Source organism: Mixophyes fleayi, chromosome 10 (assembly GCF_038048845.1).
Source record: "Mixophyes fleayi isolate aMixFle1 chromosome 10, aMixFle1.hap1, whole genome shotgun sequence".
Classification (NCBI taxonomy): Eukaryota; Metazoa; Chordata; class Amphibia; order Anura; family Limnodynastidae; genus Mixophyes; species Mixophyes fleayi.
Window position 1 is genome coordinate 38,344,741 of NC_134411.1, and position 72,089 is coordinate 38,416,829.

Below are 72,089 nucleotides of genomic sequence, written 5' to 3' on the forward strand. Positions count from 1 at the left end.
GCCGAGTATATAATAAAATGAGCATTCTAGTGACCTCTATATCATACAGAGATCATTCTAGTGTCCAATATATAATACAGAGAGCATTCTAGTGACCTCTATATCATACAGAGATCATTCTAGTGCTCAGAATATAATACAAGCATTCCAGTGACCTCTATATCATACAGAGATCATCCTAGTGTCCAGTATATAATACAGAGAGCATTCTAGTGACCTCTATATCATACAGCGATCATTCTAGTGCCCAGTACATAATAAAACGAGCATTTTAGTGATCTCTATATCATACAGAGATCATTCTAGTGCCCAGTATATAATACAGAGAGGATTCTAGTGATCTATATATCATACAGAGATCATTCTAGTGCCCAGTATATAATACAACAAGCATTCTAGTGACCTCTATATCATACAGAGATCATTCTAGTGTCCAGTATATAATACAAAGAGCATTCTAGTGACCTCTATATCATAGAGATCATTCTAGTGCTCAGAATATAATACAAGCATTCCAGTGACCTATATATCATAGAGATCATTCTAGTGTCCAGTATATAATACAACGAGCATTCTAGTGACCTCTATATCATACAGCTATCATTCTAGTGCCCAGTATATAATAAAATGAGCATTCTAGTGATCTCTATATCATACAGAGTTCATTCTAGTGCCCAGTATATAATACAGAGAGCATTCTAGTGACCTCTATATCATACAGAGATCATTCTAGTGCTCAGAATATAATACAAGCATTCCAGTGACCTATATATCATACAGAGATCATCCTAGTGTCCAGTATATAATACAGAGAGCATTCTAGTGACCTCTATATCATACAGCGATCATTCTAGTGCCCAGTATATAATAAAACGAGCATTTTAGTGATCTCTATATCATACAGAGATCATTCTAGTGCCCAGTATATAATACAGAGAGGATTCTAGTGATCTATATATCATACAGAGATCATTCTAGTGCCCAGTATATAATACAGAGAAAATTCTAGTGATCTATATATCATACAGAGATCATTCTAGTGACCAGTATATAATACAGAAAGCATTCTAGTGACCTCTATATCATACAGAGATCATTCTAGTGCCCAGTATATAATACAGAGAGGATTCTAGGGACCTCTATACAATACAGAGATCATTTTAGTGACGAGTATATAATACATAAGCATTCCAGTGACCTCTATATCATACAGAAAGCATTCTAGTGACCAGTATATCATACAGAGATCATTCTAGTGCCCAGTATATAATACAGAGAGCATTCTAGTGACCTCTATATCATACAGAGATCATTCTAGTGTCCAGTATATAATACAGAGAGCATTCTAGTGACCTCTATATCATACAGCGATCATTCTAGTGTCCAGTATATAATACAGAGAGCATTCTAGTGACCTCTATATCATACAGCGATCATTCTAGTGTCCAGTATATAATACAGAGAGCATTTTAGTGACCTCTATATCATACAGAGATCATTCTAGTACTCAGAATATAATACAAGCATTCCAGTGACCTATATATCATACAGAGATCATTCTAGTGTCGAGTATATAATACAAGCATTCCAGTGACCTAAATATCATACAGAGATCATTCTAGTGCCGAGTATATAATACAACGAGCATTCTAGTGACCTCTATATCATACAGAGATCATTCTAGTGTCCAGTATATAATACAGAGAGCATTCTAGTGACCTCTATATCATACAGAGATCATTCTAGTGCTCAGAATATAATACAGAGAGCATTCTAGTGACCTCTATATCATACAGAGATCATTCTAGTACTCAGAATATAATACAAGCATTCCAGTGACCTATAAATCATATAGAGATCATTCTAGTGCCGAGTATATAATAAAATGAGCATTCTAGTGACCTCTATATCATACAGAGATCATTCTAGTGTCCAGTATATAATACAGAGAGCATTCTAGTGACCTCTAGATCATACAGAGATCATTCTAGTGTTTAGAATATAATACAAGCATTCCAGTGACCTCTATATCATACAGAGATCATCCTAGTGTCCAGTATATAATACAGAGAGCATTCTAGTGACCTCTATATCATACAGCGATCATTCTAGTGCCCAGTACATAATAAAACGAGCATTTTAGTGATCTCTATATCATACAGAGATCATTCTAGTGCCCAGTATATAATACAGAGAGTATTCTAGTGATCTATATATCATACAGAGATCATTCTAGTGCCCAGCATATAATACAACAAGCATTCTAGTGACCTCTATATCATACAGAGATCATTCTAGTGTCCAGTATATAATACAGAGAGCATTCTAGTGACCTCTATATCATAGAGATCATTCTAGTGCTCAGAATATAATACACGCATTCCAGTGACCTATATATCATAGAGATCATTCTAGTGTCCAGTATATAATACAACGAGCATTCTAGTGACCTCTATATCATACAGCGATCATTCTAGTGCCCAGTATATAATAAAATGAGCATTCTAGTGATCTCTATATCATACAGAGTTCATTCTAGTGCCCAGTATATAATACAGAGAGCATTCTAGTGACCTCTATATCATACAGAGATCATTCTAGTGCTCAGAATATAATACAAGCATTCCAGTGACCTATATATCATACAGAGATCATCCTAGTGTCCAGTATATAATACAGAGAGCATTCTAGTGACCTCTATATCATACAGCGATCATTCTAGTGCCCAGTATATAATAAAACGAGCATTTTAGTGATCTCTATATCATACAGAGATCATTCTAGTGCCCAGTATATAATACAGAGAGGATTCTAGTGATCTATATATCATACAGAGATCATTCTAGTGCCCAGTATATAATACAGAGAGGATTCTAGTGATCTATATATCATACAGAGATCATTCTAGTGACCAGTATATAATACAGAAAGCATTCTAGTGACCTCTATATCATACAGAGATCATTCTAGTGCCCAGTATATAATACAGAGAGGATTCTAGGGACCTCTATACAATACAGAGATCATTTTAGTGACCAGTATATAATACATAAGCATTCCAGTGACCTCTATATCATACAGAAAGCATTCTAGTGACCAGTATATCATACAGAGATCATTCTAGTGCCCAGTATATAATACAGAGAGCATTTTAGTGACCTCTATATCATACAGAGATCATTCTAGTGTCCAGTATATAATACAGAGAGCATTCTAGTGACCTCTATATCATACAGCGATCATTCTAGTGTCCAGTATATAATACAGAGAGCATTAAAGTGACCTCTATATCATACAGCGATCATTCTAGTGTCCAGTATATAATACAGAGAGCATTTTAGTGACCTCTATATCATACAGAGATCATTCTAGTACTCAGAATATAATACAAGCATTCCAGTGACCTATATATCATACAGAGATCATTCTAGTGTCGAGTATATAATACAAGCATTCCAGTGACCTATATATCATACAGAGATCATTCTAGTGCCGAGTATATAATACAAGCATTCCAGTGACCTATATATCATACAGAGATCATTCTAGTGCCGAGTATATAATACAACGAGCATTCTAGTGACCTCTATATCATACAGAGATCATTCTAGTGTCCAGTATATAATACAGAGAGCATTCTAGTGACCTCTATATCATACAGAGATCATTCTAGTGCTCAGAATATAATACAGAGAGCATTCTAGTGACCTCTATATCATACAGAGATCATTCTAGTACTCAGAATATAATACAAACATTCCAGTGACCTATATATCATACAGAGATCATTCTAGTGCCGAGTATATAATAAAATGAGCATTCTAGTGACCTCTATATCATACAGAGATCATTCTAGTGTCCAATATATAATACAGAGAGCATTCTAGTGACCTCTATATCATACAGAGATCATTCTAGTGCTCAGAATATAATACAAGCATTCCAGTGACCTCTATATCATACAGAGATCATCCTAGTGTCCAGTATATAATACAGAGAGCATTCTAGTGACCTCTATATCATACAGCGATCATTCTAGTGCCCAGTACATAATAAAACGAGCATTTTAGTGATCTCTATATCATACAGAGATCATTCTAGTGCCCAGTATATAATACAGAGAGGATTCTAGTGATCTATATATCATACAGAGATCATTCTAGTGCCCAGTATATAATACAACAAGCATTCTAGTGACCTCTATATCATACAGAGATCATTCTAGTGTCCAGTATATAATACAAAGAGCATTCTAGTGACCTCTATATCATAGAGATCATTCTAGTGCTCAGAATATAATACAAGCATTCCAGTGACCTATATATCATAGAGATCATTCTAGTGTCCAGTATATAATACAACGAGCATTCTAGTGACCTCTATATCATACAGCTATCATTCTAGTGCCCAGTATATAATAAAATGAGCATTCTAGTGATCTCTATATCATACAGAGTTCATTCTAGTGCCCAGTATATAATACAGAGAGCATTCTAGTGACCTCTATATCATACAGAGATCATTCTAGTGCTCAGAATATAATACAAGCATTCCAGTGACCTATATATCATACAGAGATCATCCTAGTGTCCAGTATATAATACAGAGAGCATTCTAGTGACCTCTATATCATACAGCGATCATTCTAGTGCCCAGTATATAATAAAACGAGCATTTTAGTGATCTCTATATCATACAGAGATCATTCTAGTGCCCAGTATATAATACAGAGAGGATTCTAGTGATCTATATATCATACAGAGATCATTCTAGTGCCCAGTATATAATACAGAGAAAATTCTAGTGATCTATATATCATACAGAGATCATTCTAGTGACCAGTATATAATACAGAAAGCATTCTAGTGACCTCTATATCATACAGAGATCATTCTAGTGCCCAGTATATAATACAGAGAGGATTCTAGGGACCTCTATACAATACAGAGATCATTTTAGTGACGAGTATATAATACATAAGCATTCCAGTGACCTCTATATCATACAGAAAGCATTCTAGTGACCAGTATATCATACAGAGATCATTCTAGTGCCCAGTATATAATACAGAGAGCATTCTAGTGACCTCTATATCATACAGAGATCATTCTAGTGTCCAGTATATAATACAGAGAGCATTCTAGTGACCTCTATATCATACAGCGATCATTCTAGTGTCCAGTATATAATACAGAGAGCATTCTAGTGACCTCTATATCATACAGCGATCATTCTAGTGTCCAGTATATAATACAGAGAGCATTTTAGTGACCTCTATATCATACAGAGATCATTCTAGTACTCAGAATATAATACAAGCATTCCAGTGACCTATATATCATACAGAGATCATTCTAGTGTCGAGTATATAATACAAGCATTCCAGTGACCTAAATATCATACAGAGATCATTCTAGTGCCGAGTATATAATACAACGAGCATTCTAGTGACCTCTATATCATACAGAGATCATTCTAGTGTCCAGTATATAATACAGAGAGCATTCTAGTGACCTCTATATCATACAGAGATCATTCTAGTGCTCAGAATATAATACAGAGAGCATTCTAGTGACCTCTATATCATACAGAGATCATTCTAGTACTCAGAATATAATACAAGCATTCCAGTGACCTATAAATCATATAGAGATCATTCTAGTGCCGAGTATATAATAAAATGAGCATTCTAGTGACCTCTATATCATACAGAGATCATTCTAGTGTCCAGTATATAATACAGAGAGCATTCTAGTGACCTCTAGATCATACAGAGATCATTCTAGTGTTTAGAATATAATACAAGCATTCCAGTGACCTCTATATCATACAGAGATCATCCTAGTGTCCAGTATATAATACAGAGAGCATTCTAGTGACCTCTATATCATACAGCGATCATTCTAGTGCCCAGTACATAATAAAACGAGCATTTTAGTGATCTCTATATCATACAGAGATCATTCTAGTGCCCAGTATATAATACAGAGAGTATTCTAGTGATCTATATATCATACAGAGATCATTCTAGTGCCCAGCATATAATACAACAAGCATTCTAGTGACCTCTATATCATACAGAGATCATTCTAGTGTCCAGTATATAATACAGAGAGCATTCTAGTGACCTCTATATCATAGAGATCATTCTAGTGCTCAGAATATAATACACGCATTCCAGTGACCTATATATCATAGAGATCATTCTAGTGTCCAGTATATAATACAACGAGCATTCTAGTGACCTCTATATCATACAGCGATCATTCTAGTGCCCAGTATATAATAAAATGAGCATTCTAGTGATCTCTATATCATACAGAGTTCATTCTAGTGCCCAGTATATAATACAGAGAGCATTCTAGTGACCTCTATATCATACAGAGATCATTCTAGTGCTCAGAATATAATACAAGCATTCCAGTGACCTATATATCATACAGAGATCATCCTAGTGTCCAGTATATAATACAGAGAGCATTCTAGTGACCTCTATATCATACAGCGATCATTCTAGTGCCCAGTATATAATAAAACGAGCATTTTAGTGATCTCTATATCATACAGAGATCATTCTAGTGCCCAGTATATAATACAGAGAGGATTCTAGTGATCTATATATCATACAGAGATCATTCTAGTGCCCAGTATATAATACAGAGAGGATTCTAGTGATCTATATATCATACAGAGATCATTCTAGTGACCAGTATATAATACAGAGCACATTCTAGGGACCGCTATACAATACAGAGATCATTCTTTTGACTAGCATACAATACAAAGAGTGTACTAATGTGTACCGTATCATATAGAGAGCATTCCAGTGACTAGTATATAATACAGAGAGCATTCTAGTCATCTCTATAGCATAGAGAGCATTCTAGTGACCAGTATATAATACAGAAAGCATTCTAGTGACCTATATACAATACAGAGATCATTCCAGTGACCGGTAAACAGTACAAAGAGCATTCTAGTGACCTCTATACCATGCAGAGATCATTCTTTTGACTAGTATACAATACAGAGTGTACTAGTTACCTCTGTATCATATAGAGCATTCCAGTGACTAGTTTATCATACAGAGAGCATTCTAGTTACTTCTATATCATACAGAGAGCATTTGTCACGGGCACTAGGAGTCTTTACCCAGGGATCACCAGGTGATAAGCTTACCAGAGCAGTATAGATGGTAATATGGTACTCTGGTAGCGGGGTGATCACGGAACAGGAGACAGCAGATGATAGAGATGCTCGGGAAAGTCTATGACTAGCAGCACTGGTAATATATATGTAGTAATACACGAGGAACAGAATGGACAAAGGATACGTGAGAGTAGTCAGTGGTCTGCGGTAGCAAGTTGTACCACTGCTATAGTGAGGAGGAATGTCCAACAGAAATGAGGAGGTGATGAGAGTCAGCGGTCTGCGTTTAGCAAGTTGTACCGCTGTCTGGGTGAAGGAATGGAATCCAGGTGAAGGTATCCGGGAAGTCAGTGGTCTGCGTTAGCAAGTTGTACCACTGCTATGTGAGAGGACACTGGAACAGGTGACACTGGAAACAGGAATCAGTGGTCTGCCTCTAGCAAGTTGTACCACTGAATATATATGTGAGGAGGAGCACGGGGAGAGACTGCAATACAGAGGATACACGGGCACCTTGAACTTGATCCACAATGACATGCACAATATAGTAATGACTGAACAGCACTGCAATAATACAAAGTCATAGAAACTATCCGGGCAAAAGATAACACAGTCAATGATGGCAAAAGTCTCAGCGGATAGTAAGCTCCAGAGGAGAACAACTCAGTCCAGCAAGATATGCAATACACCAGCACAGTCAATGAGAAGTATGCATACCGTGGTTCAGGAGCAGGCTGTCAGACAGGAGTGCAGAGATACCTGAACGGCTGGAGGCCGGCAGGATGCGAAGTCCCTGGAGGGTGAAGCGGTAATCAAGTAGGTGCAGCGCACAGGTAGGTAGACCAGCAGGGATAGCACAAATACTCAGGAAGCAGTAGTATGTAGAACTGGACTCCTGGAGGACCCTGAAGAGTAGCGATGGTCTAGACGAGATGAAAGCAGTGAGGCGCAGATCCGATGCAGACTGGCGAGTGGACACCAGCAGGAACACTGAGAAGCACGGAGAGCGGATCAGCTGCTGCAGACACGAGTAGAACTGAGGAGTAGCAGCCAGCAGGACTCTGCAGGTACACGGAGGTAGCGGATAGCAACCAGCAGGTGCAGCCACGATGAAACACGGGAGAGTAGAGCTGAGCTGGAACTGTTGAGCACGGAGAGCAGCGGATAGGAATCAGCTGTTGCAGTCTCGAGGAAATACAGGAGAGTTGAGATGAGCTGAAGACTGTAGCGCACGGAGGCAGCGGATAGGAATCAGCTTAACAGTCACGATGAAACACAGGAGAGTTGAAATGGTCTGAAGACTGTAATGCACGGAGGCAGCGGATAGGAATCAGCTAACAGTCACGATGAAACACAGGAGGGTTGAAGTGGTCTGAAGACTGTAGTGCACAGAGGCAGCGGATAGGAATCAGCTAACAGTCACGATGAAACATAGGAGGGTTGAAGTGGTCAGAAGACTGTAGTGCACGGAGGCAGCGGATAGGAATCAGCTAACAGTCACGATGAAACACAGGAGGGTTGAAGTGGTCTGGAAACCACAGGAGTAGAAGTGGTCTGGAAACCACAGGGATCAGCAGCGCTGAATACACGAGGAAACACAGGAACACCTTCAGAGGCTCATGGGGAATGAGACTCCAAGATCAGGCAACGAGGTATGGACAGCAGGTGCTTTAAATAGGGAGTGTTGCCTGATCAGCCAATTAACTAAAGGGACAGGTACTGAAGGTTGAAAGGGCTGCGCATGCGCAGACCCTCAGGATGGTGGACGGCCACGGTTCCTAAACACACGGGAGGAAGCACTCACAGTCTGGTGAGTGACAGTACCCCCCCTTTTAAAGGTGGGCACAGAACACCTGGAACCGGGCTTGTCCGGATTTTTGGAATAAAACTTCTTAAGAAGAGCTGGGGCGTTGAGATCTTTAGCTTTGATCCATGAACGCTCCTCAGGACCAAAGCCCTTCCAATGAACGAGGAAACGGAGAACTCCTCGCAAAATTTTTGCGTCCAATACATGAGTAATCTCGAAATCTTCCTCCTGATGAACTTGAACTGGCTGAGGTGCTGAAGGAGGAGCCGAGAAACGGTTGATGATGAGAGGTTTGAGCAAGGACACATGGAAGGCATTGGAAATACGAAGGTTCTTAGGAAGTAGAAGTTTGAAACAAACTGGATTTATCACTTGAATGATCCTATATGGACCAATAAAACGGGGAGCGAATTTCATAGATGGGACCTTTAAACGAATATTTTTGGTAGATAACCAGACACGATCTCCAATTTTCAGTGGTGGAATAGCCCGCCTCTTCCTATCTGCGAAAGACTTATATTTGGCAGATATCTTCTTCAAACAGGTTTTGACCTGAGACCAAATATTTTTCAAGGTCTGACAAACAGTCTCTACAGCAGGAACTTGGGTGGGAGGGAGGGCAGGAAATTCCGGAAAAGACGGATGGTGACCGTAAACCACAAAGAATGGAGTTTTGGAAGATGACTTATGGTACATGTTGTTATGAGCGAATTCAGCCCAAGGAAGCAATTCTACCCAGTTGTCTTGATTGGCTGATGAGAACATCCTTATAAAGGTCTCGAGATCTTGATTGACCCTTTCAGTTTGTCCGTTTGATTGAGGATGGTAGGAAGATGAGAGTGCTAATCGTATGCCCAAGGTTTTACAAAGGGCCCGCCAGAATCTGGAAACGAATTGTACTCCTCTATCTGACACAATCTCAGACGGACATCCATGAATACGAAAGATTTCCTTAACGAAATGTTCAGCCAGAGTAGACGAGGAAGGCAAACCAGACAAAGGGACAAAATGAGCCATCTTAGAAAATCTGTCTACCACTACCCAAATAGTATTACAATTTTTACTAGGTGGCAGATCAGTAACAAAGTCCATACTAATATGGGTCCAGGGCTTGGACGGAATGGGTAGTGGTTGCAGCAACCCCGCTGGAGTTCTGCGGGAGGATTTAAACTGAGAACACAATTCACAAGCAGCTACAAACTCTTTGACGTCTCTCCTCATCGAGGGCCACCAGTAACTTCGAGAGAGAATCTCAAAGGTCTTGCGTTCACCAGCATGTCCAGAAAAACGAGAAGAATGGAACCACGAAAGGATTTTCCTCCTAAGAGTAGGAGGCACAAGGGTCTTCCCAAATGGTAGCACTTTAGTGGAAGAAGCAGCCAGCGAGATACATTTGGGGTCTAGTATAGCATGGTTGGGAACCTCTTCAACGTCAGAGGACGTCACAAAAGCTCGGGATAGAGCGTCAGCTTTCTTGTTCTTGGCGGCTGGTTTGAAGGTTATGATTAATTCGAAACGGGAAAAGAAAAGAGACCATCTTGCTTGACGAGGATTCAAGCATTGGGCAGACTGTAAGTATGACAGGTTCTTATGATCCGTGAAAATCGTCACAGGGTGACGAGCTCCTTCCAATAAGTATCTCCACTCCTCTAATGCAACTTTGATAGCCAGCAACTCCTTGTCCCCGATAGTGTAATTTTTCTCCGCAGGCAGGAGACCCCGAGAGTAAAAGGCACAAGGATGGAATTTTTGTTGCTCCGATCGTTGGGAGAGAATGGCTCCTAAGCCCACATTAGAGGCATCTACTTCTAGGAAGAAGGGAAGTGTCACATCAGGCTGTCGAAGAATGGGAGCAGAGGAGAAGGACTCTTTAAGAAATTGAAAGGCTTGGAGGGCCTCGGATGACCATTGCTTAGTATTGGCCCCTTTACGAGTCAGGGCCACAACAGGAGATGCAATGGACGAGAAGTCTTGAATGAAGCGTCTATAGTAAGTGGCAAAACCTAAAAAACGCTGGATAGCACGAAGAGTAGTTGGCTGGGGCCAATGTAATACAGCATTCACCTTTTCTGGATCCATTTGTAGGCCAACTCCGGAAACAATATACCCCAAAAATGGAATCTGGGTCAACGCGAATGAACATTTTTCTAATTTACAGAATGATGAATTTTTCCGGAGTCTGGAAAGGACCTCTGCCACATGTTGGTGATGAGAAGGCATGTCCTGTGAAAAGATCAATATGTCGTCCAAGTAGACAACGACACATACATATAACAAGTCCCGAAATATCTCATTAACGAAGCCCTGGAAAACAGCGGGGGCATTACACAAACCCGAAAGGCATTACTAGATATTCATAATGCCCATCTCTGGTGTTGAACGCTGTCTTCCATTCGTCACCGGGCCGGATTCTAATTAAATTATAGGCACCACGAAGATCCAACTTGGTAAAGATCCAAGCTCCCTTGATGCGATCAAATAACTCAGTGATCAACGGAATGGGATACCGATTTTTAATAGTAATGGCATTGAGTCCACGAAAATCTATGCAGGGGCGTAGTGATCCATCCTTCTTTTTTACGAAGAAGAACCCGGCTCCAGCGGGAGAGGTGGAAGGTCGAATAAACCCTCGCTGGAGATTCTCCTGGATGTAATCAGATGTAGCTTGAGTTTCAGGTAACGAAAGTGGATAGACCCGACCCCTAGGAGGAGTCTTGCCAGGTAGAAGATCGATCGGACAATCCCATGAACGATGAGGAGGAAGACGTTCAGACTGAGCTTTATCAAAAACATCGGCAAATGAAGCATACTGAGGAGGGAGTCCCGGTGAGGAAGATGAGATGGAAGATTGCTGTATTTTAAGAGGAATGACTTGAGAAAGACAACGATGATGACATTCAGCTCCCCAAGACGTAACTTGAGGAGTGCGCCAGTCAATCTGCGGAGAATGACATTGAAGCCATGGAAGGCCTAAGACAATCGGACTTGTCGTAGCAGGAAGAATTAAAAACGAAATCTCTTCATGGTGTAGCACACCAATCTGAAGCGTTACTGGAGACGTACTCTGGGTGATGAGACCATTGATGAGACGTGATCCATCTATAGCAGTCACAGTAATCGGTGTTTTCAAAGTAATCACTGGTAGGGACCATTGATTCACTAGGGATTTAGAAATGAAATTTCCTGCTGCTCCAGAATCAATCAGTGCTTGAGACTCAAAGGATTTGGTAGCAAAGGAAATCGTAACATCAAAAGCGCAGACTTTTAATTTCGTAGAAGATGGAGAGGACTCCAGGGACCCTAACTTCACCTCTCCAGAACTAGTTAGGGCCTGGCATTTCCCGATTTCTTAGGGCAAGAACTGAGCATATGTGTGGAATCAGCACAATAGATACAAAGTCTATTCTTTACTCTTCGGTTCCTCTCCTCTGACGTTAGTTTGGAACGTCCTATCTCCATGGGGATCACAGAAGGTGAAGCTGGACGAAATTGAGGGGTTGAGCGAAGAGGTGCTTTAACTGAAGTTGTTTTCTCAGATTCCCTTTCACGAAACCTCATGTCTACACGATGGCAAAGAGAAATCAAATCTTCTAATGACGTAGGAAGCTCTTGGGTAGTCAGTGCATCTTTAATTTTATCGGAGAGCCCCTGCCAGAAGGCGGCAATTAATGCTTCAGTGTTCCACTGAAGTTCAGAGGCTAATATCCTAAATTGAATGACGTACTGGCCTACTGTATGAGAACCCTGACGTAAACGAAGAATGCTGGAAGCAGCGGAGGTCACACGACCTGGTTCATCGAACACACTTCGGAACATAGAAATGAATTTGGCACTATCTTGTAATACAGGATCGTTTCTCTCCCACAGAGGGGAATCCCAAGCCAGAGCTTGTCCAGAAAACAATGAGATAAGATAGGCCACTCTGGAACGATGGGTAGAAAAATTTTGAGGCTGGAGCTCAAAATGAACTGAGCATTGGTTAAGAAAACCCCTACAAGTTTTGGGGTCTCCATCGTATTTTGACGGAGTAGGCAGGTGAAGCGTGGAAGCCGTAGACACCTGGGATGGCACTGGGGAAACGGGGGAAAGCACAGGAGCTTCAACATTAGCTGTAACGGTCTGTCCAGATGTTCCTTGGGTGGCTAACGACTGGTAACATTGAAGTAACAGCTGTTGGCGAGCATCCTGTTGCTCCACACGGGTGACCAGATGCTGCAGCATCTCTTTGGCTGTAGGTTCCATATCTGGGTCTGTCATGGCCTGATCTTACTGTCACGGGCACTGGGAGTCTTTACCCAGGGATCACCAGGTGATAAGCTTACCAGAGCAGTATAGATGGTAATATGGTACTCTGGTAGCGGGGTGATCACGGAACAGGAGACAGCAGATGATAGAGATGCTCGGGAAAGTCTATGACTAGCAGCACTGGTAATATATATGTAGTAATACACGAGGAACAGAGTGGACAAAGGACACGTGAGAGTAGTCAGTGGTCTGCGGTAGCAAGTTGTACCACTGCTATAGTGAGGAGGAATGTCCAACAGAAACGAGGAGGTGATGAGAGTCAGCGGTCTGCGTTTAGCAAGTTGTACCGCTGTCTGGGTGAAGGAATAGAATCCAGGTGAAGGTATCCGGGGAGTCAGTGGTCTGCGTTAGCAAGTTGTACCACTGCTATGTGAGAGGACACTGGAACAGGTGACACAGGAAACAGGAATCAGTGGTCTGCCTCTAGCAAGTTGCACCACTGAATATATATGTGAGGAGGAGCACGGGGAGAGACTGCAATACAGAGGATACACGGGCACCTTGAACTTGATCCACAATGACATGCACAATATAATAATGACGAACAGCACTGCAATAATACAAAGTCACTGAAACTATCCAGCAAAAGATAACACAGTCAATGATGGCAAAAGTCTCAGCGGATAGTAAGCTCCAGAGGAGAACAACTCAGTCCAGCAAGATATGCAATACACCAGCACAGTCAATGAGAAGTATGCATACCGTGGTTCAGGAGCAGGCTGTCAGACAGGAGTGCAGAGATACCTGAACGGCTGGAGGCCGGCAGGATGCGAAGTCCCTGGAGGGTGAAGCGGTAATCAAGTAGGTGCAGCGCACAGGTAGGTAGACCAGCAGGGATAGCACAAATACTCAGGAAGCAGTAGTATGTAGAACTGGACTCCTGGAGGACCCTGAAGAGTAGCGATGGTCTAGACGAGATGAAAGCAGTGAGGCGCAGATCCGATGCAGACTGGCGAGTGGACACCAGCAGGAACACTGAGAAGCACGGAGAGCGGATCAGCTGCTGCAGACACGAGTAGAACTGAGGAGTAGCAGCCAGCAGGACTCTGCAGGTACACGGAGATAGCAACCAGCAGGTGCAGCCACGATGAAACACGGGAGAGTAGAGCTGAGCTGGAACTGTTGAGCACGGAGAGCAGCGGATAGGAATCAGCTGTTGCAGTCTCGAGGAAACACAGGAGAGTTGAGATGAGCTGAAGACTGTAGCGCACGGAGGCAGCGGATAGGAATCAGCTAAACAGTCACGATGAAACACAGGAGAGTTGAAATGGTCTGAAGACTGTAATGCACGGAGGCAGCGGATAGGAATCAGCTAACAGTCACGATGAAACACAGGAGGGTTGAAGTGGTCTGAAGACTGTAGTGCACGGAGGCAGCGGATAGGAATCAGCTAACAGTCACGATGAAACACAGGAGGGTTGAAGTGGTCTGAAGACTGTAGTGCACGGAGGCAGCGGATAGGAATCAGCTAACAGTCACGATGAAACACAGGAGGGTTGAAGTGGTCAGAAGACTGTAGTGCACGGAGGCAGCGGATAGGAATCAGCTAACAGTCACGATGAAACACAGGAGGGTTGAAGTGGTCTGGAAACCACAGGAGTAGAAGTGGTCTGGAAACCACAGGAATCAGCATCGCTGAATACACGAGGAAACACAGGAACACCTTCAGAGGCTCATGGGGAATGAGACTCCAAGATCAGGCAACGAGGTATGGACAGCAGGTGCTTTAAATAGGGAGTGTTGCCTGATCAGCCAATTAACTAAAGGGACAGGTACTGAAGGTTGAAAGGGCTGCGCATGCGCAGACCCTCAAGATGGTGGACGGCCACGGTTCCTAAACACACGGGAGGAAGCACTCACAGTCTGGTGAGTGACAGCATTCTAGTGACCAGTACATAATACAGTGAGTATTCTAGTGACCTCTACACAATACAGAGATCATTCTATTGACCAGTAGACAGTACAAGAGCAATCTAGAGACATCTATGCTAGAGTTCATTCTTTTGACTAGTATACAATACAAAGAGTGTACTAGAGACCTCTGTATCATACAGAGAACATTCAAGTGACCAGTTTATAATACAAAGAGCATTCTAGTGACCTCTATACCATAGAGAGTATTATTTTGACTAGTACACAATACATTGTGTACAACTGACCTCTTTATCACACAGAGAGCATTCTAGGGACCTTTATATCATATAGAGATTCTAGTGCCCAGTATATAATACAAATAACATTCTAGTGACCAGTAAAAAGTACAAAGAGTATTCTAGTGACCAGTAAACAGGACAGACAGTATTTTAGTGATGTCTATATTATACAGAGCATTATTTTGACTACTATACAATAAAAATAGTGTACTAGTGACTTCTTTATAATATAGAGAGCATTCTAATGACCAGTATATAATACAAATGCATTCTAGTGACCTCTAAACAATAGAGTATTCTAGTGACCTCTATACAATACTGAGAGCATTCTAGTGACCTCTATACAATACAGAGAGCATTTTAGTGACCTCTATACAATACAGAGAGCATTCTTGTGACCAGTAAACAGCACAAAGAACATTCTACTGACTAATAAACAGGACAGAGAGTATTCTAGTTATCTCTATATTATACAGAGCATGATTTTGATTATTATACAATACAAAGAGTGTACTAGAGACTTCTTTATAATATAGAGCCTTCTAATGACCAGTATATAATAGAAAGAGCATTCTAGTGACCAGTATAAAATACAAATGCATTCTAGTGACCTCTGTACAATAGAGTGCATTCTAGTGACCTCTATTCAATACAAAGAACATTCTAGCAACCAGTAACCATCAAGAGATGGTTTCTATAGTGCATTTTTACTCTTTACCTGCTAAACTTGCTTAACGAACCTAGCTTGCATCTGACTATTATCGTTTTGCTGGATACCAATGAGCAGACCCTGAGAAGGGCCAGAAGCTCATCTCCTAATCCCTAGTGCTGTAGTCATGATACTGTCATTTATTCATCATCATCATTTATTCATATAGCGCCAGCAGATTCCGTAGCGCTTTACAATTGGGAATAAACAGCAATAAAACAATACCGGGTAATACATAGATACGTAGAGGTAAGAGGGCCCTACTCACAAGCTTACAATCTATGGGACAGTGGTTTGATACACAAGGGCACATGCTACATCATATTGAATATTTGTCCAGCTAGAATGCAAAGGTTACAAAGTATTTAGTGGGCTGTGTGATCAATCACACAGTAATGATGGTCAGAGGGTTGTTGTCTTGTGTTAGCTGTGTAGCGGGTGGTAATAGGGTAACCTAGGGAGATTAAGAGGGTGGTATAGGAATATTATAAGCTTCCCTGCAGAGGTAGGTTTTCAGAGAACGCTTGAAGGTTTGACGACTAGAGGAAAGTCTTATTGTGCGAGGGAGGGAATTCCACAAGGTGGGTGTAGCCTGAAAAAAGTCCAGTTATGGTCCTCACCACTGCTCTCAGGAAATATAACCTATCTGTTCTTAGGTTTATTGGGAGATTTACAATTGTTCAAGTTGTTTAGGACAGGCAGGGTAAAGGTTGGGTAGGTTTGGGTAATATTTGTGGTCTCCACTTGTCTATGTGTTGTCATCCCAGGTTGTTCTTAAATACTTTGTTACTTTTCTATACATTCAACCTACAATTGGATGCAATAATAGTCTATTAAGTAACAATTGTATAAAACCACCGTCCTTTCATACAGCGGATTGTACATTTCACAGCGCACGGATTATGTTTTATGTTTACGCAAAGTTCATTCTGAGATTCCAGTAACACACTTACAGGGATGACAATGTCAGGGGATTGGGATAGGATTAAAAGTGCGCCTGAAATTGTTTATCCTAATACTTATTCACCAAATGTACTCTGCCTGTAACGGTGATGGCCTGGAACGCCAAGACCTTCAAATCCCTTTATATCAGTAATATATTTAATCAAAGAGACAACTATCTGTAATAACATATCAGCCGGCATTTCAAACAAGTATTTCACGCTATAACAAACATATCTAATAATAAAGTAAGTAGAAGTTGGGGGCCGCAGGTGAGGGCTCAGAGGGCCACATGTGGACCTAGGACCACCTGTTGCCAATCACTGGTCTACAAGATACATAATGGGCAGCAGTTTGTCCTGGGTGCGCTGCAGCTACCATGTTGCCACATACAGTCATGGCCAAAAGTTTTGAGAATGACACAAGTATTGGTTTTCACAATTTGCTGCTTCTGTGTTTTTAGACCTTTGTTGTCAGATGTTGCTATGTTATACTGACGTAACATTACAAGCATTTCATAAGTGTCAAAGGCTTTTATTGACCATTACATTAAGTTTATGCAGAGTCATTTTTTGCAATGTTGACCCTTCTTTTTGAAGACCTCTGCAATTCGCCCTGGCATGCTGTCAGTCATCTTCTGGGCCACATACTGACTGATGGCCGCCCATTGTCTAATCAATGCTTGGAGTGTGTCAGAATTTGTGGGTTTTTGTTTGTCCACCCACCTCTTGAGGATTGACCACAAGTTCTCAATGGGATTAAGGTCTGGAGAGTTTCCTGGCCATGGACCCACAATTTTGATGTTTGATCCCCGAGCCACTTAGTTATCACTTTTGCCTTATGGCAAGGTGCTCCATCATGCTGGAGAAGGCATTGTTCATCACCAAACTGTTCTTGGATGGTTGGGAGAAGTTGCTCTTGGAGGATGTGTTGGTGCCATTCTTTATTCATGGCTGTGTTCTTAGGCAAAATTGTGAGGACAACCATAGAAACAGTGAAAGGAAGGGGAGACTTAAAACAAAAGTATTAAATAGAAGAATAGATGTTGACATGGAAAATAGAGATTACAAACAGATAGGAGAGGGAGCCTGCAATGTGTTTACATTTTACAGACAAGTGTAAAGCTGGGTAACCACTGCGGAAAAGTACTGCAATTATCAGGCAGATCACAGGATAAATGTCCCTTTGGTCAGATAATGCATTAGTATGATGAAGTAAATCGTGTAGGTGCGTACACATGAATCGGCATGATCATCGGGACTTTAAGATGTTGGTAACATTGTTACAGAATTCATATCCAAAGCCTGATTATCCAATAGGCTGACTAGTTTGCAGCCTAGGGCGCCAGGCTTTTTTTGGGGGGTGCAAAATTATGACAGTGAGAGAAACTGAAATTAATTGTAAAATATTACAGAACAGTTGTTTTGCGAATTAAAAAAAAATGTGGTGAGGATTTAATCTTGACATATTCCCATGGTAAAGGCTGAAAGCAACAAGTCATCCTTGGGCGGACGCTTGAGAATAAGCGAGTAGGAGAGACACGGATGGCAAGAGGCGCCTCCCCATTTTCACCTTTAGTAGCGCTTGTTCCCGCCTCCGTTACACAGTTTTGATTTTAACAAAAACTAAATGAGTGACAAAGATTGCTGTGAGCCTGTTAAAAAGCCAAGGGGATCTGAGTTTTAACCCCCCCCTACTGGAATATAAACATTGGTGATGGTGGGGGGGAGGGGGTGGTTATTTTACCTTAACCCTTAATAAGACCCTGATCTCATCTAAAGAAATTTTCAATAGTGTGTACCCAGTTTAAGACAGGCAGAGGGAGAAATGACAGAAGCATAATACACACACAAACACACACACACATATATATATATATATATATATATATATATATATATATATATATATATATATATATCATTAGCCAGAAAGGTGGCATGAACTGTCAGATATTCCAAATCCCCCTTCAATCAGTGGATCGGCTTGTTTGGGAATTAGGGGGTAAATTTATCAAGCTGCAGGTCTGAAAAGTGTTGACATTGCCTATAGCAACCAATCAGATTCTAGTTATCATATAATTTAGTACATTTTACAAAATGACAGCTAGAATCTGATTGGTTGCTATAGGCAACATCTCCACTTTTCAGACCCGCAGTTTGATAACTGTACCCCATAGTTACATCTTTTCACTCGCTCCTAAATCTTTAGTTAATACACAGACATTCGATATAATCTAATATCTCTGCATAGTATTCCAGCTCTAATATACAACTTACACACCAGTACTAAGTGTACTGTGGCAGCATCGCTCCTGGTTTATAGTATAAAGAGCTGCCTCCTGCCACATAATACATCAAGTGATATAAAATGTAACATTTATGTTATATACACTGGAGCTGTGACCTGTCCCTCCCCCCTGCACCAATATAGCTAACAAATATCTGATTTCCAGACAGCAGTTTATATGTCCCTGTCTTTATTTCTGTACGATGGACGTAGGTCCCACTATCAGTTCTTTACTCTGCAAGGTGCCTACATGAGAATCTACTGCATACGGTGTTAACTGAATAACAGAACCAAAGTATAGTGGTCATGTTCTAATAATATATAAATACTGAGACTGTATTGAATGTAACATTTTATATTTACACTTGGACAGCAGCAAAGTATATAGAATAGTCTTAAAATGTAACCAATATTATCCCCAGTAATCTATAAACCCCCAAAATATACCTGTTCTAGTCAGGAAATCTCTTGTTATCTTCTTCTGTGTGCTGAATACCCCTGCCCCAGGCATCTCCCACAGACACCCTAATACCCCTGCCCCAGGCATCTCCCACAGACACCCTAATACCCCTGTCCCAGGAATCTCCCACAGACACCCTAATACCCCTGCCCCAGGCATCTCCCTGATACCCTAATACCCCTGCCCCAGGCATCTCCCTGATACCCCTGCCCCAGGCATCTCCCTGATACCCCTGCCCCAGGTATCTCTCTCTCTGTAGACACGCCCCGGGGACTCGGTCATTTGCAGAGTGCGGGTCCCGGACAACCAGCTCCCCCCCCCAATACCCAGAGGTGACCCCGCCCCCTCCCCTCAGTGACGTCACCTCACCCTGTAGCTCCGACTGCAGCATCCGCGGGGTAATTACGCGCCAGAACTAGCAGGTGATAGGTGCAAACTGTGTATAATGTGCGGTGCAATATATAGCGTGTGACAATGTAAGTGCAATATATAGCGTGTGACAATGTAAGTGCAATATATAGTGTGTGACAATGTAAGTGCAATATATAGTGTGTGACAATGTAAGTGTAATATATAGTGTGTGACAATGTAAGTGCAATATATAGCGTTTGACAATGTAAGTGTAATATATAGTGTGTGACAATGTAAGTGCAATATATAGTGTGTGACAATGTAAGTGTAATACATAGCGTGTGACAATGTAAGTGCAATACATAGCGTGTGACAATGTAAGTGCAATATATAGCGTGTGACAATGTAAGTGCAATATATAGCGTGTGACAATGTAAGTGCAATACATAGCGTGTGACAATGTAAGTGCAATACATAGCGTGTGACAATTTAAGTGCAATACATAGCGTGTGACAATGTAAGTGCAATACATAGCGTGTGACAATGTAAGTGCAATATATAGCGTGTGACAATGTAAGTGTAATATATAGTGTGTGACAATGTAAGTGCAATATATAGTGTGTGACAATGTAAGTGTAATATATAGTGTGTGACAATGTAAGTGCAATATATAGCGTTTGACAATGTAAGTGTAATATATAGTGTGTGACAATGTAAGTGCAATATATAGTGTGTGACAATGTAAGTGTAATACATAGCGTGTGACAATGTAAGTGCAATACATAGCGTGTGACAATGTAAGTGCAATATATAGCGTGTGACAATGTAAGTGCAATATATAGCGTGTGACAATGTAAGTGCAATACATAGCGTGTGACAATGTAAGTGCAATACATAGCGTGTGACAATTTAAGTGCAATACATAGCGTGTGACAATGTAAGTGCAATACATAGCGTGTGACAATGTAAGTGCAATATATAGCGTGTGACAATGTAAGTGTAATATATAGTGTGTGACAATGTAAGTGCAATATATAGCGTGTGACAATGTAAGTGTAATATATAGTGTGTGACAATGTAAGTGCAATATATAGTGTGTGACAATGTAAGTGTAATATATAGCGTATGACAATGTAAGTGCAATACATAGCGTGTGACAATGTAAGTGCAATATATAGCGTGTGACAATGTAAGTGCAATATATAGCGTGTGACAATGTAAGTGCAATATATAGCGTGTGACAATGTGGGTGCAATATATAGCGTGTGGCAATGTGGGTGCAATATATAGCGTGTGACAATGTAAGTGCAATATATAGCGTGTGACAATGTGGATGCAATATATAGTGTGTGACAATGTGGGTGCAGTAGAAGCAAATTATATCAAGAATGGGCGCTAATGCTAAATCCCAAAAGCTGCCTAAGGTCTACAAAAAGAAGTCACCAACTTCTTAACAAAGTCACATATAATACATAGATAGTATACCTTATGGCGCTGATTGGGTCACAAATAAATGAATGCCAGTGTCATATGGTGAATTACTGTAACAAAAGACATGGAGGAAACATAGAGCAGTATGGTACAAACAGGTGAAGCATATAAAAAACCCTAGGGTCTGTATCCGTGTAGGAGTGTCTGGATAGGACAAATCGTTAACACCACGTGAGGAAATTCCCAAAGGTATTAGGCTTACAAACACGAGTCTTGTACCACAGCACTTCTGATAACATCCAATGGAGAGATGGTCATATCCTCCATACTTTTCTCCAGCGATGCAATCACAATAAAAAAAAGGAATATCATAGCATAATACTGTTTTATTGTAAAATTAATATAAAAGGGTAGCTAAATATGCGTACCAGAAATAAAATCAATAAAGCATGTACAGCATCAACGTGGGTATTACCCGAGTTCAATAAGTTCTCAAAGAAAGCGCAGGGGTGACTCCACCGTCTCGCTGTCAAGTGCCTCCCTTCATCCTCCAATGTGGGTGCAATGTATAGTGTGTGACAATGTGGATGCAATATATAGTGTGTGACAATGTGGGGTGGGTACGGTATGTAGTGTGTGACAATGCGGGGTGCAGTATGTAGTGAGACAATGTGGGGTGAAGTATATAGTGTGACAATGTGGGGTGCAGGATAATAATGCAGGGTGCAGTATATACACCCCAGTTTCTGTGGCATTTCCTGGCAGCTCCACCTGCTGTTATGGATAATAATGGTTCATCATCATCACCATTTATTTATATAGCGCCACTGATTCCGCAGCGTTGTACAGAGAACTCAGTCACATCAGTCCCTGCCCCATTGGAGCTTACAGTCTAAATTCCCTAACATACACACACAGACAGAGAGAGACTAGGGTCAATTTTGATAGCAGCCAATTAACCTACCAGTATGTTTTTGGAGTGTGGGAGGAAACCCGAGCACCCGGGGGAAACCCACGCAAAGACGGGGAGAACATACAAACTCCACACAGATAAGGCCATGGTCGGGAATCGAACTCATGATCCCAGTGCTGCGAGGCAGAAGTGCTAACCACTGAGCCACTGTGCTGCCAATGGTTGACAGCACATTGTGAATGACTCTGACAATACAATCTCCATGTGTGTGATTACTAAATCTCTGGGCAGTAAGCTCTCCATGGGCGCCCCTGTAGTGTTAGCAGGTCAGAGAGTGCACAGACCCTGTATAGGTAACAAACATTGTGCACCTTTCCTATAACTACCGACTGCCAGGTTCATTTGCTTCACTAGAATGTGGTCTACAATTCACTCAGCTTAATGTCGGTCTGCACTAACTATTGTGTGACATCTTCTCGTTTAGTGTTGTCTCTGAATTCTTCAACTTGCAACCTACTTGTGTCTCATTTCATACATTTTATTTCCAGACTGCACAGCCAATGGGGCAGACAGCAATGGATTCACAAAACAAACACCAAAGTGTGAACAATGTCGGATCTACGTGTTTAGAGGAGTCATCGGCCTCACAAGAGCGAAAGGTATTTGTCTTCTCAGTGTCTGTCGTCATGTCCTCGCTTTGTAAACCTGGGCGGACCCAGCGTGTTATAATATTACTGCTAATGTATAGACACTGCTGAAATCTTCGTAACACTTTCCACATCTTTTATATATTGAATGTGTCATTATGGGGAGTATTCAGTTGTCAGTAAGTTTTTTTTTGACCATGTTAAGTCAATTTTCGAGCGGGTTAATTTTACCCGCAATTCAATTCCATTTTTAACGCTACGTTTTTTCCCCTCAAACAGTCCTCTCGCGCTCCAGTAGAAGGTCTATTGAAAGTATAGGGTGTGAAAGAGGCAGCCGCGTTAAAAGCTATTCAATTGTTTTGTAACGCGGCGGGTAAAACAGGAAAATATGCTGTTTTATCTCGCACCTCTTTGGGGTGTGTTAAACATAAATAAACCTCTAAAAAGTATTTGAAATCATGTAAAAAATGTGGGAAAAAAAGTTAAACTTATGTTTATCAGTAATGCCTAACTTGTGTAAGTTGATGTTCTTGTGAAAAAATAATGAAATAATAATAAAAATAAAATAAAATCACTAATTAATTATATTTAGGTATGTTTTTAGTACAAATATGAATGTAGTAATGTGTTTTGACATGGTATAGATGATTATATGGTAAAAAATAGTTCAATTAAAAAATATGCTAAAGAAAGTACTGTAATGTAGATATTATCAATGTGTAATGCAATCTAATGTATGGAAATGTATGCAAAAACATTTTTTGTGTTATACATGACCGCATTAAAACTCCCCTAAAATCTCGTAAACATAATTTTTAATGTGCGGGGGCAGCGTTCCCTCTTTTTGAATTGAATTGCACGAGTTTTCCCGCTGCGCTAACTGAAAACGGTCGCTATTGCCGTCAAAAACCTGCGGGAGATTTTTTTTTTTACACGGCGGGGAATAAAAAAAACTCGCTAACAATTTAATACCACTATATATGTTTATTTACATATATGTATCCTTATTGGACTGTTTTACAGAGCCCATTATCAGGTTCATACTAGGGTATTGTTTGGTGAGTGGAGGGACGATCCCCCCTCTTTCAGGTAGTCTTTGTTTGGTCAGTTAATCAGTCTTTCCCTGTGTTACCCCACTATAAGGCATTGGTTGGTGACAGATCCTTGCTTGGTGGGAACATAGCAGGTAAGTCGTCCAGTGTGGATAGTGTGTAAATGGTGAAGAGCACAGCTGCGTTGTTGGTGCGCAGGGTTTTAATGCCACACTCTTATCATTTATGTTGATCTAGAATCCGACAGGCAGTGAACATGGCTTGATTGATTTGTCAGTATCTATAATATGACGTCCTCCATGTTTTTTTCTTATTCTTGAAGCTGGAAGAAGAGAGCCTGAAAGAGGATGACCTAGAACTTTTGTGTCAATTGGAAAAAACCTCCATGAAAAGTAAAGATAAGATAAATAAGCATAAGAAGAAAGAAGCAAAAAAGCTAAAAAAATCGAAAACCGTTGAACAAGAAACGAAAACCTTTTCCACGCCCTGCGAGAGAAGAGAGAGCGCTAGCCCGTTACACGACTCCTCCAACACAAGCGGCTCCTACAAGAAGAAGAAGCGGAACAGGAAGAGGTCACTGGAATTCGTAGAGAATTGTTCCTCACAGAGACCTGGAGAAGCAAATAACATGCCCGAAATATGTGACCTCCCGGATTCCCCCATTAATAGGAAGAAGACCAAGAAAAAAAAGCAGCGAGTGCATTTTGAAACAAGAGATGAGAATCACAGCCATATTTCAGACATATTGTCTGGTGGGAATACCCACCAAAATAGCGATTTTGATGTCACTACTGACCCCAAATTGAAGGGTATGGTCACAAGAGACACTGTTACGTTCCACAGAGAGAAGGAGCCGTTGATGATTCTACAAAGCAACATTGCTAGAGTCCAAAATCACAGTACTCCGTTGTCTTCTCCGACTGGCTTAGCCAGAACGATCTTGGAGGACAAAGTTGGCGTTCAGGTTAAAGCTGAAGACATGAATAATGTTTCTGACCACAGTCAAGACCTGTTTATTACTCAGAAGCTGTTTCTACCGGCTCCTGTTTCCAGTTGCAGCAGTGGAGACTCTCCACCCCTCGGCCAGGAGCAGGCTGGTCCTCACCACCGCTCCGATTCAACTCTGTTGCCCTCTCAATTCTCTGGATTACCGCATAAGAGCGCCGATCTCTCTGATGTCACCCGCGACCACTCTGCAAGTTCAGCGGAGAAGTCTACTCAGACCGATGACGTTTTTAGTTACCTAGCGTTGATGACCTTTCTGAAGAAAGTCAGAGCGTTGGAGACTTGTTCCGAGGAGCCTCTCGACCTCTCTCTGCCGTCTCGAATCCGAGCCGCCAGTGACCTCCTCAATGTCAGCAACGACGATGTTATTTTAATAGAATCTACCTCACCTCCTGCGGTCCAAAAAGCTGCAGGGAGAGGCACAGGGAAGAGCTGGGGCTCCCCTCCAAGATTTGGGGAGTCCAGACTGGTTCAGTCAGTGCTAAACTCTTCGTACTTCTTCAAAGGCAAAGGGGATCACAGCGACGAGGCCAAAATTACACCCCTGCTTAAGCTGAAGCTGAAATCCAAAAAACGTGCACGAAAGTCTGTCCTCAAACAGCCAAAAAGAGAGTACTATCACGTATGATAGAATTATTACTTTTATATTGTATGTATATTTTATTGTTATGCAGTTGTATTCATCAGTTTTGTCTTAAAATGCATTCACCAGATAGCAATGTTTTACCATCAATTTATAATAAATGAACAAGTTCTGTCACCTCTGTTCTGCTTTGTGTTAAGAAACAATAGTTGTTTAATTGCATTTATAAAAAAAATTATGAAGCACAAAGAGCTCTTTATTAAAATGTGTGTATTTGTGTATGTTTACAGGACCGCTAAACCCCAAAATAACATGTTTCAGATATAAACCATGTTAGTAAAATCCATTGTTCAATGTTACCCTGTTGTTCCATCTCTACTCAGAAATAAAGTATTAAATCCTGACTATTACTGACAGCTGAAACTTCTCTCACACCCTTTTACCTGTACCAGGTTCTAGACTGGATGCCGTCACTTCAGCTGCTGTGACATCGCTGTCCCTCTGTATCTATGAAGTCACCAATACACACAGTGCATGACTGCAAAGCTGTCAGTCACTCTGTGTCTCCTCTGTTAGAGAAGTCCCTCCCCCTCTCCTTACATGGCAGCCTCTTGCAAAATGAGAGCACGGTGGACATATTTAGTCAGGTTTAAACACTCCAGTCATTTCATGTACTTTATCCGTCTCAGTAATACACAGCCTTTTAAATATATTAATGTTAAATAGTGACTTTACTCGCTGCTTAAGTTAAAAAAATGATTCTAATTTAAAAATTGTAATTGTGAATCAACTTTCAACTATGTCGGTATAGTAGTTACTTTTAAACATATCTAATAATCATTGTGTTTCAATGTATCTTAATACCATAGACTCAAAGTTATATAATAATCACAAAAGACACATTGCTCCTTGGAATATCAGTTCTCGGAGACATAATGTGTTAAATTCTCCCTCATAGGGCAGATGTTTATATATAAAATATATATATAGTAAGTTGATGTTTGCATGACGTAGCCACGTACTGAGACTCAACACATATTGGTAGATAGAGTGAACACAACTCATAACAGTATTACGTTACTCATTAGAAGACGGCACCGCGTGCAGATATAAAGGATGGGAACGTATAGTGATATTGCACAATTGTAGTGTTTTGTGCAGTCCTCCGTAACCAATCAGATTCTAGCTGTCGTTTCGTAGAATGCACTAAATAAATGATAACTAGAATGTGATTGGTTGCTATAGGCAACGTCTCCGCTCTTTCAAACCGGCTGCTTGATAATTTTTACCCCCTTGTTTGTTTTGTTTTAACCTTTTATGACCCACTTTGCACTTCAATATGTATTAGGATGCAGCCTATGAATGCACTAGGATCTCACAACATCACTGAGGTAGGAGGTGTACGTCTGAGGCGTGAGGTACTCACTAACATTTGCATACAGTAAATCTGCATTTGCAACATGCAGAACAACAAAATTATATATTAAAATACGTTTAATTGGCGCTATAGCGATAGACTGGTTTTGTTACTGGAAGCTACATTCAGATGAAGTGCTCCCATATCTGAGAGGTGTTTGTTCAAGCGTCAGTTTCTTTGTGATAATTTGCCCATTAGAGAAATGGTAACAAAAATATGTCTGGATATGTATGTTAATGTCACTTTCATCGCAGGGGGTTGTGGGTAACTTGTGTCTAATGCCCATATTGTGCTGCACTTAAACATGTACATCCCCTGTCCCCCTTTCCAAGCAAAACTATCTGTAGTATAAGATATACGAACCTCAAACTGTTTGCACAGCTAGTGTGACACAACTGAAGAGAGATACATTTTTATGTGACTCAAATGGACTTACATCCAACTCCTACATTAGTCGCTAACAGTCTTTACATATGTATATGATATTCCCAACATTATCTTGTGTTGCAGTGCTCCTCACAGTGACTAGGAGGATAAGCTCTGCGATCAAGTCTATGTATATAATAGTCCCCTAATCATTACCTTTTATATCCGAGTAACTATAAGAAGAGATAATTAATGATCAAGTCTGTGTGTATAACGTTCCCCTCCTCATTAATTGGTGCAACAGCGCTTCTCACAGTGACTATAATTGAGGAGACTCTGTGATCGTATGTATGTATATGATATTCTCATTACCTAGTATAGCAGCGTTCCCCATAGTTACAGTAAGAGGAGCTCTGTGATCATGTTTATGGTATTCTCATTACTTTGTATAGTACTGCTCCTCATAGTAACAGTAGGAGGAGCACTGTGATCATGTATATGGTATTCTCATTACTTTGTATAGCACTGCCCCTCACAGTAACATTAGGAGGAGCTTTGTGATAATGTATATGGTATTTTTATTACTTTGTATAGCACTGTTCCTCACAGTGAGAGTAGGAGGAGCTTGGTGATCATGTATATGGTTTTCTCATTACTTTGTAAATCACTGCTCCTCACAGTAACAGTAGGAGGAGCTCTGATCATGTATATGGTCTTCTCATTGCTTTGTAAATCACTGCTCACAGTGACAGTAGGAGGAGCTCTGTATCACAGAAGAAATATTTTACCTTTTAATCTTTTTGCTTTTTGGAACCTTCCAGGTTTAGAGATGTATAGCTGCATTTTTAATAATTTCTCTCTCTATTATAAATGATAATATATCCCTTTCATCTATTACCATGGGACGGTGCAGAGTAAAATGTGTATCTATTTGTGTATCTTGTCGGTATTCTAATGTCTACGTTTACACATTACTGGTTCCACTAGAGATCTGTGTTATCTATCTGAGCAGCCACTTACTGGTTCTGCCACTTTTCTGTTCTCTGCTTTGAGCATCAGATAAAACGGATGTGTATCAGCATTTCCTTGCTCTGTTAAACGTTCTACATTTACACTGTTTGTTGGCAATAGCAGCTTCAGCTTAAAGTATAATGGCCCTCGCAGGAAAACATTTCATATAAAGCCTTTCCAGTATGACTTTCATGAATATTTTTCCCTCCGAGCAACTTTTAAATTGCAGCAACTGTGTCTGATGGAGACTTAAGAAGTCGGCAGTCAGGAGGAAAACGAAAATTGAGGGCTATCTACACATTAAAAATAATCACCTCCCCCATGCAAATAATATTGATTGCAAATTATTAATATTAGTTTTTCCTATATAAAAAAAGTTCCCCTCAACCTATCTACTTGTGAGCTGGAGATTTCAATTGCAAAATGAGTGGTTTCTCACATCACATTTCTTCCCTGTTTATTACAATAGCACTTACAGACGGGCAAATAGTAATTTTTTTTTGTAGATTGTTGCCAAATTTTTGCAGTCAAATGGTGCGCTCAAATGTATTGTATTTTAATTTAATTACACTGAAGAGCGTTTTTATTGCGCCATTTAGACACTGGATAAAGTTGGACACCGCAAATAAAACACGGGGTATCAGAGTATTGGAACATTGCCAGGAAGGCCCCCAAATGCTGATGGGGGCCCAATCTGTAGTGTTAGTTACTGATCACCAAGTTTATTAATACAAAGGTTACATTGCTGGAGAAGGCAGTATATAAAAAGGTAAAGAAATGTGTATTTTATATATATACACATATAAATATATATATATATATATATATATATATATATATATATATATTTAAAAAAAAAACAGGTTGGTGGACAGAGTGGGGGAGGGGATCCTCTGACACCCTCACCTCTCTGTTGCACCCTGTCCGCTCTCCTACTCACCTGTGCACCGGATAACTCCACCTAACACCCTGTGACCCTCTGCTCTGTCCTCTGTGACCCCGTCCCCTCCTTTGGGACTGTTTCCCTGCATCCTGACAATCTCCCCTGGGATCCTGTCTCCCAGCATCTTCCGCTCTCCCTTGGGATCCCGTCTCCCGACAACCTTCCCTCTTCCCTAGGATCCCGTCTCCCTTCAACCTCCCCTCTCTCCTGGGATCCCGTCTCCTGACAACCTCCTCTCTCCTGCGATCCCGTCTCCCTTCAACCTCCCCTCTCTCCTGGGATCCCGTCTCCCGACAATCTCCTCTCTCCCCTGGGATCCTGTCTCCTGACAACCTCCCTTCTCCCCTGGGATCCTGTCTCCTGACAACCTCCCCTCTCTCCTGGGATCTCGTCTCCCGACAACCTCCCCTCTCTACTGGGATCCCGTCTCGCTTCAACCTCCCTTCTCCCCTGGGATCCCGTCTCCCGACAACCTCCCCTCTCTCCTGGGATCCCGTCGCCCCTGGGATCCGGTCTCCCGACAACCTCCCCTCTCCCCTGGGATCCCGTCTCCTGACAATCTCCCTTCTCCTGGGATCCCGTCTCCCGACAACCTCTGCTCTCCCCTGGGATTCCGTCTCCCGACAACCTTCACTCTCCCCTGGGATCCTGTCTCCAGACAACCTCCCCTCTGCCCTGGGATCCCGTCTCCTGACAATCTCCCCTCTCCTGGGATCCCGTCTCCCGACAACCTCCCCTCTCCCCTGGGATCCCGTCTCCTGACAATCTCCCCTCTCTCCTGGGATCCCGTCTCCCGACAACCTTCACTCTCCCCTGGGATCCCGTCTCCCGACAACCTTCACTCCCCTGGGATCCTGTCTCCCGACAACCTCCCCTCTGCCCTGGGATCCTGTCTCCCGACAACCTTCACTCTCCCCTGGGATCCTGTCTCCTGACAACCTCCCCTAGGATCCCGACAACCTCCCCTCTCCCCTGGGATCCCGTCTCCTGACAATCTCCCCTCTCCTGGGATCCCATCTCCCGACAACCTCTGCTCTCCCCTGGGATCCCGTCTCCCGACAACCTCCCCTCTCTCCTGGGATCCCGTCTCCCGACAACCTCCCCTCTCTCCTGGGATCCCGTCTCCCGACAACCTCTCCTCTCCCCTGGGATCCCGTCTCCCGCAACTTCCCTGCTTGTCTGTGGGCCTCTACTTTACTCTCCTGACACGCTCCCTTCATCATTGTTGAAAATAAAACAGATACACACCAAATGATACAGAGTTTTGTGACATTAATTCATTAACACTGATAAACATTGATGTTTTTGCACGTGACCCCCCCCCACTCCCCCCTCCACTTCCCCCCTAAAAAGGAACAAATTTCTAAATAGTGTTGAGAATTGAATTCTGTAGCAATCAGGGATCCAGGAGATCTCTGGACCCCACAGGGTCGCAGACACATCAATATACAGAGTTGTTTAGATTCGCCAAAGCAGGGAAGTTAGGGTTAATGTGTGTAGTGACGCCACCAGGTAACAATGGTTACCATAGTGATAAATGATCCCATTAACCGCTGTATTTTTGTTTGTTATATGTTTATAAATACAACCTGTCAAAGTGATGATTTTATCTAAATATTCTTTTTTTCCCAAGAATAGAAGTAAACATTAGTTCCACGATAATAATTTTATTTCCGTTGAAAGCCGCGCAGCGTTTAATCATTGCAGCTTGAAAGGAAATGTTCCTGTGATTTCAACTTAACTGAGGACAATTATTTATGTTCTGTTTCTTTTCAGTAAACAGATGCTTTGAAAACGCTCCGGCTGTAAATACTGAACAGCGCACGGCGAGCGATGTGTTTCTGGAGGTTGGCAGATTAAGGGCCTGATGCCGAGTTGAACTTAGTCCAGTTTGAATAGCGTAAATGACGCAAATTTGCCCTGCGTATGCCCACCAAGATCGCACACGTGGGCAGACCACAACCGGAGAGGTGGGATGAGGGGGGTGGGGTATGATATAACATAGGCTGAGTACTGTACAGACGTATTCATGAAAATGCGGCTGACGTAGACAACACGGATATGCACAGGCGCCGGTCAGGAGCCATATTTGTTGTGCTTGCTAGTGGACAGGTACAAATACACGCTTATGAAGACTGGCGCCATTTGCTAGTCACTTTTGATTGGATAATTGCAGGCTCACCTCTCAGCTGATACTACTTCCTTCATTGCTAGCGGCTGTGTTATAGGATTTGGCGCACATTTGTGAATGTGACTGTTGCATTTTGCGTTCATGTATTTTAGCACTAGACATAAACCTGTTGGTGATTTAGAGCCGTGGGATATGTACAGCTCGACATATGGGCAAAAACATGCTACTTTTGCATTGTTTTGGAGTAAATTAAGCCCGATTTGCGACCAGTTCTGAATCAGGCACTAAATGGCAGCACAGCAGTGTTCAAACAATGCTACAACCTTATCTGCCAACATTCTAACGTGCAAAAACTATCTGCAATAGGCCACGCCTGAATACGCCCATGCCACACCCATTTCGAGAGCCTACCGCAAATATGGTAATTGTGTATATAAGGTAATAGTGATTGTGAGATAACCTTACAGCATGCCCACTGTGAGGAACAAAAAATACTGTACATCACTTTTAATATAGTTATTTAATTTATGTGTCACAATGCCAGATCGCCCACAGGCTCACTACCCCAGCCAACCGATGCGGAGTGGGATTAGACTTAACCGGGAACGGCTCCAACATTGGATGAACACCACTGGGCTATAAGCCTCCCTCCCCTTTACCTGGTACAGTAAGCGTGGTTACATAGTTCACACTTAGGCAAATATCTCGTACTCAAATAGAGTATGTTTTATTTATAACCCAAACTCAATCACCAAATGGCTGTAGCACTTGTAAGAATGATTTGTACGATTACACAGTGCAGAAAGATATGATAGTTGCATGGAAAACATACAATATCATAGGCATACTTATCGGGCCACCCTATGTCCTTGATTGCTGAGTTGCTGGTCAAGGTAACGATTAGAACCATATATCACCCTGCTTTTGGTGGGCCCACACAATTAGAAAAGTTCTTTAGAGGTTCTGTGATTCTTGGAGGGCTTTTTTCGATTCAGTGGGAAGGGGCTTGTGGCATTCAGTTCTAGAGTGACCAGTGGAAGCCGGAACCCCCAACCAGTCCTGTCCAACAACCCAGGGCTCCCTGGCACTGTGTCTTATGGTCCCTCTGGTCTCCATAATGTGGGTGATGGATAGCAGAGGAGGTTGCGGGTCTTCCAAAGTTTACATTGCAGCCCTTATATTCTGGGACTGGAAAAGTGTCAATTTGCAATGTACCTTGAGACCTCCTACAGAGGCTTATGATCAGAGTCTCCTACAATGGCCCCCACCCTGCTAAGGAGCTTTAATAATGGATCATAAAGCTGAGCAGTGGCCTTCTACTATAAATAACCCTTGGCTGTGTTGTTGGGTTGGCGGAAACTCCAGGTTGACCGGCTCTTCTGATTCACATTGTCCGGCCGCAAAACTACGATGTCCCGATGCTGCTAAGAGTATTGCCTGCAAATGATACAATGTCTAACATATGACAAAGATTCCCCACAGCTGTTACAGTTCCAAGTCCATGACTAAACAATATATGTGCAACCGTTATATAGCAATGCTACACGGCAACATTTAGGGACGTGAGGGGGAAGTGTCACTGGCATTTTTCCTGACCATGGGCATCCCCAGGTGAGCTGAAACTTCTCTAACAGTGCCTGGTACTCTGCTCTCGTCACAACACGTGAATGTGCTGTAGTTTTTGTTTTTTTTTATAAAATGATTTTCAGTTAAAGTTTTGCACTGACTGCCTCTGTGGTGGTAAAACAGGTTAATATGGTATATAATGACCATGGGAGACTCCGCAAACTCCAAAATGATATTTCCATTGTTGAAGCTTCTTAATGAGCAACTTATTGTGCAATTTACACAGAAATATATTTTTTTATCACGCTCCATATGTGTTAAAACTCTTATTACCTATAAATTCTACATCGATTTATACATTTCTGAGCAGTTTAGTACAAGAACTTATACCAGAATAGAGAATGACAAAGGCGGTTTTATTATAATTAATGAGGCAGCGACAACAAAGTAGCATTATGATTGCACTAGAACAAAAGGAAAGACTCACCCTAAATGGGTTCCGTAAATAGGGAAAAATTATGGAACAGAGACGAAAATCTCGGCCCTTTCTAAAAATATTAAATAACGTAGAAACTCTGGAAGGTTTTCTGTAATTGATAACAAATCTTTCAGATTGTGCTTCATCAAAAAGCTGTTCTAAAAAAAAGATGAAAATCTAAACTTATATCCAGGGCCTGATCAACCACTAGGCTGACCAGGCGGCAGCCTGGGGCGCTGGGTCCCGGGGGGCACGGCGCTGCGGGTATTTTTTTCGGGGTGGGGGAGGGGGGGCGCCGCGGGGGGGTGGAGGGCTCGACGATCAAAAGCATTGGTGGTCAGTGGTTAGCAACACACAGCCAATCGCCAGGCTGCCTGTTGCTGTGCAGCAGACAGGAAGCAGGACGTCTTCACTTCCTATCTGCTGATCTGAGGAGAGGAGCGACGCTGGCACAACTACAGGTAAGTGAAGGGGGGAACTGCCCTGCATATCTATAGGGAGGGGGGGGGGAAACTGCCCTGCATATCTATAGGGAGGGGGGGGGGGAACTGCCTTGCATATCTATAGGGAGGGGGGGGAACTGCCCTGCATATCTATAGGGAGGGGGGAAACTGCCCTGCATATCTATAGGGAGGGGGGGAACTGCCCTGCATATCTATAAGGAGGGGGGGACTGCCCTGCATATCTATAGGGAGGGGGGGAACTACCCTGCATATCTATAGGGAGGGGGGAACTACACTGCATATCTATAGGGAGGGGGGGGGGGGGACTACCCTGCATATCTATAGGGAGGGAGAGGGGGGACTGTCATGCATATGTATAGGGAGGGAGAGGGGGACTGTCATACAAATCTATAGGGTGGGAGGGGGGAAGGGGGCTGCCATGAAAATCTATAGGGAGGGAGAGAGGTTGATATGTATGAGGGAGGGCAGAGGAGGGGGGCTGATATATGTGACTGGGGGAGTTTTGATGTGACGGGGGGGGGGGGGGCGATAGCTACAGAGTGGAGGTAAGGAAAATAGCTGCAAGGGGGATGGATGCAGGGTGGGAGGTAAAGAAAATGGCTGCAGCAGGGGTTAAGGAAAATGGCTGTGGGGGGGGGGGGGTTGTGGTTAAGGAAAATGGCTGCAGGGGGTATTTAAAAAATAGAGCAGCTTTGGGGGGCAGAATCTCATGATTGTGTGGTGGTCACATGGGTGGTCTCAGCAATCACTAGAATACTAAATATTAGTGAGATGGGGCTGGTAGAGGTTTGTATTTGATTGACAACAAATATTCAGATATTGCTTATATATGCCTGTCCAATGGGGTACTTTTAGCTGGCCATAATGGAGTGTTTTGTTTTAACTAAAGGGCCTAATCATTCAGGGTTTGCATTATAATACATTTTTGCATTTTCAAAACAGGACGCCAACTTTCCAGAAGCCAGCGTGAGGATAACAAAGTTGCAAGAGAGAAGAGCAAGAACAGGTAAGAGACAATGGCACAATCTGTCTAAATTTGAATGCTGGAGAATACACCTGAACATTCATATTCAGGAGTGTTCCTATACACCTATATATTCGGAGGGGGGGGCGCTGCGGCCGTATTAGCCTAGGGCGGCCAGAACCCTTAATCAGGCCCTGCTTATATCTATTCAAAACATAAAGTACGTTCAGTACCATTTGCTTTTTGTGCCATAAGTAATATTACTATGTATCCACAGGATGGTGCCAAAGCTACACACAATGATAAAAGGTTTGTGCCAACATTATTACTCTGAGAGGAAAGAAGTGAATGTTGCACAGTGGTGGAGCTAATACTGTTAGACCTTGAAAATGTATTAAAAAAAAGTTAGAAAATCATTATTTAAGTGTGTGCAACTACAAGTACCAGCAAGCCCGTGCTGCCGTTAATTGCTTGGGAATGCTGGCACTTGTAGAACTAGAAGTACTAGCATGCCCATGACTGCCAGTAATAGTGAATAAAGACAAGGACTGTTTGTAAAAAAAAAAAAAAAGCAACCTTTATTAGAAATAAACACTGAGCCAAACCCTTGTTTCCATCTTTATTGGACTCTGAAATGGAAAGGTTTCTATTCGTCTTCAGTCCTGAAATTATCCCAGAATAACCTCAGGAGGAAAAAGAAACTATTAGATGTCAAGAACCTGATGCGTTAGCGACAACGCGGATGAATGGAAAGCGACAAGTCTGTAAATAGCTAGAGCAGCTTATCTCTGATTGGCTGGAGTGTGAGAAAACCGCTCTGATTGGCTATTCGTGTAAAGAGCCCTAAAGTTCTATGAGTGAGATACATAGGGGCACATTTATCAATATTCACATAAAGTGAAAAGTAGTTTTCAATCCTTATCGCAATGATAAGGATTGAACTACTTCTCACATTTATGTACAGCCCTGCACAGAAACAGCAGTTCCGAAAAACTGCTGTTTCAGTGATAAAAAAAATCATACTTACCCCCCTCTTCGGAAGCGCTGTCTCCAGGTCTTCTCTTCACTCTTCAATTGCGCATGTTCAGTTCCAAGAACTGGACATGCGCACACAGATCCCCTCTCTGTCGTTGCAGAGAGAGCGCGGTGAGTGACAGGGAGGGATCATGTGATCCCTCCACACATGCGCTGTACAGCTCTGCTCTCCGGAGCAGAGCTGACAGCATTAGATTTCTTCAATTCCGATGATGTACGCCAAAACGATCTGAAGTGAAAAGCAGTCATTTTCATCAGTCATCAGTGCGATGGGACTTTAATAAATTTGCGTTGGACACTTTCTAGACCAAATTACACAGTAAGTGCACGATAGTGCAATACCGTTTTTTCTTAAATATGCCCCATTGTATCAATGTTAATGGCCCGGCCGTGAACCTAAATTTCAGGCCGTAGATGGCCGCCTTTGCGGAGAAGCGGATGTTTACAGAGAGGAAAATTCGGGTGGAGTGAAGGCGTTCCTGCTGAAGTACACTGAAGGCACACCACCAATTTGCCACGTTTTGCAGAGCAGGGCAGAATTGAGATTTTACCATTCCCCCGCTCCAGGTGTAAGGAACCACAAGTCTAACAAATGCACAAATCTAGATACAGACGCATCTTGGCAGGCGCACACAGTACAGAACCGCGTAGATTTATGCCAGAAAAAAATGGACGTACTCCCAAACACTAAACGAAGCCCGAAGTGATTTATTCTCATTACACAAAGTAAGTTATTGTATCAAACAGGTTGTGATGGTAACTAAATGGCAATAATATACTCCTGAAAGATGTGGATATAATCTAATACAATAAATAACGCTGGTGCGGTACTGAAGGTTCAGCGATAGTAATCAATACTGGTGTATACTCTGCAATTACTGCGTCTGGGGAGGAAATATCCTGTGTGCTCTGTACAGTGGTCAGCATGAACGGGACATTAATAATTCATTATATCATTGTGTTTAGAGAGCAGGAATGCCTACACACGCTCTCTCGTCTATCCACATACACAGACAAAGGAATAAACAGGAGAATATTTTGATATGTTGTAATGGATGGTATAATGTACCGGACTGGGTACAGGATATTGATGCTGAAAACCCCGACAACACTTACCCCGACATCTGTAGGGTGTACCTCTCCGACGCACATATAATGACGAGTGTTGTGATATGCGACTGCAAACAATTGCGATAAAGAAAGAAGCCGGTGCTAACGACCACTTACCTTTCCTTGAATGTCATAAAATTGCCATGAGGTGTTGCTCACTACATGCTGCTGAGTGCAAACATTGTCCAAAAAATGCTAAAGGGGAATTATGTGAGATAGAAGAAGAAAATCTCACCTGCGCTCCTCCAAATCAGAGGCTCCTAGCAGGACTCCAAGGGGGCGGGGTCTTGACAACCACTTGGCACAGTAGAGAGGAATTCCTGTTCAGTTACAGGGGTCTCATTAATCACAGAATTCGTAACGAATTGCGATCTTCATATTTCACTCACATTTATATTGTTACTTTTGGGTGGAATTATCCTAAAGCACACAATATACTGTGCAGACTGCACTACACAAGATTAATGTCCAACGATCTCCCTCAATTGTCCAGTGTTGTAATTTAATCTCACGTGAGCCCCAAGCAATTAATCTCTTCCATAGTCTAATGACATTGGTGATTAATTGGTGTTCCCAAGAGATGAGATCCTGAACTGTTTATAACGGAGAAAATTGGGATTTATTTTTTTTATTTTTGGGGGTCAATAATCTCATTACTGTATAATAACACAATCATGGGTTTAGTGAACATCAGACCCCGAGCATACATACTTTGTTATAAAAATAATTGATTTTATTTGAAAATGGCAATGGTTAAAGGGTTTGGTCAATGGCCAATGCCTCTAATGTCACAGGTTCTCCCCATTTATAGGTCTGTGCATTGGGCAGAAGATTTATTTATAAGTACAGTGTGTTATTGCCTCTCCTGTAATTGATCTCTGGCTGTTTCCACTCATTGCAGTAATCTCCCCTGTATCAGTTCAGCATCTACGCTGTGAATCATTATCTGTGTCTCGCTGACAACGTACAATTCTGGGCGTCCGGATCCGACAAATAAGTTCTGACAAATCTATATCATTAAACGCAGACAGATTGGCCTTAGTATTACATTATGACACTGCAGAAATCATTTTACGTCATTGTGATAAATAACTTCAGATAGTTGTTATTAGTATTTGATTTGTTGTCACTAAAGTTATGAGCTTGAATACACAAATCAATCTCCACAGTTGTGTTTTGATACATTATCAGCTAAGGTGACAAATCATTATTGTGTGTCACGAACTGGTGCACATCTCAGGTATTATAACTCTACAACACAATCCCCGGGGGGTTAGGTATGAGGGTGTGAGGTGCACATACTATAGACAGTTTAATTGACTCACCAGGAACTTGTCTCTAAAATCCTTCTCTTCCTTCAATTGGACTACAAGTTGTCTAATATATATATTTATATATTAAAGACTATGCTGAATATAATAGCTGACATGTTTGTACATAAACTACATACTTTATGCTCTCAGTTGTCCGATTTTCAATCTGCAGGCAGAGTGTGAGTGACAAGCTTGTAGACTTGCTCTGTAAGCATGCAAAGTATGTATGGACAGATTAATTCACAGGAGTAGGGTCGGCGATATTACAGCAGCTTAACTGCCTGAAATTTCAGATGTTTGACCTGCATCCTTTCCCATCAGGAGGACGTCGTCCCCCGGCGAGGGGTGTCAGGTGTCTGTAATGGAGGGGAGAGGTATTAGTTTAGATTGTAATGAAAATGTTGTTTAATAATAGGGTAACATTGAACCTTCATCTGTTTTTGTGATTTGGGGCTCAGTGGTCCTTTAAGAGACTTCATAGTATGGACGCTGTTCACATTTAAACGGTCTCTTTGAGAGTGTAATTTTAAATGGAACAAACACTTTTCTGTCTCCTAGATGAGTGACAATGGAGCGAGCACTTCACCTGCGTGTATATGGTAATAAGGCCGGCTTTGATCAGAGCGTATTTAAATTCCTGATCTTCACTCTCGTTCTCTATTTAATGAAAAAATTAGTCTTTATCTTTCTAAAAGATTGAAATTCTAATGAGGCTGTTTCATTATTGTGCAGCCGTCACCCGACGTGTCCCCGGATGCTCTCCCTTTATGCTGCTCATTACGGAGTCGTTTTTGCTTTTTAAAATATCAAGTGGCGTTTTATGCGGCAGAGATCCAGGTACCGTATTCCCTGCCGCTGCGGAGGAATGAGGTCTCTCCGCCAACAAGTAAAATGTCAGCCTGTTCCTACCCGCCTCATAGCTGAGGGTCACACTGAACGTTTTATCATCCGGAGTGGAAGGAAAAACTGTAGTGTAAATACCAAGCTTACAAATCAATGAGCGTAATTTAGAGAGTCCAGACGCTCCGCCGGTGGGAATACCAGACGTAGCAGCCCCGGAGAAGCAAAATAAATCAGTGATCTCGTAAAAAGACCAAACGTACTGAATTTTATAACGAAAAGTACGTATCCTCTGCAGAGCATGTTATGTCCCCTCTGTAAATGTGATGACAATATTTGATATTTGAGGGAATTATAAGACAAATATCTGTAGGTCCCACAGGAGATGAGTTCTCTTTGCTTTATGCAACATCCAATAGTTCTATCCATTTGTAGACAGAATTGTTAATTCTGTAGCAACAACTAAGACCTAGGAGGGGAGTTCAATTAGCCGCGAGGGGCCGCCATGTGCCTTCGAGTGAGTCTGCACGGACACATCGCCTCAGTCTTTTTACTCAAATCTAACTCATGTTCCCTTGTGGCCAACAGAAAATGGGAAGAGAAAATGAGCGTAGATTCTGTACCGTAATGACCAGCAACGCACTCAGCCGGACATCGAGGCGATGTCCGTCGACACCTCATGGCTAATTGCATTCCCCCTTAGACGCCAGTGAAAGACCTTGCATAAACTGCGCAGAGCTTTCAGAGAATCTACAGTATGGGGCATATTTATGAATGGGTGCTAGCAAACTTTCACTCTCTTTTCGTAACTCCGAAGCACGTTGGAGGGCGCTGCATATTTATGAAAGGTGCATCGCAGCAGATATCGTGGATATCTGCTGCTTTGCATTCTCTTTTGTTTTTGGGAGCAGTCACCAATCAACAGTAGGGTGACTGCTCCCTTCCGCAATCTAACAAGTTCCCCAAAAAATGTTTTTTCGGTAACTCGTTGTACTAATGTACGCCAGCGGTGTACATTATCAGAATTGTCAGATTTCATGGCTGTCAGCTCTGCTCCAAAGAGCAGAACTGGACAGCGCATGTGTGGAGGGATCACATGATCCCTCCCTGTCACTTACCGCTCGCTCTCTGCAACTATTGAGAGAGAGCGGAGATGTTTGTGCGCATGCCCAGGTCTTCGAACCGCACATGCGCAGTTGCAGTATGAAGAGGAACGAAGAGGACAAGGAGGAGATCCGGAGACAGCGCATTACGAAAAGGGGGGTAAGTATGGTTTTTTTTATCACAGAAACAGAAGTTTATCGGGAACGGCTGTTCCTGTGTTGCGTTCTTCATAAATTTGAGAAATAGTTCAATCCTTATCAATGCAATAAGGATTGAAAACCATTTTTCACTTTTTGAGAACATTGATAAATGTGCTTCTATGAAAGAATTGTGTAAAGCAAAGCTCTAATTAGAAGTGCGATCTGAGCCGTTCCCAACGATAGCCCAGGGCCCCCATAGGGCCAACGTAGAACATAGCCCACAGTTCCTCAACACACAACAGGGCTGCCAACTGTCTGTAAATAATGCACCTCCAGTTTTCTGCATATAACACGGCCTCCATGTGTCCGTACCTCGTACCCAGCCATTGCCACTCGCAGCGAGGATCGGAGCTGGATGCAGACTGTACCCCATTTGTTTTACATTACAGGTGCCTGAATACATATGAAGTCACAACATACATGATTACATCAGTACACACAGATATATACCTCCCAACATTTGGGTAGGCGGCATCGGGGTACGATTATGCCCCAGTGGATGGGCACACCCGGGGGTATGTCTAGCGCTTTTGAATGGCAAGACTGCCCAAATTCTTTCCTCTGCTCCAAACCCCTTCATTGCCGCGTGCAGAACACTGCGGGAAAAAGACCTCCCGATTGGGAAGGCAGAACAGAGCCCTCAAATCAGGACTGTCCCCCCTAAATGGAGACAGTTGGCCGCCATGCAGATCAGAAGAATGGGTACAGAGCAGAATAATAAATAAACAAATGCATTTAACAGAACAAATCCAATGGCGTAGAGAAACAATCTGACATGACCGGGACAGTGAGGAGAACGGGGCAAACATGAGACATCGGGCGAGAGCAGTGAGTGGGCGCTCACCCTCCCCAAGCAGGGAGGGTCTGTTCCTGTCTGGGCTCTGTTCCTGCCTGCACTGGCATCTGCAGGGATGTGTAAGTGAAATTATAGCACAGTGTAAAATGCATCACTAGTTATTAGTCACGTTTAGCTTCTTTCCACAATTCATTGTAAAATATTACAATCAGTTTTGTCATTATCAAAGATTTTACACTGGTTGTAATTACTGCTAAGATAAAATTGAATACACAACCATCTAAACAAAAAAATGCCAGTTGCAGACTTATTGCAGTAAGTTGTTTTTTTTCTGCTTTATTCAAAAATCAATTACCCCCCCCCCCCCCACCACCCCCTCTAAAAACCTTGCGTGAAGTTATGTGATCCTATAAGATACAAGACCACTGGCTGGGTATTTATATTCATCGGGTGAGAGAACTTCAAGGGCACTTTAAATTTCTATAATTTATGGTAGTGTGTGTGATATTCCTTATAATGCTCAAGTGTTTATAGCACTACTAAAGTGATGACCTCACTAAGGGCCTGATTCATTAAGGATCTTAACATGAGAAACTTCTTATTTCAGTCTCCTGGACAAAACCATGTTACAATGCAAGGGGTGCAAATGAGTGTTCTGTTTTGCACATAAGTTAAATACTGCCTGTTTTTTCATGTAACACACAAATACTTGATAGCTTATTTGTACACTGAAATGTAAAGTTGATATGTGTGTGCTACATGAAAAAACAGTCAGTATTTAACTTATGTGCAAAACAGAATACTAATTTGCACCCCTTGCATTGTAACATGGTTTTGTCCAGGAGACTGAAATAAGAAGTTTCTCATGTTAAGATTCTTAATGAATCAGGCCCTAAGCGCTGATTATAAGGATATAAATCACAGTCATTGCTACATAAACTAATGTCCGTAAATATTAATAAAACAGATTCTTTGCTCATTTCCCACCGTTCCAATATTTGCCCTGTTTGAGCAGCATCTGATTTCTACTCGGATAAATCTAGTTGGATGTTTTATGTGTCCAGTAATCAGGCCGGATACTTTGATACAGACAATCTCAGAGAGGCCTCTGGCTAATATCAAATTATAACCTCTGTACAGTACCAGGGACTTAGCACCAATGAATCATCCAGTTTCCACTTGAATTTCTCCAGGGAGTTTAATGTGTTCATTCCCTTGTTACACAGCCCCCATTAAATCCGGCGCTGGTGATAGATGGGTCTGTTGTCTGGCTCTTTTCTACCTTACATGTGAGAGGTGTAATAGGGAACAGATTTATATCAACCGTATAAGTCCTGTCGGGTACAATGGCTGCCGACCAGCGGCGTTATCCTTAGTGCGTACGGTCTGCGTGTTTCCTAATACAGGATCTGTGATTTACTGACTGCGGGAATATGTACAAAGGCGTTAGACAATTAACTTTTATGCACGCTAATTATGGCGAGCTAAAAACTTAATGGGACTTTCATAAAAAGACATTTTACATTCCAGGCCTCAGTAACACTGGAGAGGAGACCAGATTGTGCCAAAAATACATCTTGTGCACAGAGGGCCCGATTCACTAAGGCCTCTAAATAAACGCAATGCGAGTTTTTTTAAAGACGCTGCGTAATCCAGATATCTGCCCGTCCGTATTCATTACAAGCAGATCTGAAGGAACGTCTCTTGTTGACTACGGGTGAGGTCCGCTCTGTGTATCCAGCACTTGCCGTATTGAGACAGACAACACACTGCAGGATACATACAATATATATGTGGAATGTGGACTCAGCTGAGTACAGAGATTAAAAAATATATTATTAAATACATTAACACCAGTTATTACATTTAATATAATTATTAATGATAAAACATTTTTTTTAAAAAAAGGCCTTCCCGTTGGAAGATGAATTGGACGTACTTGCGCTCACTGGTGCATAGTCCATAGCGCAGAGCACTTTTACGCAGAAAGTGCGGTCCATGGCGATGGTACACCACAGAATTTGCTAGTTTGGGGGAGGGGGCTGTTGGCTAAAAATTTTAATTTTGGGTGGACATATCCTTTAAAAAATTCCCCAGGCAAAAAATGGGACATAGGGCCTGATTCATTAAGGATCTTAACTTGAGAAACTTCTTATTTCAGTCTCCTGGACAAAACCAGACATCAACTTTAAATTTCAGTGTACAAATAAGCTATCAAGTATTTGTGTGCTACACGAAAAAAGTCAGTATTTAACTTATGTGCAAAACAGAAAACTAATTTGCACCCCTTGCATTGTAACATGGTTTTGTCCAGTAGACTGAAATAAGAAGTTTCACAAGTTAAGATCCTTAATGAATCAGGCCCATAATCACTAATCTGAAAACCAGCAGAGCCCGAGGACCGCAGGACAGAGGTAAGTGACAGGACCTGATGTGTGACAGGACCTTAGGTAAGTGAGAGGACTGAGGTAAGTGACAGGACCTTAGGTAAGTGACAGGACCTTAGGTAGGTGAGAGGACTGAGGTAAGTGACAGGACCTGATGTGTGACAGGACCTTAGGTAAGTGAGAGGACTGAGGTAAGTGACAGGACCTTAGGTAAGTGAGAGGACTAGGACCTTAGGTAGGTGAGAGGACTGAGGTAAGTGACAGGACCTGATGTGTGACAGGACCTTAGGTAAGTGACAGGACTGAGGTAAGTGAGAGGACCTGAGGAAAGTGACAGGACTGAGGTAAGTGACAGGACCTGATGTGTGACAGGACCTGAGGATAGTGACAGGACTGTGGTAAGTGACAGGACCTGGTGGGTCCACATCTGAGCAGGACATTACAACAGCTAATTTGTGACAAAGATGGTGCTCACCATCGTCATCATCATCACCATTTATTTACATAGCGCCACTGATTCCGCAGCGCTGTACAGAGAACTCATTCACATCAGTGCCTGCTTTATAGGAGCTTACAGTCTAAATTCCCTAACACACACACACACACACACACACAGACACACACACACTAGGGTCAATTTTGATAGCAGCAAATTAACCTACCAGTATGTTTTTGGAGTGTGGGAGGAAACCGGAGCACCCGGAGGAAACCCACGCAAACACGGGGAGAACATACAAACTCCACACAGATAAGGCCATGGTTGGGAATCGAACTCATGACCCCAGTGCTGTGAGGCAGAAGTGCTAACCACTGAGCCACCGTGGGTCCAATGTTAACTTAAAAAACAAAACTTGTATCACACCTGTTGGGTCGTTTTAATTTACAATTATATGTAACAGAACATGTTCTCTTTGGCCACAATCTCCCTTTGATCCCAGCCAGGTGTATATCTCACACTCTGATTTATCATTTTTGTTAAATTACATTTCCAAGAAAGCGATTACTCCAGAGTCTGGTTTGTCAGCCGGGAGCTGTGTAAATTACGCCCCAAACATAGATCAGTGTCCGCTGAGAGTAGGTGCTCACGTCTCATCTCACAGGGCCCCGCTACACCTGGTATAATACACAATGAGCTCATTGTATCACAGTATCACTGACATCTGCACCACGAAAGTAAAGTGGGATCAGTCATTACCAACTGATTAATCATAGTCTTAAGATTCTACATGGGGAGTGGCTAATACTACTACAGCCAATAGGATTATTGCATTACCTTGCACGTCTCTGCTCATTGGCTGCATTCCACCAATCACAGTGCTGTGTCTGACATTCTGGGGGACGATCATCTAAATTGTGTTAAACCTTTTCGGTATTTTTTAAATACATGAATTAAGTTTTTCTCTATTTCCCATCTCTCTCAATAAACGAGTCGCAGTTATATAAATATACATTAATTTTGTCCTCTAGCAGTGAATGTGGTAGATTTTCTATTAAAATCCACTAAAATACATTACAGAAGTAATTCTCATAGAGAACCATGTTTATTCATGGAATAACCTTTGTCATCTCCAAAGAAACGCATGAATTAGAACAAGTCTGGCCACAAACTACAAGTCCCAGGATGCTATGACAGCTATCGGCTTGCTATGTACTGGCAAAGCATAATGGGACTTGTAGTTTCCCAACACCAACAGCCATAGGTTGGATTTCGACCATATCCCAACCATAACTCCCAAGAAATAAGCCCCCAACTCAACCATGTAACTGAGCCCACATCCTTCACTGTAAGTACCACCACTTTTGGGGTCCACAAATCAAGCCTGTACCACTAAAATTGACATAAGCTCACCCAATAAAAACAAAGGGGGGCTTAGGGTGTCAAAGGTTAAGTGCCTACAGGAAACAATTTTATAAATATCATAATTTCGGCTCTGATTGTATTATAAAAGTATTGTGTATTCACCTGCAGGAAACTGTGAACGTTATTAAATGAAATATAGTTAAATATTTAATATCATTAATAATATTATTAGAACAGTTGGTGGAATATCGATAATTTAGCTTATATGAAATAATACTAAACGGTGCTTCACACATAAAACTATCTAGAAATTGCTCAGAGAAGGATCTGATATTTAATCATCATTGGGGAGCAAAGACGAGGGACAATCAAGTAAACAGATAAAGATCAAGTTGACAAAAGCCAAATAAACAGAAACACAAGCACAGGGAGACATGACACAAAGGTAATGACATTTATTAAATATAATTCCTCTTAGTCCTCCTGGCTGCAGAACACTTTCCTAGGATGCCCAAATGAGCAGATTGCAAATTACATACGTCTCCTTTTGTGGTTGATATTTTCGCGCTGAGGCTGGAGGATGGACAGACGATTAATTAAACACCCCCATTCTCGGAGGCATGACTTTTTCATGCTCCGATTTACCCTTTATCCGTAAAAAAAGAGTCATTAATTCACTGACAGCTTTAAGATCTCAGCTGAGAAGTCATGTTTCCTCTGCTCCCTGTAAAGCAGCATCTCTGAACAAAGCCAGGGAGCGAGCTGTCCCTCACGCGTTTCGCTCTCTGCTATGCATTATATTATTCAACTTGCATTCGAGTGAAGATTGAAAGGCTTCTCTTATAGATTGCATTTCCATATGACCGCAAGCGTCGTGCTGCTTTTGACTTTTAAAGTAGATATTATGTCTTTAAAAGTTTAACCGTTTAGATACCAGTGGAAAACTATGACACGTCGATGTTTATTGGTCCCGTTATTTACTTAATGCAGATTATATATCAAAGATTTTGTGAATGCATAGGAGCATGGTTGTACCATTATAATTGTTATTGTCAGTATTGATCCCAGACTTCTGAAAGATAAACTCTGCCTCTAAAATACTTAAAAAAGAGAGAGAAATTGACGTTAATAGTAAAAATACAGGTGACACTTTTTTCAGGATTCATATTCATGAGAATACAATCAATCCATTTGCAACAAACTTATGATATCCCTAAGGCCTTAAAGGGAAGCGTCACGGTTGACTAGTGAATTGATATGATTAATATTGGGCCAGCCCACAAGACGGATCTCTCCTCCCTGGAGGTGTTGCGTTGCGTTTTGGCCGCGGGAACGGCTCTGCCGTCACTTTCCTGTTCCGCTGACTGAGTGCAATCATGGCCTCAGAACAACTGAGGGATTCCAGATCCCTCCGTGTCATCTGGTCTGAAGAATACAAGTTCTTTGTAATTGGAACAGAGCGCTAATGAGTTTGAGAATTTCCCAGTAGACAGATATGACCGGGAAGCTGCCAACTGACAGATCCGAAGACGTTTTATCCGGCTGCCAGGAACGTTACATCTCGTTTTATAGGACTGTAATCTGTAAACTGACCTCAATAATAAAAACTGCTTTAGAAAATCACTTTTTGTGTCATCAGCTATTCTTCTCTCGGAGCTTGGCCACAACAACCGGTTATAAGCCGGCTGAGACCACTGAGCTAAATATGGACTAAGTCAATTTCCATTAAAACCAGTTCAGGCTTAGACCCAAGATAAATTAGAGCAGCCCACGGTCACCTTACGTGGATCCTGGATCGGATATGGAATCGCAGTGGGCACCTATGAGGGTCTCAGTGACACAAACCGCTAAGCGTCATCACTTGTATGTTCTTTAACATGAGGACTTGTCGAAATGTTTCTTTACAAGGTGTTAAATGTCGGTGTAGAAATAAATGGGCGCCACCAAAAACGCCATCTTCGTCGCAAACACCAGGACCTCGTTCCCCCTGGAGTTTGCTCAACTCATAAAATTTCCAATATACATATTTCACATGCAAAGTAATGTGAAACAGTTAAAGTGACAACTGTCCACTTAATTTGGGTTCATCGAGAGTTTGAATGGTGGGAAAATAAGAGTTGAGTGGAAAAAGGGGGACTCTACTGGGAAGACAGGGATCCAGGGGAGATCTATGTTCTACTAACATGAACCACCTTTATAGGTCTAAATGGATAGAATGCATATAGTAGATTATCATCATCAGCTATATATATAGTGCCACTGATTCCGCAGCGCTGTACAGAGAACTCACTCACATCAGTCCCTGCCCCAATGGAGCTTACAGTCTAAATTCCCTAACACACACACTTGTTATGGTTAATTTTATAGCAGTCAATTAACCTACTAGTATGTTTTTGGAGTGTGGGGGAAAAAAAACAGAGCACCTGGAGGAAACCCATGCAAACACGGGGAGAACATACAAACTCCTCACAGATAAGGCCCCGTTTGGGAATTGAACTAATAACCCCAGTGCTGTGAAGCAGAAGTGCTAACCACTGAGCCACTGTGCTGCCTGACACCAATATGAATCACCACAGTTACCGTTCAAAGGTTCTAATGTAATAGGAAAAATACAGGTCATACAATGACATAAAACAGAAGGGAAAGTCCTGACCCAATGAGCTTGCAATCTAATAAGTAGGGGGGGGGGGACACTATACATAAGATAGCGGAATAAAAAATGTAAGCTGCTGATGGTAAGTGGCTACTGTAAGGCAGATGATTTAATGTATGTGGTTTGCAGAGAGTGATGGAAGCCATTGGCCGAGTGAATTCACCATTTGAACAGATAGATTCATATCCACACGGGGCCACAGACGACACAATTGGTTTCCGTCAAAATAGACCAACCTGCTTGACTGGATTGGCATGTGTGTGGCTAACGCTTGCCCCCCCTGCACATCGTGGGTGCCCTTTGCATTGTAGACATTAATAAGTAAGATTGGTAGCAGTTGCTATTTAATATGTTAATAATCTATTTAGCAGAGAAAAGTTCGGGATTACTAGGATTGAGCACAAAGAACACAAATCACAACGTGAAAAGTTAATTAACAATAACCAACAAAAAGAAATGATATATGCAGAGTCAATTGTCTGTGCCGAGGACACACGCATGCCGCTGACAGGTAAATGGATGATGTATATGAAGCAGTTTGTCTATGTGCAGAGCGGGGAATCCAAGTATGATCATTCCTGAAACGAGACACCCGGTCCTTCCCGGCACTTATCTGAGGCTTAGTGTATGCAGCTGATAGGTGGTGACGGGGAAACCAGCCAGTAAAGTGTTAAAACTGCTTTCAATACAGGTTGTAATTATATTCAGGTTTGCACTGTTCATGGACAACTAACTCATTATCAACGGGAAATCCACAATTACAATTTCCGAAACAGGTTGGTTACCATATATACGCATTGCATACGTTTATTATACACGCCAACCTATTCTTAAATACACCTAGGTAGTACGTGTATTATGCATATTGAACTTGTCATAGAATAGTAAAATAATCTACAAGAGTTTCTAGTGCTTATTTAATTAAGACCTGGTGGATCAATGATTTGACTTCGCACTGACTCCTGATGGACACAAGTGGTACTGCAAAAGCTTTGTGATTTTTTTTTTTGTTTCGTTTTTGTATTATTCTATTTCCTTCCCAGTGGATTTTTTAGGAAGTGTTCTGGCCACCTAAAGATGTTGTCTCTGATGTCCTTTTAAGCAACTTGATGGACTAGTTGATATGAAGCCCGAGATGTTTGGACTAACAGGCTTAGCAAAAAGGAAACCTTTTAATATTCCTGGGTGTCTTAAACCATTTCCCCAAATCTTTATATCATGCAATATTACTTTTTTGGGTGTAGGATGTGTTGATTTATATATATGATCGAATATGATTTCCAACACCTTATTGGGTGTTGGAACTGATTGTATCCCTGGTGAGCGCCGATCTGTAACAAACCAACATCAATAAACACTTATTATGAGCCCTGGTTTAATATTATTTTGTCATTAGTGTCATTCAGGATCTATGAAGAGTCATACTGCGGAAGATGTAGATACAAATGTATCAATATTCATACACTGGGGGTTGCACAAAGCTCAGTACTTGTCATCATGTCTACACTTACGCAACATTTCATTGGTCCATCTCCGCGATCGTTTCACATGATGTTTATTTATTTTTTGACGGTTGCAAAAAATGAAGAACTCACAGCAACCTGTTGTCACATGAGGACAATCCTATTGAATTGTTCTGTTTTTATGTTCAGGTACTGCTCAATTATTCTCTTTCTACATAGTAGATGTCTACATTTTATTGAAAGTTGTGAATAAACAACGGAAACTGCCACCACCAAGGAGCTGTCAAATTCTAAACCCTTTGCAGTTAAACAGCGATGCAACGTATCGAAAACTCGGAATCATCTAAAAACGCACGGAAATTGGCTCTGCGCACCCCAAATTCAACAAGGAAGGGATATTCTTAATGTCTACTTAACATAAAAAACATTACTACAGTTGCTCCTGATACAAACACATGTTATAGCATCATACACAGCCGTTGTCACTACTGATCAGGACTTAGACTAGCCCTGTAGCTGGAGCAAGAAATATGGCAGAAAAACCAGTAACTTTTTAGATGCTCAGAGCTGTATTCAGACGCGGCTGCGTGTGCTGAGTTTGGCACGTCCGTACTGTACAGTGACTATGACAAAACGCCCCATCCCGCCCTGTTCACCCCCCAAAATTGTAGGCTGTTGCGTAGAAAGACGCCTCGGACAGGGCTGTGTTTACTGGCGTATATCCTGTATCTGGACGTGCGCAAAGTGATTTGCGTACGATACGCTCGGCAGATATCGCCCTCGATGAATCAGACCCGGATCATTTTCACAAGTGATTTCCCTGAAGTACATTTAACGTGTGGATTCTTAATTCCCTGATGCTGAACACTGTAAATGTCTAAATTCAGCCACAGTAGAATTATCATCCCACAGTAATAGATGGGAGGGTCGTGCTGGTCGTCCTGATGAAGAGCCTGGAATCCTTCATTGATTATCTGTTGTCTGACACGTTGAAGTGGTCCCCGGGTGCTGAGGGACCACTAATGTGAAGCCTCCAGCACATTGTGGAGTATGTCCTCCTAACTAATTATCTCTGCTCTCTCACCCATCGCTCATTGGGCTATTTAATCAGTCACTGTCCTCCCACATGAACCTTCTGGCCTCCGTCTTGATGTTATCAATTCATCTATTCTAGACATGAAGCCACAATATAGATAACTAGAACCTTAGTCTGGCAGACCCCTGTTCTTCATCAGCACATTAATCTCCCATAGTCCGGCCTTCGTGTACTCCCGGAATATGTGATTTTATCAAGAGCGCTCTCCCAGCGTCCCTGGTTTGGGTGTATTCTGTGTGGGGTCACACGCGATTCCAGCACTCAACACTTCACACACCGATCACACAGGTTATAGGTTTGCTGAATGTAATGAACTGAAAAGTATGATCTGCCGCTACATATTGAATAAGGGCAATAGGACCCCAATATACTGGTACAAACTTTGCTTGTTGTTACACACAGGTTAGCAATGCACAAACCAGCAATCAAAGGGTTAACACTTCACACCTCAAGACTCAACACGTACACACTGGCCCACACTAGGCTTATAAGTCAAATGGATTGATAATTCACATACCAGAATGCAAATGGTTATCATGGTCAAGCAAAACTCTTCATAACGGTAATGGATCCGTTAGAGTATCAAGGACAAAACTTTTGTCGTTTTCAACTACTGTTGAAAGCAACTTGAAACAATGATGAAGAAGTAAGAATCCAGCTGCTCTTCATGACGTCAGTCACCGCGGCGACGGGATTATCGGTGCTGTTAATGGTGTAATGTAAGTATGCGCCTATGTACGATGTAGAAGCCTTTGTAAACGACATTTCAAGAGTAGTCGGCATCGGGGACTGTCGCTAAGAAGCCCTTCGGAATCATCATGTTGTGGTAAGTCTTGTCGGGGTAGTCAGCATCGTTATGCTGACTTCCACCGGATGAGGGTAACCATAAAACAAGATATCCCATCTAAGGAATTAGGCGGCCTTTAATGTTCAGACTTGTTACAGTGACAAACGCAAATAGAATATGTATAGCAGGACCCTGAATATTGATAGAATCTGGCACCTTTCACAAACACTTCCATTTATAATTAAATACTTGCGATGACCCCCCCGCCCTCAGCCCCCAGCTCTCAACAAAAAGATTCCTAATGCTGAGACAAGGGAACGCAGACGGATTTGTGATAATCACATCTGGAAAACAGCTCTTGGCGGACGGACCTTGTGCTGAGAGAGGCTTTCGTTGGTCTTATTACCCTCAATAACAAGCAATATTTCTTAATGTACTAGTCACACTATCTGCCTGTCGCAGTCATTCCTTTATTCCGGGGCCAGGAATTCAAGGAAAATCTGCCGAGCGAGATCGAAGCCCCCGCTGCTCGGATGGAGTTTCTCTAGGCGGAACGTTATTACTTTGAAATATGTTGACACTTTACTTTGAATAAATTATAATAATATTCACATTGTTGCTCTGATCAGCATAACAGAACAAGAGGGGGGCTATATAATAGAATATTGATTGAGTCAACACATAATAGACGTAGAAGCAAAATCTCAGACTCTATGAGGATCATTATGCTTCTCTTTCTGCGCAACTGTGCATTTCATAATGCAAAATGCTTCACCCCCCGTGAAATCAATCTGCCGCTAGCATTGCCGGTTGGTGGAAAATGCATTTGACGGAAACAGTAAAATCTTCACGTCAATGTCCAACCTTCAGCCACTGTAGTACCACCCTTTAAATGCTCTCTTTCCACCCCTTTGATTCAAACCTAACACTTGTGTGGTCCCATTGCGATATTGCTCTGTTCAGTACAGCAAATATTATTACTGATTATTTAGTGGACACCAAATTACAGAGAATACTCGTCAGTATCTGTCCCTGTCCTATTGGAGCAATGAAATGTTAAAACAAGATTTCTGAACGGGGGCATCTATCAGTAAACATACAACAAGGATCTTACCACAGCCCCCATCGTAATATGTTTATTGACTTTGTTGATAAAGGAATTTTAGTGCATTTAAATTTTCCTTTTTAATAAATCTTAACTTTATAAAATCCAGAGGATTAGAACAGATAGCGCATCTAATATACATAACCACAGGTCATATACTGGGTCACTGAAACATTAAGACAGATTTGCAAGGTCTGTACTTGAAATTAAGGATAGTCGGCAGCTAAGTTTTTGTGATATGTTTCCCTTTAAACATGGTATAATAGTGCCAAAAGGCATTATTGATCAAGGACCGGTTTTTAAAGCCACAATTTTGGATGACTTTTTTCCATGGGTTTTAAAAAGTCAATTTTGTTAAAAGCAAAATCCAACTAAAATCTAAATATCTGATGTTGAAGAACATAAGAATTATTGCAATGGTTCATTTATGAACTGTAAAACGCGTTAGAATATATCAGTTACAATGTGACTCTCCCTGTATTACTCTTGGCAAAACCAAGTGTCAGCTTAGAAGGATAATTTTACAAAATTGTGGAGATGTTAGAAATAGCAAATTAATATCTCTGTAGCCAGACACTGTAATAATATTCACATTGATCCAGAAGACTCTTTCAGCACCAATCTGGGATCTGCAGTGTAGACGTGGATCTATCGCCACCATGAGGATTTATGCACATGGCAATTTGGACCATTGGGGTCTTGGTGAAGAATTTAGGCTTTTAATATTCCTTTAGGGTTTCCATATTTATATCCCTTTGTCTTATGAAATGTATTGTTAAGTATGTCTATTCATTGGATGTTTTGGGTTGCCTACATTCCAATTTAGTGTTAAAATGGCTAAACGATGGATTTCCTCTCTTGTAGGTCTTCTCCCATCCAGTTTATATTTTATATTCTATGATAATATTATCATTGACATTTCTCTATGCAGTCGCCGAATTTTTACTTTACCTAGATATGTCTGTTATCGATTTTATATTGTAATTGATACTTGTTGAGTTATTGAATCACTGTCTTGCACTGGATTTATCATGAACAATCGGTCATGAAACTTAAACTATTGGGTGGGCTTAGGACCTCTGCAACTTCACGTGGCTCCATGACTCATGGGCTACTAGTCCCGCTGAATGGCTCGCTTAGAATGATGTCATTACTTAGATCAGAATTGTATTGAGGCCAAAGCAGCGTTTTCTTACGGTCAATATCTTCATACATGTAAATCTTTCATTATACTGAGTTGAATAATTCCGCCCATTTCTGAACTTTTTGACTTGGTGAACAACTTATAATTTAATTTAACTCAGGCGCAGTCGTCAGCTGAACAAGGCAACGATCATAAAATAATCTTATACCTTGCAGTATTTGATTGACAGCTGGATTTGTAATTTCTTGATGTTTTTTTTTATCTGCGTAATTCATATATAACTGTATTGTTATGACATTTTGCAAAGGTTACTATGTACCGTTTAATTGCTACAGCTGAACCTTGTTAATTGTTTTCAATATGAATCGAGAATTCTTGTGTAATAAAATCTTGATTCAAAATTGTTTTTTGGCTTCTGATGAGCTATTTGTGTTGTAATTCAGTTTAGTTTTGACTGAAGGTTTACGTAGTAGGGTAAATGAGGGATGTGCAGATTTATTTCTTGTTTTTTCGCTTGCTAATTTATATCCATAATGCACATTACAAGTCTTTTAATTGCCTGAGTATTTCCACATATAACTTGGCGTATTTAGCATATAATTAACGAGGCTTTTCTCTGCATGCAAAATAAATAAAAGTTTTAAGACAGAGCGCATTAAAATATTTCAAATTTTATTACTATAGGAGCCCATAGCTCAGGACGACTAATTGAGGAAAGTATACTTACTGTACTTCCTTGACTAATGATGTTGTTAAGTTATAACACTTCCTCCATGATGGGTATAATTAAACTTTAAAGGTCATCTCTTAGTTGCTGCGGGCCTACACACAAACCTGTTTTATACGATCCAGTGCCCTGATTATCTGCCTGTGCTGGATACAAAATGTCAATGTTGAGTTTTTCCTTCTTTATGAAAGGACTTTTGAGAAGGAAAGTTCAATTAGTTTGTGATTGTATTATTGCCCTTCACCACAGCAGTTTGGACCAGCGTTGAGCAACCTGTGGGTTGGGACTCCAAGTTGGTTCCCATATCTGTTTTAGGTGTCTCCTGGTTGTCAGATATGCAATATATTCTAATGGGGACTTTTGGGTTCCAACAACAAGGCACGTGGACTCTCGGGGTCCCAGAGCAAGGTACGTTGACACTCGGGTCAAAGAACAAGAGCACACTGACACTCAGGGCCCCAGAACAAGGTACGTTGACATTTGGGGTCCCAGAACAAGAGCGTGTTGACACTCATGGTCCCAGAACAAGGTACGTTGACACTCGGGGTCCCAGAACAAGGTACGTTGACACTCGGGGTCCCAGAACAAGGTACACTGACACTCGAGGTCCCAGAACAAGGTACATTGACACTCGAAGGTCCCAGAACAAGGTACATTGACACACGAGGTCCCAGAACAAGGTACACTGACACTCGAGGTCCCAGAACAAGGTATGTTGACACTCGGGGTCCCAGAACAAGGTACACTGACACTCGGGGTCCCAGAACAAGGTACATTGACACTCGGGGTCCCAGACCAAGGTACACTGACACTCGAGGTCCCAGAACAAGGTACATTGACACTCGAGGTCCCAGAACAAGGTACATTGACACTCGAGGTCCCAGAACAAGGTACACTGACACTCGAGGTCCCAGAACAAGGTATGTTGACACTCGGGGTCCCAGAACAAGGTACACTGACACTCGGGGTCCCAGAACAAAGTACATTGACACTCGGGGTCCCAGACCAAGGTACACTGACACTCGGGGTCCCAGAACAAGGTACACTGACACTTGGGGTCCCAGAACAAGGTACATTGACACTCGGGGTTCCAGAATAAGGCATGTTGACACTCGGGGTCCCAGAACAAGAGCACTTTGACCCATTCCTGACTTAGCATTGTGATAAAACACAAGGGGGAATGTAAACAACTCACTGTAACATGAAGTAAGGATATAAATATGTTATAGGATTTTTATGCATATACAATAAGACAGACTATAGCTTTGGAAAGTGTTTTTTTAAACTTTTTTTTCCCAGGAACACAGGGGGGGTATTTATGAATGTGATTCATAATAACCCCAATTAAATAAGAAATGCTGCCCTCCCCCCCTCCGTTGTTACACATTGTAAATGATTTCCATGGGCTTTCTTTGAAACCCCACCGGGGGTGAGTTATTTTATTACTGTGTACAATGTAACAGCCTCACTTGCGCTGCCTAATGGGTTATAAAGCAAACGTATCGTTCCTTATAACGTCTTTATAAAAATAACAAGTAGATATTAAAGGCATTTTCCTATATCTATATTATTCGCCTGTCTCTTTCCGCCCTCTGCTTAAGAACTGTTTGGGTTTTACGTCCATTTATGTTCCGCCAGCAGGAGCAGGAATGTCTCCCCTCGGTGTAATGAAATTCAGACAGAGTCACTGTGCGGAGAGAGAACAATTTGAGTGAATCTTGTACCTTGAGAGGTTTAATTCACAGAATCCGTGCGGGATGTACTGTCCTTTGTGTGGAGAGTTTCTGTGGCAGCTCCAGGGCTTAATGAAGCTGAAATTGGGCCCCATTGTAAGACCGCGGTACATGACAAAAAGAAAAACTGTATCTAGCTCGCGGCCAAGGTTGTGAAATGTTTGTTTCTGGAGAGAGATGTAACACGAAATGTCTTCAGCTACAAACATTTCCTGCAATATATCGTATTTCCCCGCGGAATCACCTCCCAGCCTTCAGACTGAGAACAACACAGATGTCCTTTAGCTTGGTGCTGCCGCTATAGCTGCAATATAACGTTCATATCCACAGCACACTGCCTGCCAGGCTGTATGTATCACCGTCACTCTGCTCGGACCGGCAGTGCAGCAGGTTCTGCAATATATTGCTATGTGGAGCTGCGATGTATATAAGTCCATGAGATACTTGGGGGCACATTTATCAATGTTCACATAAAGTGAAAAATAGTTTTCAATCCTTATCGCATTGATAAGGATTGAACTATTTCTCAAATTTATGAAGAACGCAACACAGAAACAGCAGTTCCGATAAACTGTTGTTTCTGTGGTAAAAAAAAAACACACTTACCCTCCTCTTCGTAATGCGCTGTCTCCAGATCTCCTCCTGGTCATCTTCATTCCTCTTCATACTGCAATTGCGCATGTGCAGTTTGAAGACCTGGGCATGCGCACAAACATCTCCGCTCTGTCTCTGCAACTATAGTAACAGAGAGAGAGCTGTGAGTGACAGGGAGGGATCATGTGATCCCTCCACACCTGCACTGTCCAGCTCTGCTCTTTGCAGCAGAGATGACAGCCCTGAAATCTTTTAATTATGATCATGTACGCCAGCATTAGCACAAGTTACCGGAAAAAAAGTTTTTTACGGAACTTGTTAGATTGAGGAAGGAAGCAGTCACCATACTGTTGAATTATAGGAACCCCTTCCCTAGGATTTTAATGATCTTAATGAACTAGCAGGATATAAGCAGATCTTTCCATATAACCCTTCTGTTCAGGAGAATATGGGAATAATACTAGTCACAGTCTCACTCTTCTCTCTTTCTCGTACTTTGATTGGTGTCTGCACTAGTGCTGGTCACATGCAGGTTTCAGCTCCTAAAAGGGGGCTAGATTTACTGAACTGCAGGTTTGAAGAAGTGGAGATGTTGCCTATAGCAACCAATCAGATTCTAGCTTTCATTTTGTAGAATGCACTAAATAAATGACAGCTAGAATCTGATTGGTTGCTATAGGCAACATCTCCACTTTTTCAAACCCACCGTTTAGTAAATATACCCCAGGATCTGTTTTCAAGCAGATCACACACAAGTGGCTAACTTGGGACAATTAGTCAGCGAGATTGCATGATGGATGTTAAACTTTTTTTTTACAACGTGCTTATGAAAAGGAAAGTGTTAAATCTTCCGCAGGGAGATTGGCAGCTGTAGGGTCATTTAATCTTCCATGTGAATGATGAGTGTGATGTCTCGGCCAGCAGTCAATCATCGGGTGACTAGCCTTCTGCTTGTAGATTATTAGAAACCAGACCGGCTCGCCGTGTTCCGCTGTCGTCCCGGATTCCAATCTAAAGAGTGAGTCACGGGGGACCTGAGGAAACCGTCAAGGGCACAGGAGATAAGTGGAAACAGCCCCATAATCCTCAGCATACAGAGCAGCTCCACTTCTTCTACATCAGTCCGACAAACCCCGTTTCTTTCATTCATCAAAATGACCTCAATTTGTCTGGATATTAGCAGGATCTGCAGAATAAAAATAATTAAATATCCCAGAACATGACACGTGTGAGACATCAATTTCCATTAAAATAAGATGGGAGCTGTGAAGTATTGTACAAGGTACCATTCATAAACAAAGCTCAATGAGTCACGTCAGATACAAGATCTGAAGTAGGAAGTTGAAGAATTAATATTGTTATTATCTTTTATTTATAAAGCACCAACATATTATGCAGCGATGTACATCGAGGGGACCGGGACACAAATGACATACTATGAATGAAACAGAAGGTAAAGATGGCTCTGCCCAAAAGAGCTTACAATCTAAGGCTGGGTTCACGATCTTTTCGGATGAAGAGCACAGATCTGAATGTAAATAGTGTAAAACGTGTACGGTGTGTACACAGGGATAGGCGGCTGATCGGGACTTTTGGTAAAATCGTTATAAATAACACATTGGGAGAAATGTTCTGTAGTGTGTGCCCAGCCTAAGGTGAGTGGGACATCTTACATGGAACATTGGTGGCTCAGTGGTTATCACTTCTACCTCACAGCGAGTTGATTCCTGACCAGATAAGTTATCTGTGTGGAGTTTGTGTGTTGCGTGGCTTTACTCCTAGTGCTCTGGTTTTCATTGACACTGTGGATTCGATTGAAGTACTGGCTTGCTACTTGTGCCAATTGGGATAACCTGTCCTCTTTACTTCTCATAGAAGCTTGTATTGTGTGACACAAAGTACTTTGGACTGAAGGCTTCTCCCCCTCACGTTCTGACTGGGGGGGTCAGCTGCCCCCTGGGCCGTTCCTATAGCGGATACTTTGGTACATCCCTGCCCCCCTCCCAAGCCTTGTAAATGTTGCAGTCTGAGTCATCTCCAATTATCAAGTTGCAACCAGCACGGTGGCTCAGTGGTTAGCACTTCTTCCTTACACCACTGGGGTCATGAGTTCAATTCCCGACCATGGCCTTATCTGTGAGGAGTTTGTATGTTCTCCCCATTTTTGCGTGGGTTTCCTTCGGGTGCTCCGGTTTCCCCCCCACACTCCAAAAACATACTGGTAGGTTAATTTGCCGCTAATAAATTGACCTTGGTCTGTCTGTCTCTCTGTCTGTGTGTGTGTGTCTGCGTGTGTGTGTATGTTAGGGAATTTAGACTATAAGCTCCTATGGGGCAGGGACTGATGTGAGTGAGTTCTCTGTACAGCGCTGGCGCTATATAAATACGCTCTGTTGATGCCAAACCCCCCAGCCAATCACAATAGCTATTACCATCGGACTGAAGTCTTCCATCCCTTTTAAATAGGCTTTATTAGCCTTGTTTCTGAGCATTGAATTTGTCCCAATCCCCTACAGAGTTCTCAGTTATCATTGCTCCATCTTTCTATGTTAAACATGTCAGTCTTCCAGCGTTTATTAAACATTGTTTTCCTGTTACTCTGTAGCGCAGCTCCCTGTTATAAAACCTTCTTCTCATCCAGAATAAGTGAAGTCTATAAGTGACCCAGATCTGTGCGGATTCCGTGCCATCGCCTTCCCCATGATCCTCTCTATCCCTCCAATCTAATGACCTCTTTGCTGTACTGCTGGGGAGCTCAGGGGACTTATCGGTATTTCGTGTGCTGCCCCCCCCCCCCCTCCCACGAGCGGATGAACGCCTCACTCCACAGCTTCACCGCAGATGTCATTTGTCTCCTTTCACCGGAGAGCCGGCTTGGATCTAAAGCCCTCGTTATCTCCACCATGAAAGCCGAATTACATTTATTTACTGGAGAGAAAAGTTTGAGTTTTCCAAAGACTACTTTCAGAAATAAAAAGAACAATCTAAAGAAAAACTAATATACAGTATATCGCCTACTGCCTTATGTCCTTGCACACGAATTTAATTGTTATATACTTTTTTAGCATTTTAAATACTCTGCTCAATAAATATTTACCTAGATAACGAGAAAATAGCAGAAGAAATTCATCTAACATTGAGAAAGAGAGGAATTGTATTGTGAAGTTGGTCAATATTGAACAATAGGGACATTTCAGGGACTTAAATTTCCAGGAACAAAACGTTAACACCTGGGACTGTCTCTGCACTCTCAAATATTCAGCCTATCAACTTACTAGGAATTAGTGATGTCAATAACGACCGGGGGTGCTAAATGCACTGAGATTAGACCTAAGGTGAGGATTAGGGCGGATTCACTAGTGATTAATAACATCACCAAGGCATGGAGACACTAAGTACCTCACGCCTCGATGCTTTCACTAGAACCTAGTGCATTAGCAGACTGCATAATCTGTACATCAGTGACGTCATTGGTTCCTAGTTAAGTGTTAGCTCCCCAACTCACAAACACTGGTTTATCCCACAAACTGCCTGCATGCACTCTGTGATTATATTATATTACAAGTTAACCCGTGCATGATACTCATGCATTCTAGTCAAATCAAGATACTTAAGGTCTTAAAAAAGTTCTTGTCATGCATTTGGGCCTAGCCCAGGCCTCCTCAGGGGAAGATCGTTACTTCCCGACGCAAGCGCCCTTTTTAATGTGTGTTCATGAGGTAAAATTACCTCACGAAAATGAGTTTGACCCCTCAACTCGTAAATTTAGCCTTTACTACCCCGATCTTGGGGGGAAGGAGGGATGATGGAAGTTAACTGACTTGACTATTCTAATTTTTTTGTCAAATAATGTCAGTATACCAAATTTCAGGTCAATTGGAGGAGCCCTTTCTGAGAAAATAGTTTTTTCCACACACACACACTAACGCACGCCTCTACACATGTGTGTTCATGAGGTAAAATTACCTCACGAAAATGAGTTTGAGTCCTACCAAATTTCAGCCCTTTTTGAATTTTTTTCCCCACACACACTAAGAATTTAGTAGGTCAGTGTATAACTCTGCCCAGCAGGTGGCGCTGCAACTTGGTTGTTTTTTTTCACACACACACACAGACAGACAGACGCCACTAAGCATTTATATATTAGATTATACAACTATAGTTAACTTTTAGAGGGGACACAAAAGATAACACGGCTACAAGTTACAGAAATATGAGAAACAAGTCTAGTTTTACAGGTTATTATTTGTTCAAAACCCAGTTGTATTTCATATCTGGAAACCTCTGCAGGCAAAATTTTACACAAGGGACAGATCCCCTTCTAGAACTTCATAACCGGGCTGATATATAATATATTATAACCTCCCTGCAAGAACCAGTATCTGCCTCTGTTCATTGTACTTCTGTTGTCAGAAAATCAGTTTACAAATCAGTTATTACTTATTATAGATACAATCCACAACATAAACAAGACATATTAAGGGTACAAAAGGTCATTTATAATGTAGAATGGCTCAATTTGTTGTTGCATTTCATTTGAATAAAATTTGTTGATCCAAAACAATATTTGAAAAGTAGATTATTTATTCCCTTATTGACCTTTTCTAGTGAATAATCAGCAACAAAACCTTAGTTGTGGAACTGCTAAATCGTTTATATTCTTTTCCTATTTCCTTCTAAGGTCGGGTTACTGCTTAAAGTTGTGATCCAGCGGTGGCTAATGATTCATTTATCCAAACTTGTTCTGCCCTCTCTGAGTACGTACATTACGTTCTCTTACAACCCAGGAGACAGAAACTCAAATGAGTCTGTTAACACAATTTCTCTACATTGAAATATATTAGTCTCTGAGTTTTGTCAAATTTAAAGTGAACTCCACCCAGACCGAAATCAAATCCAATTTTTCCGTATCTCTGGTTCGTGCGCAGATTTGCATTATATGGTTTTCGATTCCTGATGTGGATTGTGAATTCCATTATTAAATTCACTATTCGGCTGTCAGTCTAATACTCCCTGCGACAGGATGGACCACCTATGCCACCCTGTCTGCTGTTGCTGGGAACCGGCTGGGCTTACTTTGCCACCATTCCTATTTTTTATCCCAAATGCGCCCTCTTGCCGCAGTAGGAGGGCTTACACGAGCTGCCACCACTGGACTCCTATACCGGCATCCAGGTTTCTTCTGGGTAACTGACGCTGCGAGTGCACCCCGTTACTGGTGCACCTGGGCTGGTAACTCCGGACCTCTTACTATGGATGCGGGTTGCTGTGAATGGATCCCCCCTGGCCTATCACACTGACCAGGGCTGCTGGGTAACAGGCAGAGCGGTGGTACTGGAAAGCTGGTTCCAAACCTCAGAGACAGCCGGAGAATGGATTCGATTTAGGGTCTAATCTGTTGGTCACAGGATTAGAGCAATATTGAAGATGTTTCCAAGCAGTAAGATGTTTATTTGCTCTCACACTGGTTAGTGGTACTAGTGTTATCAGGTCAGATGAAAATCAGAAGAACAAGTTTCCAATACAAGCTAGTGCCTTTTATACAGTTTAGACATAGGCTATTTTTAGAATCAGGATATAACCTGTTTACACAAACATGGATTTACATGCATTGCAAAGCCACTAATATTTACACTTAGTTATGAAATTCTTAAACACCTTGCTGTGATATCCTGGAGCTTATTTCAGAGGCAGGATACATGCTAGCAAGTCAAAGCGGCATATTCAATTGTCGCCGTTTTCCACGGTGTTAAAACTATTACCGTTATTACGGTAATAGTAAGCTGGATTTCAGCTCACGGCTCAGGGAGCTGCAAGCTGAAATCCAGCGAGAAAACTACCGTAATAACGGTTTTTATGCGCACTATTACCGTAATAATGGTAATAGTGCGCGCGCAGCAAGATTTTTGGCATTTCTGCCGACAATTGAAAATGCCCCAAAAGGTCTATCTGACATGAGCACCTTCTTCAGGTAGTCGCCGAATACACATTCCCACAGAACAGCAAAAACCCAAAACAAGCCACTTCCCCACATCACAATGTACCAAAGGCTTTGTAAACAAAGGCTCATTGTATCAGATATATACATCAGACATAATGCATTTCCTCTAGAGAGGATAAACAGAAAAAACACATTTTCTACCCTGGTCTAAGAAATAACGATTTCCTATCTCAAAGTATACACAATATTAAAAATAAGTGCATTGGCAATTTATATAAAAAAGCGCCCTTTCCTTTAAATAAATTCATACCATCAGTTATTTATATGTGATCCAGTCACACTCCCTAATCTTTGTGTTTTGCTTTGTCCTATATATGGCTAAAGGACAATAAGTATCTGAGTTTAATATGATAATCAAAAGACAGCTGATGTGACAGTATAGGTACCCCGAGAGATAGAAACATGTCTGCACAATATAAGTGAAGAGAAAACATTTCCAACTCTGTCTAGCGTCTGTCTGAAAGTCTGACAGTCCCTCTGTGACTCTGCAGGGTATCTGTGCATAGAACATTCTTCACACTCAGCAAGACGGCCGGTCGCACAGACGATGGAGAACGCTCTTCTGAAACAGCACGCGTAAAAAGTGGAATAAATTAAGGATTCCATAAGCTAGAAGCTGCCACGTATTGTGTTGTAAAACTGTTATTCCAAATAAAACTCTACAGCCCTGAACCTTGTATACTGCAGCCGGAGAATACGACTCACAGACTTTTTATGATCCCTTGTTACTATATAATCCTTAATTCAAATTTTAGTCCAGTGTTTCTTACCCCCACTTTCATACCCGTTATGTATCATACATGTAAAATGTCTATATTCAACCCACCCCATTTATTAAATAAAACTTTTCAGTTTTTCTCCTAAATTTCTGCTCGTTTTACCTGATTGTTGCTTGAATTAATTGTTATTATATGTGACACATTCGTGTGCTTGAAGCTTCTTTTACAAAAAGGGGCTTCATTGTGTATGTGCCCCCCATACGCCAGGGGAGAGTTGGCAAGTTGTAGCCCGGGGGGCAAGACTCGACTCAGTAGCCTATTACGAACATCTTAAAGGAAAAAAATGTAACCCACTATGGGACCGGCCTGGGGAGCAGATGCCCCCCCTTCCATAGGCTCAGAGGAGCAGTGTGAGGGTCTTGGTAGAGTGGTCCTTCTGTTAAATCTTGCTATGCGCTCCTGGTCATTGGCGCATTACGTAAGAGCCATGAGATCGAGGTAACGCCGCAACATCAACAAGAGGAACCTTGTATTTCCTCTTTAATTCATGCGTCCCAACCAACATTCCTGAGTGCAAAATCAGGACAATTTAGGCAGCACCCATTCAACCCAAAACCCCTCTCCGATTGGCAGAATACACGCCGTCATCCGCACAAACCACGCCCATAATTGTAATGTTACACTCCTTCAACCTGTAGGCCACACCCTTTTTGCAAAAATTGGAACTGTCCAGGAGAAATAGGGACTCTTGTCATCTATGTTCTTAGTGTGTTGACAGTAAGGCTGCCCTAGTGCCAATAGGACCCTCCGAATTAGCGGGGTATTCTTACATCCAGCATAAAAATCTTACTATGTTTTGCAGAGTTTAATATAAAGGTCTTTATCCTCTGACTGCGTCTGTGCCGGCTGCATTGTGCATCAAGCCAGCAATAACAAAGTTTATAATGGCCGTATATGAACATATAACTATTAGCAGCTCAGCCTGGATCGTTATAACGATAAAATGGATGTGTATAAAGATTAAGTCTCAGGCAGTAGTGGAATATTACTTAACATTCTTTTCTGAAATTCATCCCTTTAATTATCTGCAGTTCAGCAAAGAGCTGTTAATAAGGCAGAGTATATACACAGCGAAACCCTTCTGCGAGTATTGTGCATCTAAGTGCAACTCTGAATAGACTAACACAGGATTATTACTCACTCCCGTGTGCGGTAATGAAGAATATGGTGTGGATTAAAGGCAAATATTATCACTCAACAAATGATCCTTATTTAAAACACAGCCCAGCACCCAAAGAATGATCTGCAGCCTGTGTTATATTAAGTAATTGTTTTTTAATTGCTCGGTTTTAATTAGCTCCGGCTGCGCTGTACATACATTAATACTGCTGACTCTGTGTTTTCTTGTGTCCCCTGGGCTCGGTTGTTATTAGTATTGCTTTAGAGATGGTGGAGGGGAACCAGGTCACAGTCAGATCAAATCTGCTGCAAAAAAAAAATAGTTTGCCTGGTTATTGCAACGCTATGATACAGTAAATAGATTAAAGTAGAGCTGAAGCTTAAAAAAAAAAAAAAAAAAAAGCCAGAGTGTAAACTGTATTGTTTTGCCTTTCCTGGAATGTCCGAACAGATTTGTTTAGTTTGGCAAAATCATTTAGATGTTGTTTGCGGACCAGTGCCATATTTCTGTGAGCATCTGTATCTCAACCGTAGTGACTCTTTTGGATCATAAACTACTTCAAGAGGGCAATTTTATACCCACTACATTGTTTACATTTAAAATGTAAAAAAAAACCAGATCTGACTTTATTTCAATGTGCTAGCATCTATGATGGGGCAGAATTCACTAATCAGTAGAGTTGTCATTGTTTTTCTTCTCTTCTCTATAATTTTTTTTAATTTTCTCCCAGAACCCTCTGGCTGATACTTATCTTCCATTTACAGTTTTACCAGCCCAGCTGTCTCTATAAGTATATTGTTGGTGCATTGATTCCTCTACTTTTAATCATGTACAAATGTTACCCCCCCTTGTCTGTGGTGCTGAAAAGAACCGTTTAGTTTGGAATAAGATGACCACTGTCGTGGATGAGTGAGAGAACATAGAGATGAGAGACATCTCTTTGCTTATTTTTAAATAAATTAATTTATTTGCAGATCCAAATAAGGGAAATTCACTTGCAGAGATTATCAATAAAAATATGGCAAAATTAATATCATTGGTATTTTGCATCTGCTGGCATCCAGGTTTCTTCTGGGTAACTGACGCTGCGAGTGCACGCCGTTACACAATGGGAGTGAGTATAATGTCTGCTCGGTCACACAATAACAAGTGATGTATTGACTAATAAGGAGTCTCACGTCACTGCTCTAAGATGTTATTAATATTTAGCTTACGTTTAATTAGTTAAATGCTGACCTCCCACTCCAAAACTGCTGCTGTTAGTTCTAATGCTCTGGTTCCTGTAGGTTATTCTAACCCTACTCACTTCATCTTCTGCGGGTCCGAATGTAACCAGATTTCTGGAATGAAAGCAATAGGCTCTCTGACTCCTGTGTAGCACATCTAAAAAGGGCAACTAAGAAGGTGCATGGTCTACAGCACAAAACTTACCCCCAAAAGACTAAAAGATCTTAATATGTATAGTTTGGAGCAGAGAAGGGAACGGGGGGAAATGATAGAAACTTTCATATATATCAGCATATAGGCAAACCGAGGGGGGGGGGGGGGTCCTAGTGCTTAGAAACCCCCCTCCAAGCCTGGGGCACTGTATAATTGAGGTGGCTGGACCCTGCCCCCGCTTCACACGGTTCTGCTTGAAAAGGGAGAGCTGAGTGCACCTCACAGTAGTGCAGGCAGCATTGCCCGTGTATATTATGGGGATAGGAAGAGTTGGAGAGCAGCCAAGTACTGTCTAAAAATTTAGCCACGCCCCCATGCATGTTGGTCACGCCCACTGGCGGCATGGTGTGGAAGCCCCCCTCTACAAATCCTGCTTTTGCCCCTGTAGCGGTTATAACAAGGTGCAGGAGGGAAACATTCTACAAAGGAAGAGAAGTATTAGAAGACGAGGGCATGCACTGACACTGGGGGGAAGAGAAGTACTAGAACACGAGGACATGTACTGACACTGGGGGGGAAGAGAAGTATTAGAACACGAGGACATGCACTGACACTGGGGGGAAGAGAAGTATTAGAACACGAGGACATGTACTGACACTGGGGGGAAGAGAAGTATTAGAACACGAGGACATGTACTGACACTGGGGGGGAAGAGAAGTATTAGAACACAAGGACATGTACTAACACTGGGGGGAAGAGAAGTATTAGAACACGAGGACATGCACTGACACTGGGGGGAAGAGAAGTATTAGAACACGAGGACATGTACTGACACTGGGGGGAAGAGAAGTATTAGAACACGAGGACATGTACTGACACTGGGGGGAAGAGAAGTATTAGGACACGAGGACATGTACTGACACTGGGGGGAAGAGAAGTATTAGAACACGAGGACATGTACTGACACTGGGGGGAAGAGAAGTACTAGAACACGAGGACATGTACTGACACTGGGGGGGGGAAGAGAAATATTAGAACACGAGGACATGTACTGACACTGGGGGGAAGAGAAGTATTAGGACACGAGGACATGTACTGACACTGGGGGGAAGAGAAGTATTAGAACACGAGGACATGTACTGACACTGGGGGAAAGAGAAGTATTAGGACACGAGGACATGTACTGACACTGGGGGGAAGAGAAGTATTAGAACACTAGGACATGTACTGACACTGGGGGGGAAGAGAAGTATTAGAACACGAGGACATGTACTGACACTGGGGGGAAGAGAAGTATTAGGACACGAGGACATGTACTGACACTGGGGGGAAGAGAAGTATTAGGACACAAGGACATGTACTGACACTGGAGTGAAGAGAAGTATTAGGACACGAGGACATGTACTGACACTGGGGGGAAGAGAAGTATTAGGACACAAGGACATGTACTGACACTGGGGGGAAGAGAAGTATTAGGACACGAGGACATGTACTGACACTGGAGTGAAGAGAAGTATTAGGACACGAGGACATGTACTGACACTGGAGTGAAGAGAAGTATTAGAACACGAGGACATGTACTGACACTGGGGGGAAGAGAAGTATTAGGACACGAGGACATGTACTGACACTGGGGGGAAGAGAAGTATTAGAACACGAGGACATGTACTGACACTGGGGGAAAGAGAAGTATTAGGACACGAGGACATGTACTGACACTGGGGGGAAGAGAAGTATTAGAACACTAGGACATGTACTGACACTGGGGGGGAAGAGAAGTATTAGAACACGAGGACATGTACTGACACTGGGGGGAAGAGAAGTATTAGGACACGAGGACATGTACTGACACTAGGGGGAAGAGAAGTATTAGGACACGAGGACATGTACTGACACTGGAGTGAAGAGAAGTATTAGGACACGAGGACATGTACTGACACTGGGGGGAAGAGAAGTATTAGGACACAAGGACATGTACTGACACTGGGGGGAAGAGAAGTATTAGGACACGAGGACATGTACTGACACTGGAGTGAAGAGAAGTATTAGGACACGAGGACATGTACTGACACTGGAGTGAAGAGAAGTATTAGAACACGAGGACATGTACTGACACTGGGGGGAAGAGAAGTATTAGGACACGAGGACATGTACTGACACTGGGGGGAAGAGAAGTATTAGGACACGAGGACATGTACTGACACTGGGGGGAAGAGAAGTATTAGAACACGAGGACATGTACTGACACTGGGGGGAAGAGAAGTATTAGGACACGAGGACATGCACTGACACTGGGGGGAAGAGAAGTATTAGAACACGAGGACATGTACTGACACTGGGGGGGAAGAGAAGTATTAGAACACGAGGACATGTACTGACACTGGGGGGAAGAGAAGTATTAGAACACGAGGACATGCACTGACACTGGGGGGAAGAGAAGTATTAGAACACGAGGACATGTACTGACACTGGGGGGAAGAGAAGTATTAGAACACGAGGACATGTACTGACACTGGGGGGAAGAGAAGTATTAGAACACGAGGACATGTACTGACACTGGGGGGAAGAGAAGTATTAGGACACGAGGACATGTACTGACACTGGGGGGAAGAGAAGTATTAGAACACGAGGACATGTACTGACACTGGGGGGAAGAGAAGTACTAGAACACGAGGACATGTACTGACACTGGGGGGGGGGAAGAGAAATATTAGAACACGAGGACATGTACTGACACTGGAGTGAAGAGAAGTATTAGGACACGAGGACATGTACTGACACTGGGGGGAAGAGAAGTATTAGAACACGAGGACATGTACTGACACTGGGGGGAAGAGAAGTATTAGGACACGAGGACATGTACTGACACTGGGGGGAAGAGAAGTATTAGAACACTAGGACATGTACTGACACTGGGGGGGAAGAGAAGTATTAGAACACAAGGACATGTACTGACACTGGGGGGAAGAGAAGTTTTAGGACACGAGGACATGTACTGACACTGGGGGGAAGAGAAGTACTAGAACACGAGGACATGTACTGACACTGGGGGGGAAGAGAAGTATTAGAACACGAGGACATGTACTGACACTGGGGGGAAGAGAAGTATTAGAACACGAGGACATGTACTGACACTGGGGGGAAGAGAAGTATTAGAACACGAGGACATGTACTGACACTGGGGGGAAGAGAAGTATTAGGACACGAGGACATGTACTGACACTGGGGGGAAGAGAAGTATTAGGACACGAGGACATGTACTGACACTGGAGTGAAGAGAAGTATTAGGACACGAGGACATGTACTGACACTGGAGTGAAGAGAAGTATTAGAACACTAGGACATGTACTGACACTGGGGGGAAGAGAAGTATTAGGACACGAGGACATGTACTGACGCTGGGGGGAAGAGAAGTATTAGAACACGAGGACATGTACTGACACTGGGGGGAAGAGAAGTATTAGGACACGAGGACATATACTGACACTGGGGGGAAGAGAAGTATTAGGACACGAGGACATGCACTGACACTGGGGGGAAGAGAAGTATTAGAACACAAGGACATGTACTGACCCTGGGGGGAAGAGAAGTATTAGAACACGAGGACATGTACTGACACTGGGGGGAAGAGAAGTATTAGGACACGAGGACATGCACTGACACTGGGGGGAAGAGAAGTATTAGAACACGAGCACATGTACTGACACTGGGGGGAAGAGAAGTATTAGGACACGAGGACATGCACTGACACTGGGGGGAAGAGAAGTATTAGGACACGAGGACATGTACTGACACTGGGGGGAAGAGAAGTATTAGAACATGAGGACATGTACTGACACTGGGGGGAAGTAGGCTCAGAGGAAATGTGAAGAAAACTACTTCACAGAAAGGGTAGTGGATAAGTGGAATAGCCTCTCATCAGAGGTGGTAGAGGATAATACAGTAGAGCAGTTTAAACATGCTTGGGATAGACATAAGGATATCATCACAAAGAGCAAATAGAGTTTGTGGTTACCAGAGGTTAAGAAATGGGCAGACTAGATGGGCCAAGTGGTTCTTATCTGCCGTCAAAGTCTATGTTTCTGTGTTTCTATACCTAACAAAATCTGACGGCAGGAACATGTCCAGTGAAAAAAACAAACTAATTTATTGATTCAAATAAAAATAATTTGACAAAATGACAACTGCTAACACTTAATGATCGGCCAATCAGCCTCCTGAACTCTGAGCATCCGAGATGCAGGCGATCAATTCTCTTGAAAACAATTTGCAAATGGTGACATTTATTTAAAGAATAATCTATTGTTAGATTGTTTATTCTTTTGTTTATTTCATGCAATTATTATTTCCACGTTCATCTTGATAATTATATGAAATAAAACATTTTCACAACAGAGGATGGGTCTTGAATGCACTGAAAATTGGATGCTTAGGGCCAAATTCGTAGTTGGACGCATTTCGCTCTCCCAGCATACGCAGAAACAGATGTACAGAACAAAAGCATTTTTATGTGCGCTTATAAAGTCTTACGTATCTCAGGATACATCCGACTATAAAACTTGTTTGTACACAATATAATAATGTAATGAAGTGTCACATACATGAGAGATTATTGTCTTAGTTATTAAAAAATACGAAAGTCGCACTTACCATATAAATTATAATTACAAACAAGCAGCTCCACATCCCTTAGTTCCTGCAGTATTCCATATGGAAATGACAAATATTGCCAATAGACGGCAGAGAATTGACATAATACAGCTAAAACACTAATTAATTAATTACCATCAGTTAGAGGTCAAAATGCAATCAGCCAATAACAGTGCTGGTGTCATCGTCATCTCGTATATTTCCTCCAGCCCTCCAAGAGGCGCAGCTGAGACTGCGTCTACGTCTGATTCAGCCGCACTCACGTGAACGGAGCTTAGATTTTTCTATACTCGCTTCTGATTGGCTTAATAGCACATACGCGCTGTTTGAGCTACCGTTTCATTCAGAACATAAGGGGAGGACTATTGATATATATATTATGGGGGCCGTAAATATTTATTGCTTAAGGAGTAAAATTAATATATAATTAACTTTTGTGGACAAATGTTATTTTTCATTATATTAAGGGGACAGTATGATTGTATTATTATATCATGGGGCACTATGTAGTGCCCCATGTCTGCACCATAAATAATGATTGCACCATTTGCAATCAAATAGTAAAACCCAGTTGATATAATTATATATTCATATTTCCCCATAATATAATACAATAAAATGAAAAATAAAATTTACAGCATAAACTAATTATAAATTAATTTTGCCCCTTAATCAATAAATAATGATTACCCCCATAATGTATATGTCTGTGGTGCTCCTTCCTATGTTCTGAATGGCCGCACGCAGTTTGAGCAATCTCGCCTCTCTTAACCACCTCTTTTTTTTTGGCGGTTTTGCAATCCCCAGCTTAGTAAATCCGGCTGTTTGTATGTTCATCATTGTTAAAATCAGGATGGCGATCTGTAAAGTGGTGGCTTTAAAAAAAAAAGTGCTTTCTGGCTGTTTTAATGATGGTTTGGAATTTATCAATTTTGACGGTGACTTTAAAACCGGTTGAAAAACGTCCAAAAACTGTCGGTTTCGTCAAACCGCCCTTCAGTAAATCTAACCCTAAGGGGTATATTTGCTAAACTGTGGATTTGAAAAGTGGAGATGTTGCCTATAGCAACCAATCAGATTCTAGCTGTCATCTTGTAGAATGTACTAAATAAATGACAGCTAGAATCTGATTGGT

The 72,089-nt window shown here is 41.9% G+C and overlaps 1 protein-coding gene across 1 annotated transcript; it reads left to right on the top strand.

Moving 5' to 3' along the window:
- Positions 1-20,164: 20,164 nt before the first annotated feature.
- On the top strand, positions 20,165-25,973 carry LOC142103450 (uncharacterized). The gene is made up of 3 exons (XM_075187502.1): positions 20,165-20,212; positions 23,058-23,168; positions 24,531-25,973. Exons 2-3 carry the CDS (start codon positions 23,070-23,072, stop codon positions 25,839-25,841), a joined length of 1,410 nt encoding a protein of 469 aa, XP_075043603.1. The 5' UTR covers positions 20,165-20,212; positions 23,058-23,069; the 3' UTR covers positions 25,842-25,973.
- Positions 25,974-72,089: the final 46,116 nt, after the last annotated feature.

What these genes read in the sequence shown, in the direction of transcription:
- LOC142103450 (XM_075187502.1), top strand. Translation starts at nt 23,070, where the DNA reads ATGGGGCAGACAGCAATGGATTCACAAAACAAACACCAAAGTGTGAAC. An exon ending in CGGCCTCACAAGAGCGAAAG is followed by an intron (nt 23,169 to 24,530) that starts GTATTTGTCTTC and finishes TTATTCTTGAAG; the next exon opens with CTGGAAGAAGAGAGCCTGAA.